The sequence below is a fragment of the Dreissena polymorpha genome, chromosome 14 (genome assembly GCF_020536995.1).
Source record: "Dreissena polymorpha isolate Duluth1 chromosome 14, UMN_Dpol_1.0, whole genome shotgun sequence".
NCBI lineage: Eukaryota > Metazoa > Mollusca > Bivalvia > Myida > Dreissenidae > Dreissena > Dreissena polymorpha.
The window spans coordinates 47,469,302-47,525,812 of NC_068368.1; the positions used below are offsets into that span (position 1 = coordinate 47,469,302).

The 56,511-nt window shown below is 35.1% G+C and overlaps 2 protein-coding genes and 1 pseudogene across 5 annotated transcripts; 2 read left to right on the forward strand and 1 right to left on the reverse strand.

The window, feature by feature from the left end:
* Nucleotides 1-6,870: 6,870 nt before the first annotated feature.
* Nucleotides 6,871-26,197, forward strand: LOC127858542 (polyribonucleotide 5'-hydroxyl-kinase Clp1-like). 2 transcript variants are annotated; one of them, XM_052395756.1, is made up of 13 exons: nucleotides 6,959-7,007; nucleotides 9,660-9,737; nucleotides 10,253-10,373; nucleotides 10,619-10,737; nucleotides 10,948-11,068; nucleotides 12,637-12,750; nucleotides 14,022-14,220; nucleotides 15,669-15,758; nucleotides 17,750-17,850; nucleotides 19,887-20,025; nucleotides 20,544-20,624; nucleotides 20,838-20,931; nucleotides 24,770-26,197. In XM_052395756.1, the coding sequence occupies exons 3-13, from the start codon at nucleotides 10,371-10,373 to the stop codon at nucleotides 24,879-24,881; spliced, it is 1,173 nt and encodes a 390-aa protein (XP_052251716.1). In that variant the 5' UTR covers nucleotides 6,959-7,007; nucleotides 9,660-9,737; nucleotides 10,253-10,370; the 3' UTR covers nucleotides 24,882-26,197. The 2 variants fall into 2 exon arrangements, with proteins under 2 accessions (XP_052251715.1, XP_052251716.1); XM_052395755.1 differs by lacking the exon at nucleotides 10,253-10,373 and having other exon boundaries at nucleotides 6,871-7,007.
* Nucleotides 26,198-28,093: 1,896 nt separating this feature from the next.
* On the reverse strand, nucleotides 28,094-30,746 carry LOC127857340 (toll-like receptor 4; annotated as a pseudogene).
* A 13,634-nt stretch (nucleotides 30,747-44,380) lies between these two features.
* On the forward strand, nucleotides 44,381-52,026 carry LOC127858552 (dynein light chain roadblock-type 2). Of its 3 annotated transcripts, none has more exons than XM_052395770.1 (5): nucleotides 44,381-44,523; nucleotides 47,549-47,624; nucleotides 48,652-48,819; nucleotides 49,901-49,982; nucleotides 51,625-52,026. In XM_052395770.1, exons 1-4 carry the CDS (start codon nucleotides 44,521-44,523, stop codon nucleotides 49,945-49,947), a joined length of 294 nt encoding a protein of 97 aa, XP_052251730.1. In that variant the 5' UTR covers nucleotides 44,381-44,520; the 3' UTR covers nucleotides 49,948-49,982; nucleotides 51,625-52,026. The 3 variants fall into 3 exon arrangements, with proteins under 3 accessions (XP_052251730.1, XP_052251731.1, XP_052251729.1); XM_052395771.1 differs by having other exon boundaries at nucleotides 49,901-49,977; XM_052395769.1 differs by lacking the exon at nucleotides 49,901-49,982 and having other exon boundaries at nucleotides 44,382-44,523.
* The last annotated feature ends 4,485 nt before the right edge of the window (nucleotides 52,027-56,511 follow it).

Consider the following 56,511-nt stretch of genomic DNA (forward strand, 5'->3'; position numbering starts at 1 on the left):
ATGGATATGACTGAATGGCGCAAATGGCTCTTTTTCAACGAAAGGCCTTTTGTTATTCGCAACGGGCCTTGTGCGTTTTATTGTTAACATTTTTAAAATTAGAAACATTCTGCTATTAAAATAATGTGACATCGGGGAATTTCACGAGATTCCGACGGTATGATAAGACCTGTCCATGCTTAAGAGAACAACACATGACCTCCCATTCTGGTTTTTAGCAATTTTATCGATTACAGGTACCTTGTCTGACATGTTTGTAAGGGAGTCGGATATCCAGTAGAAAGCATTTGAATTAATTGCATATTATTTTAGTTTGTCTAAGAGGTGCTGGTGGGATACTTTATCGAATGCTTTAGCAAAATTCATAATAATGATGTAATTTTGTACACCTTGGTTATTTCATTGTGTTAGGTTTTGGTGGAATGATATCAGTTGTGTTTCACAAGAACGGGAAGGTCTAAACCCGTGTTGGAGGTCATATGCTTTTTTTTTCAAGTTGGACATGATAGAGCTAGCGATGACATGTTCAAGTATCATACAGCAAATTCATGTACGTGATATTGGACTGTAATTTACAGCATTATGTTTGTCTCCTTTTTATAGACTGAGCATGCATTTGCATGCTTTCAATCAGATGGGATTTTTTCAAAGGGACAGGGACTGTTTAAAGACTAGAGTCAGGATTGGGGATATTTTTGTACTGCATTTCTTTAGTACTCTGCAGGATATTTTATCTGGACCTGAGGATTTATAGAATTTAAGGTTTTATAATTGTTAAGTAATTCCATTTTCTGTGATGTTGATGTATGGCATTGATGGTTGAGGGCAGGGGTATTTGTCAGGAATAGCTTCAGAGGTGATCGGTGTGAAGGCATCTTGGAATTTTCTGTTGTGGATATTAGCTTTATTTTGTTGTTCCGATATCAGGACACTATTTTTATCTAAGAGGAGGTATGCTCTGAATTTTAGTTTTAAGTTTTGATATACACGCATGTATGAGAATAGTTTTTGTTGTTGGAATTTTAGAGTGGGATGGGTTATCTTGTTCTGAGATTGGAATGTCAAAGATGAGGTAGTCAATGTATTGCCAATATGCCTGGCGCTGATCTTTTTGGATTTTTGCTTTTTTTTGTATGCCCCCAGGTCGAATGATTTTGGATATATTGTTTTTGGCCTGTCAGTCTGTCCGTCATTGTATGTGTGTTTCTGTCTGTCATCGTATGTGTGTGTCTGTCTGTCATTGTATGTGTGTGTCTGTCCCAAAACTTTAACCTTGGCCATATCTTTTGCAATATTGAAGATAACAACTTGATATTTGGCATGCGTGTTTATCTCATAAAGCTGCACATTTTGAGTAGTGAAAGGTCAAGGTCATCCATTAAGGTCAAAGGTCAAGGTCAAAGGTCAAAATTAAAGATGACAACTTGATATTTGGCATTCATGTGTATCTCATGGAGCTGCACATTTTAAGTGGTGAAATGTAATGGTCAAGGTCATCATTCAAGGTCAAAGGTCAAGGTAAAAGGTCAAATATATCGGTGGGGGCATTGTGTTTCACAAGGCTCTTGTTAGGTTATTGTTTTTTTCGGTTTTGTTGTTCAGATTTGAGATATTTGCGTTTATATGTGTTCATTTTATACCCCAATTGCCATTAGTAATGGGGGCTATATAGGAGTCACTTTGTCGGTCGGTCTGTCAGTATGTCTGTCCCGAAAATTGTATCCGATCTTCACAAAACTTGGTCAGAAGTTGTATTCAGATGATGTCTAGGTCTAGTTTGAATATGTGTCATTCCGGGTCAAAAAACTAGGTCACGGGGTCACGGGGTCACTAAGTGCGTTTTAAACCGAAAGTTTGTCAGGACCATAATTATGTCATTTATTCTTAGATTTTAAAATTACTTGGAACTTTTGTTCACCATCATGGGACGGTGTGTCCTGCAAAAAGAAGTACGTCGATATCTCCAAGGTCAAGGTTACACTTGGAGTTGCCCATAAATGAGCTTGTCCGGTCCATTACCTTGTCATTTATTATGAGACTTTAAAATCATTTGGCATATTTGTTCACCATCATTGGACAGTTTGTCATGCGAAAGAATTACGTCGATGTCTCCAAGGTCAAGGTCACACTTTGAGTTCAAAGGTCAAAAATGGCCATAAATGAGATTGTCCGGGCCATAACTTTGTCGTTCATTGTGAGATTTTAAATCATTTGGCAATTTGTTCACCATCACTGGACGGTGATTTATGCGAAAGAATTGCGTCGATATCTCCAAGGTAAGGTCACAATTTGAGTTCTAAGGTCAAAAATGACAATAAATGAGCTTGTCCGGGCCATAACTTTGTCGTCCATTGTGAGATTTTAAAGTCATTTGGCACATGTGTTAACCATCATTGGACGGTGTGTCATACAAAAGAATTACGTCAATATCTGCAACGCGAAGATCCCACTTTAAGTTCAAATGTCAAAAATGGCCATAAATGATGTTGTCCGAGCCATAACTATGTCATTCACTGTGATATTTTAAAATCACACGGTACATTTGTCCACAATCATTGGACGGTGTGTCATGCGAAAGAATTACGTCGATATCTCCAAGGTCAGGGTCACACTTTGAATTTAAAGGTTAAAAATGGCCATAAATGATCTTGTCCGGGCCATAACTATGTTATTAATTTTGAGATTTAAAAATTACTCGGTACATTTGTTCACAATCATTGGACGGTGTGTCATGCGAAAGAATTACGTCGATATCTCCAAGGTCACACTTGGAGCTCAAAAGTCAACAATGGCCATACATGATCTTGTCCGGGCCATTACTATGTCATTCATTGTGTTTTTATAATGACTCTGTATGTTTATTTTGTATTCACAGTCATTGGGCGGCGTGTCATGCGAAAGAATTCAAGATTTCAAAGCTCAAAATGGCCATAAATGATAATGGCATAAAAATTATTAAAAATCGCCATAAATCAGCTTCTCTGGTTTTGTGAAGACATCATGCAAACTATTATTTGTCAATGCAGCATGTGGGTGTATACGTCACGTCTGTGACAAAGCTCTTGTTGTTTTTAGTTTTGTAGATACCCAAAGAAATTTACTGTTGTTTTTATAAGTTAAGTTTGAATGTTTTGATATGGTATTTTGTAGGTCTTCTTTAAATGTATTCTAAATAGTGTTATTGTCTTTGTCAACAAATGTTTGATTTTATAATTTTATTTGTGTTTGATGTAGGTCCATTTTAATTTTAAATAGGCTTTTGAGTATTTTTTTTATTTCTCTTTGTTTAGGTTTGCATCTTCTGAGAGATGGCAAGTTCTAGACAGAGAATGTCGTGGTCAGATTCACCGTAAGGCAGTATTGTTTCGAAGTTGTCGATGATAGCATGATAGTTTGTAAGAAAAAGATCAAGATTTTCATCACAACGAGTTTGTTTGTTTACAAGCTGAATGAGAGAAGCTACTAAATTAAGAAGTTCTTGGCATTGTTTCATATTTGGTTTTCCCGGGGGGTGGGGGCTACTTGAGGATTTTCAGTCAATATTACCAAGGTTGAAGTCTCTGCTTAGAATAGTAATAGATTTTGAGTTTGCATTTATTCTGCTTAAGGATATGTTTAGTTGTTCAAGTGATTATCATCGTTTGGTTGTGGTCTGTAAATTGAGCCAATTAGGATTTTCCTTAAGTTTTGGATTGAGATTTTAGCCCAGACTATCTCGCAATCTGTCATCAGTTTCCTTGCTCCTGAAGACATACACTGATTATTCACAGCAACAAGGACCCCACCATTGCATTGGCCATTGCATTGGCCTTTCTTGTTTGGCTCTCGGTCTCTCCTGTATGTTGTGAATCTATCAGCGGAAATTTAAAGAATTCATATGACGAGACATATGTTAAAACCGATTTATTGACATAACTGCGTTTAGTTCAGAATGAGGCACCACTGTTGCGAGTTTTTTTGTAAGTTTTCAATTCATTTAAGAATACATTTAATATTGTCAAAATTAAAAATTCGACCATCACGTTTAATGTAAAATGTGGATGGCCTTGCGTTGCAGTCCATGCCTAGCGCCCCGCAATCGTCCCGAACCTCATAACGCTGCCCGAAAGAACATTGTTGGACATTTTGTATGGTTCTTACAATAAAATACGAGTTCTCTTAATTGACACTTCACACTTCTTCAATTGTAGTGTATGGGCCTTGCAGTACGTTTAATATTTCATGTACTCATATGGATTTTTCAAAGGCCTGCTTACAGTTTTAACTTAAATATTAGATTCACTATCATATATAATAACATCATACGATATTTTACGGTACAGGTCTGATTGAACCCACACTATACGCAGAGGCGCTGTTGATTGGGTTGTGTTTGATGTTTTTTGCATTTCTACAATCGTTGGTAACTTTCGTTTGCGATACATTTGCCATTCTTTTGAGGAATTGTTACGCTCCAGGGCAACTCTTCAAGCAGCCCTTGAATTCGTCATATTGATTGGTGAAGTGGAAATAGGGCCTAATTTCGACATCACGTAATTCCTCAATTCAGTGTATACCCACCATTTTAATGCAAATACAAATGCAGCTGTATACGAAATTATACATCCAATGTCGTCACTGATTTGGTGATATGGTTGATGTCTGGTTTTGGTAAAACATATATATATTTTTCATTTCATTCTTTATACTAAGGTAATATGTCCTGTTGTATTAATATGTTTAGGAACAATTTTAAAGTATTCAGATTTCAAAGCAAACTTCATGCAAACTTGTTCGGAATTTATTTCAAATTCGCAAAAAGGGCCTGTGTTCGGTAATTTTCGGTTTTGTTTTGGTATTGCTCTTATGAAAAAATAACACTTTTTAATTTTGCATATATAAGAAAATGCTGTCCAGTTGGTTCGCACTTTTCTTTCCTTTGCGACTCAGGTTCATACCCCGTTCCCGACGCCCGTGAATTTAGTTAGTGGTTTATAAATGTACGCGCGAACTTTATTTAACTTGTAATGAGTGGCCATTTAAGTCGCTTACGAAAAAATTGTACGCATAGGGTTACTAGATTTACCGAAAGCGCGCGCTTTCGGTATCGGAACCGAAAGCGCAATAGCATTACCGAAAGCGCACTGGATATATGCGTTACGTATACAATATTAGGAGAATTAGAAACATACTGTTAATACAAATGTTTCAAGTCACATATTAAAATGTATATTGTTGATATTTTGAGATACATTTGCTTTCTTGTTGAAATTTATTGAAATGCAAACTTGTTATTTGATTTCTAAATCTTATATTCCATCATATCATGGTATGCATTATTTACCGGTACTTCAGTTGAAATTATGTATTACAGGAAAACGCTTTGAATATTTTTAGTTGTCTTTAATATCATTTAGATCTCAACATTGCAACATGTAACATTTAACAATACAGAACCAATGATAAGAACACAAAAAGCAATTCTCGGAGTGTTAAAAACGTCATTAACAATTCACCGGTAACCTCATTGTGTCACACCGGTCTTACAATAACGTAGTGACGTCACCATCTATGTATAGAATGCCGCAATCGCACATTCTCGGCCCTTTCCGTCAAACATCGGATAAGTACCTCGAAGGAGATAGTATGAATACACATTTCGGAAGCGGTATTGTGGTCTACCTACGCGGGCCTACGCGAATCAAAATTACATAGTAAAAACAAACATGGCCGGTTTTGCGGGTTGTTTACATTTTGCAAAGATGAAAATGGGGATTTTCTATGCTCTGAAGCCAGAGCAAGTACAAACTCTACAGGAATTATGGACGCCATCGTTGTTATTGTTTTTGTTGTTGTAACATTCTTAGAATGGTATCACGTGGGCGGGCTACTTTCAACCCGTATTTCTCCCGAGTCCGATTGTGATAATCTGCGAGGGGTACCGAATGAGAATGCCGGTAACCTACGGCACGTACTAAAAGGCGGATAAAAGAGCGGGTGATATAGGGTATATAGTAAAGAGCGGATGATACAGACAAAGAAGGATTATCGGAAAGAGCGGATGATATGAACAATGAAGGAAATAGGAGACGATATGGATTGTATTGAACGATTGTTTTGTAATTTTTCTCGCGTTATGTTTTGGTACTGGAATATTTGAAAGTAAATATTAAGTTATTTAAGTTTAAATATAAAGCACAATAGTATTTTTAGGCTACTAAATATATATGTATTTAGTAAATAATAACTTCGTTAGATATTGACTTAAGTTTAAACAAAAAGCAAAACACTATTCAATTTCTCTCTAAATATACATGAGGTAGTTTGCCAACAAAATGAATATGTTGCCCAGCTCTTGCCACGTGGAGGCCACCACTTGTATGCGCCAAATTTTGAAAAAAAATAGGCCGAAATCGTCAATTATATAAACAATAAATTAAATTTTGAAGCAAGTGTAATTAAATATATGGTACATAATATAAATACATATAATAAAAAATGAGTCATACATTGCTATTTATCCCGTATTATGTTTTTATATAATAGAAGTTATTACATGTTGCAAAAATTAGATAATTATCTATTGCGATCAGCCGCCAAATAGATCTTATCAAATCTATCTTATCAAATCTTATCAAATCTACCCCAAATCGATAAAAATCTACAAACAGCACAGTAGTCCTGTAAATTCCGAAGTGCTCGTCACTTTTTTTTCATTGGGGCTAAACAATCCTTAACAAATTCTAATTTCTTTATGAGCAGTTTCATATTAACATATTTTTAGAGTAACCGGTATTCAACATATATCTTATACCGATTATAGAGAATGTCAATGATAGGACATACGAGGCTGTTTCTGACAAATAAAAGCCCTTTCCGCAGAAAGGGACCCTTTCCGCTATTTGGTTTCACCGGTTTCGGTTTTGTTTTTATTGTATTCTACCTCTGCATGTCGTAAAAAACAAAATACATGTTCAGTACTTAAAAAGTTCGACAGCAAAAATTGTACAATGACAGAAAAAGAACAGGTACACATACTTTGTTGTTGTTTTTTGATTTGACGATTGTTTTATGTGAAATTGTGAATTAGTGTCAACATATGATACAATTCGGATAACTCATATTTCGGAATATTGTGGCGTACACGTCAAAACAGGATCCTAATAGGTCCCTTTCATATGCTATCAATCTATTGCTTTGTTCGTGACAAACAAAAAGAAATGTTATTCGTAAATTTAACAAGTTTTCTAAATAAGGTATGCTCCGAATGTTGCTAAGGCCTAAAAAAAAATGTTTGTTTCATGTTACGGGCTCAAAAAAATGAGTGTCGGTAGGTCGGGAATTTTTATTTTATTATTTTACTGTTGGATATGATATAAACTGGTGGCAACAGTGTGAATCAGATATGCGTAAATAACCCCATGTCACTATCAATCGATAATTTCAGGGGTTTATTGCAGTTTTATGGCTTTGTTTTACCTACATGTACCACATTAATTGGTCCGAACAGTGTACCGGTACTTCTCCGCGATATAACCATGGCAAGTTATGTAAGAGACTGATAATAGTCAACGGGTGTTATCCTCCTGGAAATTATGCTTTCAATGCATTATATTATCAAAACATATTTTACAACACGTAAAGTGTTTTAACAAATCAATATTTAATTCGTAACAAATGTAACACAAGTATAAATGTTCCGTTAAATTTCCAAATGAGAATACACTGTAACTCCAATATAACGCTCTCCGTTATAACGCTGAATCCAATATAAAGCGGGTGGGTCTTGGATCCCGTTTTTTCTCTAACCTTCCATTTCTGATTCAAATCCATGTTATGCAACATCATGCATTTTCAGACAATTTAAATATGGCAGCGATCACATCTTGATCACATCTTGATTGCTTAATTAAACAGTACATTGAACCGATTTTAATTGATTTGAGTTTAAACAACACCGACAGCTGGTGTTAATCTGTTGTGTAATGTTAATAAAGGTGTGAAAAACTCATGTGTCAGTTTTTATTACATGTATTCCCTATCAGAGTGGTTCGGTGCGCTAATTTCAATAAGTTAATTGCAAGCAGGATAATAAAAAAATTAAAATTATTCAAAACGATAAAAACATTCTTACTTTGATATGATTGCAGTTTTACTATATTAAAGGAGCGGCTTTGAAATATACTGCACACAGTATAAAACAAGTTTTTCTGTCATTTCATTATAATTGTTGTATTTAGTCATTTAATCATTCAGTTTGTGTACGAGAAATTAATTAAATAATCAAGACGATTTATTTACATGCTTACGCAGTGTAGTTGTTAACAGAGATTCATTTTCATTTTTGCCCGGTATCAGAAAGTCCCTGGGAAGCACGATTTTTGCATGACGCAATAAAACATTTCTTTGTACATGTCTTGTATTGCATTCAATTTAAATTCGCTCGTCCAATGAAAGCTCTGCCCCATAATGCACTGTTCTCTTTACACTTCTGAAAAATGGCGTATGCATATAAAGTTGTGTTTATGAAATTCATAAACACATTTATCGTCATAAATGTTCAAGATTAGGTTTTTTTTAAGTGATGTTGTAACTTTATTGGATCATCGGATAAATTTGCACATTAGAAAAGCGGTATGTATACTGTTATCGATACGATTCGGTTTATATGCATGTATTTGCGGATGACAACACAGCATGGCAATAAACAGGACCTTTATTATAGGCTAAACTATACATGTATCAGTTTGTATAGCCCCTTGCAATAAATGAGCTCAAAACTTATAACGCGGATCCGTTTATAACGCTGTTGCGTGGTTTGGACCCCGTCATCCGCGTTATATTGGAGTTACAGTGTAATATATTGTATTAATCCAAAACACACTTCCGATTTTTTAATGTATAAAACACGACGTTTGCAAATGCTTCCAATAAAGTCATCATGTATATTTCTTGACAAAAGAGCGCGAAAATTATGCGGCAATGTACAAGGTCAAGGAAAGCGTGCGTGCATTGATTTTTTATACAAACTTTGTAGCACAGAGAACATTGAAATCTGTTGATTTTGGTTAAAAGATTCTTTGGTATTTTTTAACACAATTATATCGCGAATAATTTGATATTTCCTCTCAATTAATTTCGAATCAAACATGCCGTATCTTTATCGTTACGGCCTTTTAGTTGAGTTATTATTGAAACAGTAATCGTACTGTATACTGATTCAAGAGAACATCTGGACGGAACTGGATTAAGTGTTGGGCGTTACGAAAACACACATAGCACATCTACTGACCTATTGTGTAGACTGCTGTCTGCGGTGTTAAGACAAAAGAGATTAATATGTGTGAAATGAATGCAACTCTGCCGATTTGGTCCATAATTACCGGTAATACATTGTTATGAAAGTAATTATTTTATTCAATACATTCGCGATCTAAATTGCAGCCGAATAGTGTAAAACGTAATTTTAATTTTTTTTTTGGATAAACAAAATTGCAGTCGGGGGAAAACTGACACGGTCTGTCGGGTAACCTGAAACAAACATGTTTTTTTTTAAGGCCTAACAGAGAACCCAAAACTGTTAAAAGCAACGTTTCTAAACATTTCAATCAAACATACTGTAATTTTCCATATTGAGCATGTAGAGATAATGATGCCATGTCATGGTTTGTGTTCTGCAGGGTGTTGAAGATTTCCAGTTGGTGAAAGAATCCGAACTAAGATTTGAAGTGGAGTCTAAATCTAAAGTAACATTAGAGGTAAAGGGTTTGATGATTTGTTGTTACATTATCAAGGCTTATTTAAGACAGTGGTTTCTCTTTACAAATATATGTCATCTTTTACCACTCTTAAACTTTATTTTGATAGTAATTATTATTGTGCTCATACATTTGATTTATTTTATTATGTTGATTTATTTTATTATATTCATTTATTTATGTTATGTATTTGTAATAAAATGGACCACACTACCATTTACAATATTAATATTTGTATACTAAATTAAATTTGAGTCATGTGTTATTTTCATAAAGATATTGCATCACAAAAGTTTTATAAATAAATGACCATGAATCATTTTAAACATAATTATTGACCTTTGGTCTTTAGATTTGATACTTTTTTCCCATGTTCATCATGTTTAAACACCAAAATAATCAATAGTGTTGATCATGTCAGACCACCATTTCCAAAGTAATGAGACAGTGTCATGGATTCTAATCTGCTGTTCCAATATCAATATTTTCATGCTGTTTTAAAATAGATATTGCAGGGGAGGTTACTTTCTTTGATGATTGCCAGACTGCAATTTGTGACAAAATGTCAACAGACGCTGAAAGATTGGAAATACTTTGTGTTACTAAGAAACAATATAAAGGAATAAAATTAATATGGTTTGCATTAGACAAAAACATATTGATTTATGGTGAATTACAATATTTATTTGTTTTTGTCGAATTTTCCGTCAGCAAAACTATGGTGACTGTGTCAAAACTTTTTTAACGTAACAGACTGCGTCATGTGCCCGCATTTTATCAAGATATTTCACGCGTTCTCTATACTCACACCTCAAAAAGTTCCCACTACTAAACAAAAAAAATAACCATACAAATTGTTGATATACTTCTTTTTTTTTCAGCTTGTTAGTGGAAAAGCAGAGATATTTGGCAGTGAACTTGCAATAGGTAAAAAGTATGCATTCAAAGCCAGTTCTAAGGTTGCAGTTTTCACATGGCACAGTTGTCACATCAAGATATCCTTTTACAGTCATAGGTTTGAGGACATTTTCATTGCTATTTTATTATAGCCCCATCAGAAGAAGTGGGACTATTTTTAACTTTATTTGTAATGGTCATTATGGTCTCAGTAATATGCAACTGTACACAAATTTAGATAATTGCACAAAAACATGCAACAAATATAGTCTATATACATGAGTGTGTGTACCTTAACATCAATGCACTTAACAGGAAAGACAGAGGTAGCGTACATATCACAGGAGACGCCTATGGTTGTCTACCTGAACACACATGTGGCTTTGGAACAAATGCGAATGAAATCCGAAGAAGATACTTCAAGAGGCCCAAGGGTTAGTTAAAATATTATTATACCCCCATTACTGGTAATGGGGGCTATACAGGAGTCACTTTGTCTGTCGGTCTGTCCCGAAATTTCATCCGATCTTCACCAAACTTGGTCACAAGTTGTATCTAGATGATGTCTAGGTCGAGTTTGAAAATGGGTCATGCCAGGTCAAAAACTAGGTCACGGGGTCATTTAGTGTGTTTAAAACCGAAAGTTTGTCTGCACCATAACAGTGGATGGTGTGTCAGGCAAAAGAAGTACCTCGATATCTCCAAGGTCAAGGTCACACTTTGAGTTCAACGATCATAAATAAGCTTGTCCGGGCCATAACTATGACATTCATTGTAAGATTTTAAAATCATTTGTCACATATGTTCACCATAATTGGACGGTGTGGTGCGCGAAAGAATGACGTCGATATCACCAAGGTCAGGTCACACTTAAAGTTCAAAGGTCAAAACTGGCCATAAATGAGCTTGTCCAGGCCATAACAATGTCGTTCATTGTGATATTTAAAAAATCATATGGTACATTTGTTCACCATCATTGGACGGTGTGTCGCACGAAAGAATTATGTCAATATCTTCAAGGTCAAGGTCACACTTTGAGTTCAAAGGTCAAAAATGGCCATAAATGAGCTTGTCGGGCCATAACTATGTCTTTCATTGTGAGATTTTAAAAATCATTTGGCACATTTGTTCACCATCATTGGACGGTGTGTCTCGCGAAAGAATTACATGATATATCCAATGTCAAGTTCACACTTTGAGTTCAAAGGTCAAAAATGGCCATAAATGAGCTTGTCCGGGCCATAACTATGTCGTTTATTGTGAGATTTTTAAATCATTTGGATCTTTTGTTCACCATCATTGGACAGTGTGTCGCGCGAAAGAATTAGGTAGATATCTCCAAGGTCAAGGTCACACTTTTAGTTTAAAGGTCAAAAATGGCAATAAATGATCTTGTCTGGACCATAACTATGTCATTCATTGTGAGATTTTAAAATGACTCTGTACATAAATTTTGTTCACAGTCATTGGACGACGGGGCATGGGAAAGAATTAAAGAGTTGAAAGGTCAAAATGGCTGTAAATAATAATGGTATAACAATTCTTAAAAATTGCCATTCTCTTGTTTTGTGAAGACAGCATGCAAAATAGTCTGTGTCAATGCGGCATGGGGGTATAAGTCACGTCTGTGACAAAGCTCTAGTTTTTAATAAATAAATTGGGGTTATTAAATTGGGTTAAAGTGTTAGTTGGGCTGACAGGCTGCAGGCATTCAATATCAACCAGGTTTTGCTTAATAACTTAAGTAAAAAACTTTTGTCCATTAGTGAAGGGTCACATTTCAAGGTAAAAGCTGATGAATATTAATTGCAGCATTTATCTTCAATTATTAATTTTTTACAGTTCCTTTTTTAGTTATCAATTACTTCCGCCATGACAAGCGTTTACTTTGGGATTATTTTATGTCACGTCCTCACGCCTTGTTCTTAAAAAAACAAAATCCGTATAAATATTTTTTTGTCTGTTTTTTATTGTTAGCTTAAACTTGTGCATGTTTTTTCAGATTATGATATGTGGTCCAACAGATGTGGGAAAGAGTACCTTGTGTAATCTGTTACTCAATTATGGAGTGCGACTTGGCAGAGCTCCAATGCTTGTGGACCTGGACGTGGGGCAGGTAACACTGCACTAAATCTTGATATCTCAGGGTTCTTTGAGATGTTGTGTTTTAGATGTATGTTGTTGATCTTGAGATGTCTCATGATGACATGAGATTGCATTTAGGGTTTGTGTTGTCAAAGTCTTCGATATAATAAAAATTTAAAAAAAAGTTTCTAGTAAGTGTCTAGAAAGCAGCAAACAAATCATGTGTACTTAAAGATTTGTTATGGTGGGATTAAACTATTTTTTGAGAAACTTCTTGTGATAAAGAAGGAAATACAATACTTATTTGGTTAAAGTTCTCAATGTTGATGTGTCTGTGTTAAATATCATCATATTGTAACAATAATTAATTACCTTTTGTAATCTATGAACTCAGAATTGCACTAAATATAGCTTCAGGTAATGTTTCAAAACCACCTGTAATCCTGATAAATATATTTAACCAGGTTTTCCGAAGGAAAAAACTGGTTATTAGATTGGCGAATGCGGGCGGGCTGGCTGGCTGGCTGGCGGGCTGGCTGGCTGGCTGGCGGGCTGGCGGAATAAGCTTGTCCGGGCCATAACTATGTCGTTCATTGTCAGATTTTAAAATCATTTGGCATATTTGTTCACCATCATTGGACGGTGTGTCGCGCGAAATAATTACGTCGATATCTCCAAGGTCAAGGTCACACTTAGAGTTCAAAGGTCAAAAATGGCCATAAATGAGCTTGTCCGAGCCATAACTATGTCCTTCATCGTCAGATTTTAAAATCATTTGGCACATTTGTTCACCATCATTGGACGGTGTGTCGCGCGAAATAATTACGTCGATATCTCCAAGGTCAAGGTCACACTTTGAGTTCAAAGGTCAAAAATGGCCATAAATGAGCTTGTCCTGGCCATAACTATGTCATTCATTGTGAGATTTTAAAATCATTTGGCACATTTGTTCACCATCATGGGACGGTGTGTCCCACGAAAGAATCACGTCAATATCTCCAATGTCAAGGTCGCCACGACTAAAAATAGATTTAAAAAAAAAAAAATCTTACAAAGGGGGTTAATTTTGTTTGTTCATTTCAAAAGTTCAGTTTGAGTTTTCTCCCATTATCAGATTTTTTTTCACAATGAAAACCTGGTTTTGTGACAATTTTGTCCCTTGTTTATTTTTATAACACCATGCAGATTAAAACAAATTTACAGAATTTCGTTTCTATGTTAGAAACGTTAGAATGATCGATGTGAAGGTAACATTTTGAAAAATTGCTAGTTGTTAAGTAAATTATTATTTAATTTGCACAGGGTCAGGTGTCCATTCCTTGCACCATGGGCGCTTTCACAGTTGAAAGGCCATCAGACCTAGAAGAGGGGTTTTCTCAAAGTGCTCCTATAGTGTTTCACTTCGGACACACATCTCCCACCAAGAACCTTACCTTGTACAACCTCCTGGTAGCCAGAGTAGCTGATGTTATCAACATGAAATGTGATACCTTTAAGAAAGGTAGTGTAAAGATACTATGTCATTTTATAAAGTGAATTGATTGTTGATTTTAAGGGATAACAGGATTTTCTTATATTATTAGCAGAACACAGCAACTATATTAAATTTGGTTGAAGGGTTGCAAGCCATGAACACAAGTAATAAAAGCACCTTATAAGTTTGTGCCTGTGTATAACAATCTTGTTTTCATGTATGTATTTTATGTCATGACATGCATATGTACCAATGTATCTTCATAAAGATACAACTGATGTTGCACTGTAGACCTACTCAAAATATATTGGAGTTTATCATTTGAATAAATCTTATGTACAATATCTTCAGAAACAAAACATTTTCTTTGTGCATCACTAAAAACAATACACAAATATTTATGCTTTATTGATTGAAAGCTAAACGAGTATTAATGTATTTCTTTGACCAATTTTATAAAATTGACAAGTTGTAAGCAAGCCTGTTTTGCTTCTTCGTAATTTTTTACCACGTGTCTGTATTGAGATTACATCCTGTGGGTATTTAGTGAACTGAGAGGATATTATGTATGTATTCAGTCAAGTGAAAAGGTACCATGTATGTATTCAGTCAACTGAGAGAATATTGTGTATATATTCAGTCAACTGAGAGGTTATCATGTCTGTATTCAGTCAACTGAGAGGATATCATGTCTGTATTTAAAAAAAAGTGTGATGATATCTGTATTCAGTCAACTGAGATTATGTCATATCTGTATTCAGTCATTTTAGAGGATAACATGTCTGAATTCAGTTGAGTGCTTTGATATCATGCCTGTGTTCAGTCGACTGATATCATGTTTTTAGTCAGTCAACTGAGAAGATATCATGTCTATGTAAGTCAATATCTGTCTTCAGTCAACTGAGAGGGTAACATGTCTTTATTCATTCAACTGAGAGGGTAACATGTCTGTATTCAGTCAACTGAAAGGAAATCATGTCTTTATTCAGTCAACTGAGATGACACCCTGTCTGTATTCAGTGAAAGGAGAGGATAGTGTGTCTGTATTCAGTCAACTGAAAGGAAATCATGTATGTATTCAGTCAACTGAGATGACACCCTGTCTGAAAGGAGAGGATAGTGTGTATGTATTCAGTCAACTGAGAGGATATTATGTGTATATTCAGTCAACTGAGAGGATATGATTAGTGTATTCAGTAAAGTGAGAGGATATGATGTGAGTATTCAGTCAACTGAGAGGATATGATGTCTGTATTCATTCAACTGAGAGGGTATAATGTATGTTATTCAGTCAACTGTGAGGATATAATGTGTATTCAGTCAACTGAGAAGAAATCATGTCTTTGTTCAGTCAACTGAGAGGAGATCATGTCTGTATTCAGTGAACTAAGAGAATATCATGTCTGTATTCAGTAAACTCAGAGGATATCATATTTGTATTCAGTCAACTGAGATTACCTAATGTCTGTATTCAGTGAACCACAGTGGAGTGATCATCAACACAGGGGGCTGGGTAAGAGGCTCAGGCTATGACTCCCTTAAACACACTGCTGGATCTTTTGAAGGTAGGATTTGTTAGTTTACCTATATAAGCACAGATGTTATAAATATGAAATGATTTTAATGTAAAATCAAAGTACTGACAGTACTGGTGTGACGATGCTTTTGAAGAGGATGGATATAAAACATCAATTTAAGTCTATCTATATCACCACAATTGTGTATGTTGATACGAACATTTGGGTACGATAAAAAATTTGGGTACGAAAATTTTGGGTACGAAAAAAAAATTTGGTACGAAAAAAAATTGCGTACAAAACATTTTTGGTACGAAAAAAAGTTTAGGGGTACGGGGAAGTAGTACCCGTGGATAAATTGACCAATTGAGCAAAACTGGGAGGCGGGTCACAATCTTGTTCATTAAGTATGGCAATACCTTCATGATGATTCTCGAAAGTAGGTATGAGCACATAGCCGGACCATGTGAGCTCAATCGTATGAGCACTTGACTATCCGAGTTGGCCCACGAACATATGGAAAGTTAACTAATAGCGAAATGACCTTATAATGTATATGCTGAAATCTAACAATCGAACGAAATATCAAACATGGTATGTACACTTAGGTGGTTTTGTAATTTCTGTTAGAATATTGTATTCAATATGTAAATTTTAAATGATTGTGCCCGCACTTGAGTTTGTTGCCTTGTTTGAGTCTATACGCGCCTAGGCTGCACCAAGTCTGTGTATTTGTGTTTTTCCAAGGTAATGAGTTACCTCCGCGCTGAGGCTGCATAATGTTGGGACCCGGAGTGTGTCCAGCACTCCTACCTAATAAGATTAGATTGACGACAGTTGGGACGAATTTTGAATGATAGCTGCAATTTCCAGCTATTTGTTTTGTACTGAAATACTTTTTAATTTTTTATATGGTCAAATGCTGCGTGGGGGGGGGATGAGATTATCCGGAAAAAAACACCTGTCCGGAATGGTGACCACAAAACAGATAAAATGTAACATTGCGCCGGGAGCGGGAATCGAACCGGTGTCGTAAAAGTGAAAAAGCGAACATCCTTACCACTGCGCTAGCGGGACAGACAATTACGCAAAGAAATGTTGTTTTATCTATATATATCATATCAGTACAGCCTTTACAATTTGCAGGTTCGAAATTGTTCGCATTCTTTAGTTTTGTGATCACGTAAACAGTTAATATTACATGTTTTTATTCGCAATTTATTTACTAAATCGAGAACAAATATCAAACAAAATAGAGAAAATATATAGTTGTTTCATTGGTCCATAAAAAAAAAATGGATGTAAAATTACTAATTTTAAATTAACGTTCTGATACACTTATTGAATCTGTTTCCCCAGGATATGCTGTTCTATTAATATTTACCTTTATCAACACGAACGACAACTCTGCTAGGAGAATGTTATCAATGAAAATCAACGAGCAATCTCCTACGCAGTGGCGAATGCCAAGGGAAGTAACTGAAAAATCGAGTTATCTCGATTGGACTGGCTCGGTCTTTTACATAGGTCACCATTATGAAGAATTTTTTTACTGGTTATCAAACCTTAGACGACGCTGTTCCAGCATCGTCAAAAATGATGTCTTATTGACTCTTAGTATTGTTTTCTGTTTATACTACATGACTTTATCTCTTATAATTTGTGATTTTATCTCCTTTTTAATAGTATGATTGTGATGCATTTTATAATATGATATTATAAATGTACTGCTGTGTAACTAAACAAAAAGCTCTGTATAACAGAGTGAATATTGTAAATTAAAATAAAGTAACCTATAAATATTATTACTAAATGCAGGAACATTGCCCTTGTTAACATAAGGAACTGGAATTCCTTATCAAGCAGTTTCCACCTAATCTTGATATTGGCTAAGAAGAGACTTTCTTTAAACCAAAAATATCATATAAGTGGAAAGTGTTGCATACTGCACAGGCTAATATGGGACCACACTTAACGCACATGTATTTAGCCCAGTTTTCCCAGAACATGGCTCATATGGTAAAGGATTATCATTTCAGTGGACATTATAGCAATCCTAGACCAAGAGCGACTCTACACAGAGATGAAAAGGGACATGCCTGACTTTGTGCAGATTATTTTGTTGCCAAAATCTGGTGGGGTAAGCTTGTTACAATTGTGCATTACTGATACTAATCAACATTAGATGTGATGCTCTGTGTAATCAACATAAAATGTGATGCTCTGTGTACTAGAAATTAAATGTGTGAGTTTGTTAATTACATATGGGCTAACTATTAAGTTGTGTAACTGTTTAATGTTACTTTTGTGTGTGTTTTTTTAAGACACTTTAATAATTTATTTCTTTTCTTTTCTTTTTTAGCTCATCTATTTTTTGAAAAAAAATTATGAGCTATTGTCATCACCTTGGCGTCGGCGTCGGCGTCGGCGTCGGCGTTGGCGTCGGCGTCCGGTTAAGTTTTGCGTTTAGGTCCACTTTTCTCAGAAAGTATCAATGCTATTGCATTCAAACTTGGTACACTTACTTACTATCATGAGGGGAATGGGCAGGCAAAGTTAGATAACTCTGGCGTGCATTTTGACAGAATTATGTGCCCTTTTTATACTTAAAAAATTGAAAATTTTGGTTAAGTTTTGCGTTTAGTTCCACTTTTCTCAGTAAGTATCAATGCTATTGCATTCAAACTTGGTACACTTACTTACTATCATGAGGGGACTGGGCAGGCAAAGTTAGATAACTCTGGCATGCATTTTGACAGAATTATGTGCCCTTTTTATACTTAGAAAATTGACAATTTTGGTTAAGTTTTGTGTTTAGGTCCATTTTATTCCTTAAGCATCAAAGCTATTGCTTTCATACTTGCAACACTTACTAACTATCATAAGGGGACTGTGCAGGCAAAGTAATGTAACTCTGACTGGCATTTTGACAGAATTATGTGCCCTTTTTATACTTAGAAAATTGAAAATTTGATTAAGTTTTGTGTTTAGGTCCACTTTATTCCTACAGTATCAAAGCTATTGCTTTCATACTTGCAAGATTTATGAACTATCATAAGGGGACGGTGCAGGCAAAGTTATGTAACTCTGACTGGCATTTGGACGGAATTATGGGCCCTTTATACTTAGAAAATTGAAAATTTGGTTAAGATTTATGTTTTGGTCCACTTTACCCCTAAAGTATCATAGATATTGCTTTCATACTTGGAACACTCACAAACTATCATAAGGGTACAGTAAAAGGACAAGTTGCATAACTCTGGTTGTCATTGTTACGGAATTATGGCCCTTTTTTGACTTAGTAACTTTTAATATATGGTTAATTTTTGTGTTTCGATCCACTCGAAGTATCAAGGCTATTGCTTTCAAACTTCAAATACTTACATGCTATCATGAGGTCACTGTACCTGGCAACTTGAATTTTACTTTGACCTTTGAATGACCTTGACTCTCAAGGTCAAATTATTAAATTTTGCTAAAATTGCCATAACTTCTTTATTTATGATTAGATTTGATTGATACTCTTACCTGACATACCACAATAGACTTCACCCAAACCATCCCCCGTGCCCTCCCCCCCCCCTCCCCCCCTCCCCCCCCCTAATTTTTTTTTTTTTTTTTTTTTTTTTTTTTTAAGATCATCTCACAAATGACCACCACACCCTCACACTATACCCCCACCCCCACCCCCCCCCCCCACCCACCCCACCCCCCCAATTTTTTTTTTGATTTTTTTTTTTTTTTTTTTTTAAGATCACATCTCACAAATTATCACCACACACCCTCACACTATCATAATACCCCCCCCCCATTTTTTTTTTAAAACGCTTATTTTGAAATACCGTCCAACCATCGCAACCCAAACCCCCCCCCCCCCCCCCCCCCCCCCCCCCCCCCCCCCCCCCCCCCCCCCCGATTTTTTTTTTTTTTTTTTTTTTTTTTTTCGCTTTTTGGAAGATAATGTAATAAATGTCCACAACCCCACACTATACACCCCTCTTCACTCCACTCCTCCCTCCTTTGTGATTGAAAATGAGAGTCCCTTCACCTTTAAAAAGAAAATAGATGAGCGGTCTGCACCCGCAAGGCGGTGCTCTTGTTAAACAATATTCCACTTTAATGTACATATATTTTATAGCAGAAGCATCTTCATAGAAATATGTATGTGTTTGTCAGGTTGTGGAGAGAAGTTCCAATCAGCGGTCAGACGCCAGGGATTCTGCAATACGCAACTACTTTTATGGCCCCAAAAATACCCTGTTTCCACACACCTTTGAAGTGAAATGTTCGGAAATCAAAATTTACAAGATTGGTGGTAAGGCTGTGGTTCCAACACTTAAAATTAAGGTATAAGTAATTATGCCCCCAGAACATAGGTTCTGGGGGCATATTAAAATCGCACCGTCCATTAGTTAGTCAGTTAGTCAGTCCGTTAATCCGTCCGGATTAGTTTCCGTTCAATAAGTCAAGCAATTGTCATCAGATCTTCACCAAACTTCATGAAAATGTGTAAGGCAATAACATCTAGGGCAAGTTCGATAATCGGCCAAAGTGACCCAGACACTCTCGAGTTACGGCCCTTGAATCATCGTAAAATTGGGTTTTTTCTTGTTCTAAGTAAGTTGCTTACCAGTTGTGTCATAGGTGGTAAATTCAGGATAATGAAAATTATATTGCTTGAGACGTTTCAATTATATGTTTTTCGAAAGTGCATACTGTCATTTAATGATTGTCATTTCTGGTAAGGTTTAGCTTTCTTTTCAAAAGCATAATTCTTGATGCTTTGAAGTGAACGGTATTCTCAAATGATCATGAGTCTGGTTGGTGTTTCAGCTCCGTCTCTCCCGGACTCCTGTCTGCCACTGGGCATGAAACCACAGGATAACAAGACCAAACTTGTGCCATTGCTGCCAAGTGAGTAAATGTCTCTGATAAAATAAGTCTGTTTCATTGTACATAAAAATCAGTTATGGTGGCAAAATGATTATGATACATTGATTGGCTGGCTTAATATTGCTATAAGGTTTCCTTATACTGGTTTTCATCAAGTTTTATGCAATTCTCTTTTACGATATGAATAATTGACATGATTAACTGGGTACTATTGTTTGTCATTTGCTATTGCAGGTACCAGCTTGTTACATCATGTGTACAGTGTGAGTTCAGCTGAGTCGGCAGAGGAGAATGTCATAGAAGCCAACGTGATCGGCTTTGTTGTCTTGTAAGAATTTGTTACTTAAATAATTATACCCCCACAAATGAAGTTTTGGGGGGTATATAGGAGTGAACTTGTATGTCGGTCTGTCTGTCGGTCTGATGCTCGGTGGGTCCGTATTAAGGTCACATGGTCACTTAGTGTGTTTTAAACATTCAGCATGTTGTCTGCTCTCTAATTCAAGTATTTTTTATCCAATCTTCACCAAACTTGGTCAGAAGTTGTATCTAGATGATCTCAAGGCCAAGTTTGAACATGGGCCACGCTGGGCCAAAAACTAGGTCACGGGGTCACTAAGTGCATTTTTAGCGAGGCTGTTTTCTGAGAAAACCCAATGTATTTTCATAGCCAGCTCGTCGTGTCATGTCTGTTGTCATGCTGTTCGCCGTCCGCGTCGTGCTAAAACCTGAACATTTTGTTAAGGTTTTGAACATTGGCTCTAAAATCAAAGTGCTTCCACCTACAACTTTGAAACTTCATATGTAGCTGAACCTTGATGAGTTCTACATGCCACGTCCAACTTTGGGTCACTCGGTCAAAGGTCAAGGTCACTGTGGCCTCTTAAAAAAATAAAATTCTGATTCAAAACTGCAACCGCAGCTGAGCGTTGGCACCCGTTATGCGGTGCTCTTGTTTAACATTCATTATGGTGTCCGCTCTCTAACTTAAGTAGTTTTCATCCAATCTTCACCAAACTTGGTCAGAAGTTTTATATAAATGATCTCAAGGCCATGTTTGAACATGTGCCATGCTGGGTCAAAATCTAGGTCACGGGGTCACTTAGTGCCTTTTAAACATTGAGCATGGTGTCCTCTCTCTTATTGAAGTAGTTTACTTCAGATCTTCACCAAACTTGGTCAGAAGTTTTATCAAGATGATTTCTAGGTCATGTTCGAACATGGGCCATGCCGGGCCAAAAACTAGGTCACGGGATCACTTAGTGCGTTTTACACATTCAGCATGGTGTTCCATATTTCAAGTACTTTTCATCCCTCTACATGTGGGGATAATCGTAACGTCTGTGACTAAGCTCTAGTTGCAACTGCCATGGGGTCACTTTCAGGGTCAAAGTAAAAATACAGGACTTAGTTGTTAAAAATTGGGCTTGTGCCAACTGTTACTTCCTCATGCATTGACAGTATTTGTATTAATTTGTCATAAATGCACACCTATATGAGATATCATTTATAAAATGTCTAATTTGTATGTCCCCCACCCACTATAGTGGGGGACATATTGTTTTTGCCCTGTCTGTTGGTCTGTACGTTGGTCTGTTTGCTCCAACTTTAACATTTGCAATAACTTTTTCAATATTCAAGATAGCAACTTGATATTTGGCATGCATGTGTACTTCATGGAGCTGCACATTTTGAGTGGTGAAAGGTCAAGGTCATCCTTCAAGGTCAGAGGTCAAATTTATGTGGCCAAAATCACTCATTTTATTAATACTTTTGCTATATTTAAGATAGCAACTTGATATTTGGCATGCATGTGTATCTCATGGAGCCACACATTTTGAGTGGTGAAAGGTCAAGGTCAAGGTCATCCTTCAAGGTCAGAGGTCAAATATATGTGGCCAAAATCGCTCATTTTATGAATACTTTGGCAATATTGAAGACACCAACTTGATATTTGGCATGCATGTTTATCTCATGGAGCCGCACATTTTGAGTGGTGAAAGGTCAAGGTCATCCTTCAAGGTCAGAGGTCAAGTATATGTGGCCAAAATCGCACATTTTATGAATACTTTGGCAATATTGAAAATATCAACTTGATATTTGGCATGCATGTGTATCTCATGGAGCTGCACATTTTGAGTGGTGAAAGGTCAAGGTCATCCTTCAAGGTCAGTGGTCAAAAAAAATATAATCAAAGCGGCGCAGAAGGGGACATATTGTTTCTGACAAACACATTTTTGAAGATTGAGAATAGCAACTTGATATTTGGCATGCATGTGTATCTCATGAAGCTGCACATTTTCAGTGATGGAAAATCAAGGTCAAGGTCATCCTTCAAGGTAAAAAAAAATGTTTCAAAGCAGCGTTCTCATGAAGCTGCACATTTTTAGTAATGGAAGTTCAAGGTCAAGGTCATCCTTCACGGTCAAAGGTCAAAAAATAATAAATCAAAGCGGTGTCTCATGAAGCTGCACATTTTGAGTGGTGGAAGTTCATGGTCAAGGTCATTCTTCAAGGTCAAGGTCATCCTTCAAGGTCTAAGGCCAATTTTTTTTTTTAATTCAAAGCGGCGTTCTCATAAAGCTGCACATTTTGAGTGGTGGAAGGTCAAGGTCATCCTTCAAGGTCAAGGTCATCCTTCAAGGTCAAAGGTTAAAAAAAAATCAAAGTGGCGTTCTCATGAAGCTTCACATTTTGAATGGTGGAAGTTCAAGGTCAAGGTCATTCTTCAAGGTCAAGGTCATCCGTCAAGGTCATCCTTCAAGGTCAAAGGTAAAAAAAAATCAAAGCGGTGTCTCATGAAACTGCACATTTCGAGTGGTGGAAGTTCAAGGTCAAGGTCATCCTTCAAGGTCAAGGTCATCCTTCAAGGTCAAAGGTAAAAAAAAAACACTCTTTTTTTTCAAAGCGGCGTTCTCATGAAGCTGCACATTTTGAGTGGTGGAAGTTCAAGGTCAAGGGTCAAAAAAAAAAATCAAAGCGGCGCAGAAGGGGACATAGTGTTTCCGACAAACACATTTCTTGTTTTACATAAAACAATGTTTAAGATTCCCGTGGATGTAGACATCAGCAATCAAGCATTTTGTGATTGACATACAGGTTTAGACATATTGACAATTAAATGTTACAATAAAAGTACATCTTTGTGTAAATATGTTTTAGTTTTATTTAAATAAAAATTTTGCAACAGCTTCATAGCTTAAAAAAAAAGCATTTATAATATCAGTTAATTAAACTCTTGTGAAATATTTTTAAAAAAGATTAAATGTATGTAGTTTTCAGCATAAAACACAACCTTAAAATACAGTTTATAATTGCCTTTTATACTAACAATCTAGAAGCTAAATGCCTGACCGTCCAGTTAATGCTATCACCATCATGGTAAGAGCCAGGTTCAAGCCTCTGCAGTATCGCTATATCATACTTGACTAAATACGCTGTTGATTTATTCAGGTAATTTGTGATTGAGTGAGATCACATTTCTGATAGTGTTCATTTGTTCAGTTTTAGTTTAGATAGTATTTGTTTTTTTTAGTATTTTAGATGTATAAAATAGAGTTTAAAAAAATTGAGTGGGACACAGTTCTTCAGTTTTGACATGTATTTGGTTCAAACTGGTTTCTGTGTATATGAGATGTTTCATTTTGCAACTTTGAAGGTAGATAAAAAAAATTGCAGCTTTTATTGTCAGGCTCTATTATGTCTGTACCAAGGCAGTGTGGTAAGCGAACAACTACAACGAGCGAGGCATGGTTTAGGGAAGATAACCCTAGGTTATGGTTAGGTTAGAGTTAGGGTAAAGGGTTGGGTTAGGGTTAAGGTTACGGCTAACCCTAACCCAAACCCAAACCCTAACCCTAATTGTAGGGCATTATCACTCAGTATTAGCTATAGTTTCAGGTATTGCTTGTACAAATCCCTAAAGGAAGGGGGTAAATTGTAGTCACTCTGTTAGTATCGTTAGATATATGTCCTCAAAAGTGTTTTGAGGGAAATCCTGCCATATTTCTTCAGCGGGTAAATAGAAGTTGCTGTCATTATTGTTATTGTAATGTTTAACCATGGGACCTAATTTAGATGGTTCATTAATATAATGCTTATTGAACATTATTTATGTTCTTGAAATAACACTCTTATTACACGCATTGTAAACTCCTCTATTTCAGTACTGAATACCATCAAGACAGAAACAGCTTTACTGTGTTATCTCCTGCACCTCACCCACTTCCTAGACCCATTCTTCTACAGACAGAGCTGCAGTTCATGGACATACATTAATAGTTGGCCAATACGGAATGGCAACTTCTGGGCTAATTTTGTAATACGCTGTTTGTACATTCAACAGTTTATTCTCGGCCAAAATACCAAACAGTGGGACAATCTTGATGGCAAAAGTGATATTGTACACAAATACTGGTCTTTTTTGTTAAACACTGTTTATACAGTATATTCTAGGGAAAAAACACCTTGTCAGTATTTTTACAGACATGCTGAAAGAGCAATATGTAGAATAAGTTCTACATGCCCTGGGAAAAGTTATGATTTTGAGAAAGCAAAATGAATGCCCATATGGCCATGAAATGTAGGATAACTAAAGTCATGCCTTTTATTGACAATGGATAGCAATGGACCAGCTGGTTAACAGTATTGTGACAGTAAATGATCTAATAGGTTGCAAACATTTTGTGGCATAGGATTTGTAAGTAACTGTCCATGTAAATTAATAATTGTTTTCAGCTCACCTGAGAAAAACATGCTCATAGTGAGATTGTGTGATCAACTTTTTGTGTTGGCCATCAACATTAAAACTATAGAGGCAATACATTTAGCCCAGTCTTAATTAAACTAAGTAAAAACATTTTTGTAACAATAACATATTTGCTTAGTTCAAAACTGGGTCATGTGATGTCAAGAAACTAGGTCACTTGGTAATATTAAAAAAAAAAACTTGTTAACACTCTATAACTCTTATTTTCAGCCCAATCATCATGAATTTTGCGCAAACTTTTGTTCTTATGATTTCTTAAAAAACTTGAAAATGGGTCTTTTCCATTGAAAAACAATTCCACCATGGTGGGGTGTGACAGTTTTCCTTATTTGGTGGTAGTGAAACCTTGTGAACATTCTTGTAGTCAACTTTGTTTTCAATGAACATTTAACTTGTGCAGAACATTTGTTCCAACTATACCTGCCAAGTTGTAAAATGGTTCCAGAAACATCACAAAAGCTGCACAGATTAATTAACCTCCTGCAATTCTCAAGTGAGCTGTAAAGAATCACAAAAGGCTTAATTCAACCATTTTCTTAGTTTAAGACCAAGCTCTAATTTCTTACTTGTTACTTTTTTTCATTCTGGCATTTTTTTAACACATCCATCAGCTTCAGATGGAATTGATTGATAATAGATAAATATTGCTACACATGTTTAATTAATAAAATATTTGGTGTGTTCCAAAAATTGTACCAACATATGCGCAATATCTGTAAATTATTCAAGGTTAAACACATAATTTCAGACTTTTCAACAAACTGCTAACATTTAGAATTGAACTATGTTGAATGTAAAAATTATAAATTGAGTGACCATAATGGCATTCTGATTTTGATTTTTTGTATGCCCCTGCAGGGTTTCTTTGTAACTTTCCGTCAGTCCGTCTGTCAGTCAGTCTGTCTGTCCGTCAGTCTGTCCGTCAGAAAACTTTAACATTGCCCATAACTTTTGCAATATTGAAGATAGGAACTTGATATTTGGCATACGTGTGTATCTCATGGGACTGCACATTTTGATTGGTGAAAGGCCAAGATCATCCTTCAAGGTCAAAGGTCAAATATATGGCTTCAAAGCAGCGCAGTAGGGGGGCATTGTGTTTCTGACAAACACATCTCTTGTTCTTTTATATTACATCAACATCGGCTGTTTTCCCATGGCAAAAATAATTAGTATATATAAGATCATATAAAAATTTCATGAAAATGGCTAATAAAAAATACTTACAAAACAAAATTATTATCTTCATTGTAAGAAAAAACTTAAATACTGAGCACTTAATAATGTACAATTGCAGTATAACATTGTATTTTAATGATAAACATGATAGAATTTGGAATGAGGATATATTTAATTGATATTTAGAATATTTCATTGGTCCCAATATCTTGGTTATTCACCCTATTTTGTCCTATTCAAAAAGCTAAAGCATACTGCACAAAAACCGTTTGAGATTGAAGTAGGACAGGGTGGGCCGACGAACGGCATGTCATGACCAGCTCTGTAGACCTAGGCTATTTATTCTATTGTGCATATAAATTATTTAAGCAATTTATATGCACTCTATAGCAATATATGCACATAGGACACTTGTTACACTCATAACTTCTTTTCCTAGCCAGCTTGAGGGCTGTTTTTTTGGCCTGTAGTTGATTCTAAATTATTAATGGCACACATAACTTTGTCATAGGGATACCGAGTTGAGTTGGAGTGGAAAGTCGCTCTCCCCAGTAAAGTAAAAAAGCAAAATCAATCACGTTCTTACATAACCATTTTAACAGGGTTGCCTGACATATGTCCATGCCATAATGTAGATCTATATGCACAACAGATTTTACAAAACAGTTTAATTAAGCTTTAAAGGGATCTTTTCACGGTTTGGTAAATTGATAAAATTGAAAAAAGTTGTTTCAAATTCGCAAATTTTCGGTTTAGTTATGATATTTGTGAGGAAACAGTATTACTAAACATTTGCCATGGTCTAATATAGCCATTATATGCATCTTTTGACGATTTAAAAACATAAAAATTAAAAAGCGTTGCAACGCGAAACAATTGAATAATTTGGAGAGTTCTGTTGTTGTTGTTTAAATTTGTGAAACTACGATGATTGCTTATATAACGTACAAAATACGCAGCTTATGTATGCTTGGCAGGAGAGCCCAGTTGGTTAATGCGTTTTTTAACTTCAGGTTTCCGGGGGTCACTGGTTCGAGCCCTGCCGCGGGCTACTTTTTTCCTTTTTAAATTTTATATTTGATTTTTACTGGAGCTTTTAAAATTTCATGTTTACATTTATCAATATAAAGCATTTAATGACAAACTTCAAAACATGCAAAATCTGTGAAAAGGCCCCTTTAAGGTAGAGATGCGGATGTAACACGCGAATTTTCGTCTTTTGGAGGAGATTCGGTAATTAATAAATAAATGACATGATTCATAACAAAGCTTCAGTTCGAACAAGCTCGGACGGATGCGCTGCACTTTTTATATAACACGTTTGCATGAACGTGTTATATATTACAACAATTATGTCCCTCAAGTTTTTCACAATACATCTGTATTTTGACAAATATTTTACTTAATTGTTGTACATCACACCATCATAATTTTTATTAATGTTGATTTTACGGTGTATTCAACGCCACTTAACCGATACTGTATCACCGGCGATCAGTTCCAGCGCTCTGAATAATTACAAAAATTAACTTTCAAATCATCTTTATACAAAAAGCAGTAAATCCGAAGCAAATGTCATTAATTTGTTGTGTCCTTAGCGATCAGAAATATCTATACTATTAACATTTTGTCGATCTAACAGTAAGAAGTTGCACCTATATATTTTTTAACTAACAGTTGTTTACAATACAATAAAAATAGAAATATACTCAAGAATGTTAAATTTAAATTTCAGGGACTTGTAATTTGAAAAACTAGAGTGTAATCTAAATCAAAACTTACTCATTTATACTCAATTATATGTAATTTACACATAGATCTAATATTAATTTTTAGTCGCTTCAACAATGAAACAACGTAAATAATTCACAAAATCATATTGCAATAGAAAGTATATGGGATGATTGTATAGTCAACAAAACACCTATAAAAATGCATCGTTCATTTTCTGTGTTCATCAGGCAAAAATATATTTCGAATATTCAGTTTAACAGGAAAACATATTGCAAATATCAAAGCTAGCTATATAATTGTTTATAGTTGTAATCAATAAAAACACTTCAAAATGATTCAAAGCAATATTCATGCGTGCATATGACTTAATAAAGAAAAGGACCATACTTCCATGCTTTTGTTTTAAAAACAAGTAAAACAAAAATATTTTTTTACAATGATCTTACAACACTATGAAGTTTTTCCCCCAAAACGTGTGTTGCCCTCTTGTCCCGTTGTGTATTCTATGTAATTATTGTCCTGTATCCACCGTACCATTTCCAACGGCATAGCGCTATGGGACACTTGTTCTATCATTACTACATTACGTATTACAAGAGATACGCTTTCACCTCAAGAATATATGCTTTCCATTCGCGCCATGTTGAACTCGTACATGCACCACTTGCTCTTCAGAAAAGAATGCGACAATATACCGGTAACTACCGTTTTTCTTCTGCTATCTATTGCCTGTATGATGTTGTCTGAGATGGAGTTCCCAGCAAGAAAGTCCCGCTGGTGGATGCAAAGTGACACGTGATCTGTCTCCACTTGTGGTAGGAACTCGTCTCGAATGAAACGTATATTGTTTTCAGAGTATTAGATAAATGCATCATATCTATAGTTCTCAATGACTGTATAATCCGGCAACCTTCTACATCCAAAATACCTCTTATTCGACATGAACAATAAGTAACGAAGTTTCCATCGATTTTTGTATATAACTCCTCAAGTAGGTAGTGAAATGAATGTCGTCAAAAATATACAACATTACAATGGCAGCCGTGTATGAGTCACGCCTGGAGGCAAGGTTTCCAAAGCCATCGCAAAATTCGTTTCCAAAGCCATCGCAAAATTCTATGGAATTCAAAACTTTATTGTCAGATGTTATGAACTTGTATTTTCAAATCCCAACATGTTCTCTTTATGTTTCAACAACCAGTGTAGAAATTCTTGATTATTGCAATCATATGTTAATGAATTATTTTGTTAGTCCACAGAACACGTAGAATTCATTTTTTCATTGGATTCAAGCTGATGTTGCACGCTAGTAGAAAGCGTATGTATTGAGTTCACAGACAAGTTCAATGACAAAAGATTAGATAGCATGTTAATTCTTATTTCGAAACGTTCAATATTGCTGTTACTCACGTCTACACGTACCAAATTATACAACATTGCAAAGGTCGAAGAAAACAATACTGTTATCCCATTGAACGAAAGATCTAAGTCATGAAGAGATTGCAGCTTATCAAAGATATTTGATCGATACGGATCCGCCATTTGAGAACCTAATTCATTAAGGGAGAGTCTTTAAACTTTCAATGATGTGAAATTTAAAGTATTGGAGCCGATTGTTTTTATAGAACACCGAGATATATTGAAAATTTCCAGTTTGGGAAGTTGACCATAATCTCCAGTAAACGACTTAAACACATTTCCCGGAAAATCCATGAACCGGATTGAATTATTAGCTCGAAATTAAAATGTACGTCTAAACTAAAAATAAAATTGCAGTCATTTAAAATTACGTTCTCCAATCTACGTGGAAACCGAGGACCATCGTAAACGTTGTGAAAATCAGGTTCAAAGTAGAAGCATTCTTCGGAAGACTTTGCCGTTTCTTTCAAAAACGAGTTCTTGCAATATGGACACGAATTTTCATCCATGTCAGTCGGGGGCCTTAAAACATCCTTAACGTGCTCAGCAGTATATATTATGGGATTAAAAGCGTAATTTAAATATGAAACAACCGCTGTGTGAACGTTTTTCATGCAACCGAGTTAAAGTAAATATGGACCAAACGTGAATGTGTTCATAAGGTTCATGCCTAGTGTTTTCATCGATTGCGGAATAAGTATAAGCGCATTTGTTTCAATTTCCTCAATTCTATTTCCCGATAGGTCCAAATCTTCAACTGTTGTGTTCCAGAAGTAGCACAAATCCGACACAGTAACTTTGATGCCTACTCCAAATGTGTTTAAAATGAAGGATATGTTCAAGAAGGCGATCCTCGAAAACTGCAAGCCGTACGTTATGTTCGCGAAGGCCTTAATCCCAAGCTGTCGGTTGTAAGAAAGGTCTAGTACGTCAATATCGTGAAGATGTTCGAATGCTCCTGCTGTGATGCTTAGGATTCCACACGCGGATATGTTGAGAACTGTAAGCGATATCTCAAATGCGAGAACGTGTTGTTGTCTATTCGGGAGAGGTTACAGTAGCATTGGATGTTCAATCCCGAAAGAGACAGGTGTGTTATTTTAGAAAAGTTGAACGAAATATTTGGGTAACCATCCATTGGGAGACTGCTTAAGTTTTTCTGATCGTCAAAGTCAGGTACTGAAGCATTCAGTAAAACTTGGTTTTGACATCCATGAAGCTTGAGCATCTTCAAAGTGCTCGGTAGAAAAGATGCATTCCATTTTCCGCTGTACACCGGTAACAAATTTCGGGAAATATCTAATGTAACTAATTGGTGAAAATCATGAAAAGTGTCTTGTTCAACGATCGATATTTGGTTAAAATTTAAGTACAATTCGGTAAGATTTTCACATCCGTTAAGGTCTAAAGCTATCAAATTTCCGAAGTTGTTTTTGCCTGCCCTTAGAACAACGGATGCATATCCCTTGCTAGCAATGTCAGAACATATCTCCGACAGCATCAGGAACACCCCTGCCCTCACAGTCCATCGTAGTTCCGATGTTAGTGTTGTTTTCACATGCACAAGCATGTCTCGGCCCACATGGGTAAACATTCCGTTCATGGTCAATTCTGTTTATTTTAATTATACAAACAAGTACTATAAGTATTATATAACTCATTTTTAAATATCCCTTTAAATTCTCAAGAAAGTGATAGCCATGTAAACAACAATATTCACGTGAGAAGACATTCGCCGCTGATCAACATTTAGAAGATGTTTAACCAAATGGGCTACACTCAGTTTTTCACAATAAAATCTATTAAAAGTGAAATTATATTGCCGTTATTATGTGTTTTGTTTATTTCCGTCGAGAAAGTCCAATAACAATCGATGTGGTTGATCAGCATTTAAAAAAACGACTAAGACGTTATCGGTGGTTTATCCCACTTATCAATAAAAACAATAAACAGGAAATCCTGTGTCAAGTCGGTTTATCTTTGAATTCATACCACAAACTGCCGCAATCAAACTTTCAATGTAAATTGAAATTGCAGAATGACTGCAGTATCATGAACGCGAGTTTCCTAGTTCAGTTAATTTAAAAGAAAACACCTCTGATGGCCCTATGACAAAAAGTTTACCAGCCAGGAAGCCCCAAATTGTATATAGACCGAAGTTGGAGGCTTTTACATTTTAAGTTTGTGTGTAAAACCTTACTGAAACATCTCATCGAGTTTTAAGAAAAAAATGACAACTGTTTAAACGAAACATTGTGTCTTAAATTAGCTACAGTTTGATCTGTATATGACTTTGGTTACTGAAATTGAAGGCTTGAACGCTTCCAATCCTGACTGTATTGTTTCAATTCTCAACAATGCGTTCATTCCATTTACAACCCATACAATCGGCAATTTTTAATAATAAAAAAACAATGTAGAAACCTGCTAGGCGTTTGAACATACATTTTATTCGTTGTAAATGTGAAACAGAATACATACAATAGTGTGTGAACTTAAGTTATAATATATCACAATCTACGTTGATTAGTCACTGAAATACGTTATATCTATAGAATGCCATGCAGCTAAACCTAATGTTCCTCATTATCATTATCTTTAAAAATATACATATATTACGTTGACATATAAATGCTGCAAAGTAGATTTCAATTCTTCAGATAGACTTTTCATAAAATAGAGCTATTGTGCAAAATCGACGTGTCAGGTTTTCAACTGAAGCTTGCCACATGTGTTTTAGGTCATTGTATGAGGTCACTTACCAAGTTCCATAACACTGTCCTGCAATTTATTCAAATTAAGGTACATACGTTTGAAAGTACAGACTCGTAAGAAAGTGATAGCCATGTAAACAACAATATTCACGTGAGAAGCCTTTCGCCGCTGATCAACATTTAGAAGATGTTTAACCAAATGGGCTTCACTCAGTTTTTCACAATATAATCTATTAAAAGGGAAATTATATTGCCGTTATTATGTGTTTTGTTTACCTCCGTCGAGAAAGTCCAATAACAATCGATGTGGTTGATCAGCATTTTAAAAAACGACTAAGACGTTATCGGTGGTTTATCCCACTTATCAATAAAAACAATGAACAGGAAATCCTGTGTCAAGTCGGTTTATCTTTGAATTCATACCACAAACTGCCGCAATCAAACTTTCAATGTAAATTGAAATTGCAGAATGACTGCAGTATCATGAACGAGAGTTTCCTAGTTCAGTTAATTTAAAAGAAAACACCTCTGATGGCCCTATGACAAAACGTTTACCAGCCAGGAAGCCCCAAATTGTATATAGACCGAAGTTGGAGGCTTTTACATTTTAAGTTTGTGTGTAAAACCTTACTGAAACATCTCATCGAGTTTTAAGAAAAAAATGACAACTGTTTAAACGAAAAATTGTGTCTTAAATTAGCTACAGTTTGATCTGTATATGACTTTGGTTACATAATAGAACACAAAGGTGTTGGCATTGAAGGCAGATCCTTAATATGTTTAAATATGTTTCATTGATATGGAGAGTAAATGTAGATAATGTTGACGTTATGTTTGATGGATGCTTTTGTTATGTGCTTGCATGGTATAAATTATCCTCATCATCTTTATTGTGAACAACGTAATTGGTAATGCAATCTAGGACTTCCATGTCAAGTTATCAATGCTGAAATTGAAGGCTTGAACGCTTCCAATCCTGACTGTATTGTTTCAATTCTAAACAATGCGTTCATTCCATTTACAACCCATACAATCGGCAATTTTTAATAATAAAAAAACAATGTAGAAACCTGCTAGGCGTTTGAACATACATTTTATTCGTTGTAAATGTGAAACAGAATACATACAATAGTGTGTGAACTTAAGTTATAATATATCACAATCTACGTTGATTCGTCACTGAAATACGTTAAATCTATAGAATGCCATGCAGCTAAACCTAATGTTCCTCATTATTATCATCTTTAAAAATATACATATATTACGTGGACATATAAATGCTGCAAAGTAGATTTCAATTCTTCAGATAGACTTTTCATAAAATAGAGCTATTGTGCAAAATCGACGTGTCAGGTTTTCAACTGAAGCTTGCCACATGTGTTTTAGGTCATTGTATGAGGTCACTTACCAAGTTCCATAACTCTGTCCTGCAATTTATTCAAATTAAGGTACATACGTTTAAAAGTACAGACTCGTAAGAAAGTGATAGCCATGTAAACAACAATATTCACGTGAGAAGCCTTTCGCCGCTGATCAACATTTAGAAGATGTTTAACCAAATGGGCTACACTCAGTTTTTCGCAATATAATCTATTAAAAGGGAAATTATATTGCCGTTATTATGTGTTTTGTTTACTTCCGTCGAGAAAGTCCAATAACAATCGATGTGGTTGATCAGCATTTTAAAAAACGACTAAGACGTTATCGGTGGTTTATCCCACTTATCAATAAAAACAATGAACAGGAAATCCTGTGTCAAGTCGGTTTATCTTTGAATTCATACCACAAACTGCCGCAATGAAACTTTCAATGTAAATTGAAATTGCAGACTGACTGCAGTATCATGAACGAGAGTTTCCTAGTTCAGTTAATTTAAAAGAAAACGCCTCTGATGGCCCTATGACAAAAAGTTTACCAGCCAGGAAGCCCCAAATTGTATATAGACCGAAGTTGGAGGCTGATACATTTTAAGTTCGTGTGTACCATTCGATTAACGCGTAACGTTAAGGCATTCGTGTTTTCACTGTCTGTATTCGTAGGTATAATTGCTTGAGAGTATTTAAGACGCGCATTTGGTTCGTGATGAATATTGGGGTAACTGTGAATTTATGCTAGGCCTCACACCGGCCCAAATCCCAAAGAATTGCATTGACCGGTCTTAGGCAGTAATTCAAGTTTGTATCATAACTATGTCACTAAGTCAAATCCTGGACAATTGTACCACATGGACACAGGTGAGTGCTGAAAGTGTCTTGCTTTTCAAAACAAACTAGATCCTTGCAAAAATATTAGCGTGTCAGATGGGTCTCTTTAGATGCAAATGCTGCTATTAAGTTGGTGACGAAAACATGCACCCTGATATATATGTGCATACGTTTTGTAATTTTAAAAGATAAAACCTTACTGAAACATCTCATCGAGTTTTAAGAAAAAAATGACAACTGTTTAAACGAAAAATTGTGTCTTAAATTAGCTACAATTTGATCTGTATATGACTTTGGTTACATAATAGAACACAAAGGTGTTGGCATTGAAGGCAGATCCTTAATATGTTTAAATATGTTTCATTGAAATGGAGTGTAAATGTAGATAAATGTTGACGTTATGTTTGATGGATGCTTTTGTTATGTGCTTGCATGGTATAAATCATCCTCATCATCTTTATTGTGAACAACGTAATTGGTAATGCAATCTAGGACTTCCATGTCAAGTTATCAATGCTGAAATTGAAGGCTTGAACGCTTCCAATCCTGACTGTATTGTTTCAATTCTAAACAATGCGTTCATTCCATTTACAACCCATACAATCGGCAATTTTTAATAATAAAAAAACAATGTAGAAACCTGCTAGGCGTTTGAACATACATTTTATTCGTTGTAAATGTGAAACAGAATACATACAATAGTGTGTGAACTTAAGTTATAATATATCACAATCTACGTTGATTCGTCACTGAAATACGTTAAATCTATAGAATGCCATGCAGCTAAACCTAATGTTCCTCATTATTATTATCTTTAAAAATATACATATATTACGTGGACATATAAATGCTGCAAAGTAGATTTCAATTCTTCAGATAGACTTTTCATAAAATAGAGCTATTGTGCAAAATCGACGTGTCAGGTTTTCAACTGAAGCTTGCCACATGTGTTTTAGGTCAATGTATGAGGTCACTTACCAAGTTCCATAACTCTGTCCTGCAATTTATTCAAATTAAGGTACATACGTTTAAAAGTACAGACTCGTAAGAAAGTGATAGCCATGTAAACAACAATATTCACGTGAGAAGCCTTTCGCCGCTGATCAACATTTAGAAGATGTTTAACCAAATGGGCTACACTCAGTTTTTCGCAATATAATCTATTAAAAGGGAAATTATATTGCCGTTATTATGTGTTTTGTTTACTTCCGTCGAGAAAGTCCAATAACAATCGATGTGGTTGATCAGCATTTTAAAAAACGACTAAGACGTTATCGGTGGTTTATCCCACTTATCAATAAAAACAATGAACAGGAAATCCTGTGTCAAGTCGGTTTATCTTTGAATTCATACCACAAACTGCCGCAATCAAACTTTCAATGTAAATTGAAATTGCAGAATGACTGCAGTATCATGAACGAGAGTTTCCTAGTTCAGTTAATTTAAAAGAAAACGCCTCTGATGGCCCTATGACAAAAAGTTTACCAGCCAGGAAGCCCCAAATTGTATATAGACCGAAGTTGGAGGCTGATACATTTTAAGTTCGTGTGTACCATTCGATTAACGCGTTACGTTAAGGCATTCGTGTTTTCACTGTCTGTATTCGTAGGTATAATTGCTTGAGAGTATTTAAGACGCGCATTTGGTTCGTGATGAATATTGGGGTAACTGTGAATTTATGCTAGGCCTCACACCGGCCCAAATCCCAAAGAATTGCATTGACCGGTCTTAGGCAGTAATTCAAGTTTGTATCATAACTATGTCACTAAGTCAAATCCTGGACAATTGTACCACATGGACACAGGTGAGTGCTGAAAGTGTCTTGCTTTTCAAAACAACCTAGATCCTTTCAAAAATATTAGCGTGTCAGATGGGTCTCTTTAGATGCAAATGCTGCTATTAAGTTGGTGACGGAAACATGCACCCTGATATATATGTGCATACGTTTTGTAATTTTAAAAGATAAAACCTTACTGAAACATCTCATCGAGTTTTAAGAAAAAAATGACAACTGTTTAAACGAAAAATTGTGTCTTAAATTAGCTACAATTTGATCTGTATATGACTTTGGTTACATAATAGAACACAAAGGTGTTGGCATTGAAGGCAGATCCTTAATATGTTTAAATATGTTTCATTGAAATGGAGTGTAAATGTAGATAAATGTTGACGTTATGTTTGATGGATGCTTTTGTTATGTGCTTGCATGGTATAAATCATCCTCATCATCTTTATTGTGAACAACGTAATTGGTAATGCAATCTATGACTTCCATGTCAAGTTATTAAGGCTGAAATTGAAGGCTTGAACGCTTCCAATCCTGACTGTATTGTTTCAATTCTAAACAATGCGTTCATTCCATTTACAACCCATACAATCGGCAATTTTTAATAATAAAAAAACAATGTAGAAACCTGCTAGGCGTTTGAACATACATTTTATTCGATGTAAATGTGAAACAGAATACATACCATAGTGTGTGAACTTTAGTTATAATAAATCACAATCTACGTTGATTCGTCACTGAAATACGTTAAATCTATAGAATGCCATGCAGCTAAACCTAATGTTCCTCATTATTATTATCTTTAAAAATATACATATATTACGTGGACATATAAATGCTGCAAAGTAGATTTCAATTCTTCAGATAGACTTTTCATAAAATAGAGCTATTGTGCAAAATCGACGTGTCAGGTTTTCAACTGAAGCTTGCCACATGTGTTTTAGGTCATTGTATGAGGTAACTTACCAAGTTCCATAACTCTGTCCTGCAATTTATTCAAATTAAGGTACATACGTTTAAAAGTACAGACTCGTAAAATGTTCTAACAAAAAAATGCGCTAGGTGTGCAAAGCCTGCAAAGCTCATGTGTGGTCTTCAGAGATCGCTTTCAGAAAAAAAAACACATAAAGGGTAAGTTCTAGTCACGCCGTGTATGTATCGTTTAATAAATACGCTTCCTACAATATTCGCGCACAGAAAATTCAACTTCACAAGCGGACTTTAAAGTAATTGAGCTGACTGTATTGTTTCAATTCTAAACAATGCGTTCATTCCATTTACAACCCATACAATCGGCAATTGTTAATAATAAAAAAAAAATGTAGAAACCTGCTAGGCGTTTGAACATACATTTTATTCGTTGTAAATTTGAAACAGAAACATTTGATCAACGTGTTTTTTTCTTTCCGTGCAATGCTTTACGATACAATTCAATAGTTGCACAAAAACGCGCAAAACTTCATGGGCATGTTTAAATTTTGACAATTTGATTGGACAACGAAGCGTTTGGGGTATCAAACACCCAATGTTACGTCCGCACTTTCACGGTTGGTGCCCCGATTAAAATAGTTGTCCTAATCATAAAATAAAAAGGATCAATGCCGATCAACTGTTTTATTTAAAAATTCTATCAATATCCGAGCTACAAATATGAACGCGGTCTCAGTAGCGTAGTGGAAATGGAATTTAATCAACAGCCACACGGACCCGAGTTCGATCTTCTCTAAAGCCACCATTGCTTTACAACAAGTACTGGTTCTACCCAGGAACCTCTTGGTCCGTTGTGTATCATATTGTTGTGTTATTATTGTCCTGTATCCAACGAACCATTTCTAACGGCATAGCGCTATGGGACATTTGATCTATCATAACTATAACAAGAGAAACGTCATCACCTCTAGAATATATGCTCTCCTTTCGCGCCATGTTGAAGCCGTACATACACCACTTGCTCTTTAGAAATGAATTCGACAATATAACTACCGTTTTTTCTTCTGCTATCGATAGCCTGTATGATGTTGTCGGAGATAGCATTACCAGCGAGAAAGTCTCTCTGGTGAAGGCAAAGCGACACGTGTTCTGTCTCCACTCGTGATATTAACTCACCCCGAATGAAATGTATATTGTCTTCAGAGTAGGAAATAAATGCATCATATTTATATTTCTCAATAATAGTTTAATTCGGCAGCCTTTTGTATCCAAAATATATCTTCTTTATGTACATAAAGTAACGAAGTTTCCATCGATTTGTGTGTGCAACCCCCTTAGTAACTAGCGAAATGAATGTCGCCTAGGCTATGCATCATATAAAAATGGCATCCGTGTATGATAAACACCTGGAGGCAAGGTTTCCAACGTCTTCGCAAAACTCTTAGGCATTCAAAACTTTATTGTCAGATGTAACGAATTTGCAGTTTTATAATCCGAACATATTATGTTTACGTTTCAACAACTAAATTAAAAATTCTTGATTATTGCAATCATATGTTAATGAAATAAAACGTAGAATTCATTTTTTCATTGGATTCAAGCTGATGTTGTATGTATCGAGTTAACAGACATATTCAATGACAATAATTAAAATATATAACATGTTTTTTTTATTTAAAAAAGTTCAATATCGTTGTTGCTAAAGTCTTAATGTACCAAATTAACTAACGCTTCGAAGGTCGAGGTAAACAATATTGTAATCACATTGGACGAGAGATGCAAATCCAAAAGGGCTAGAAGAATACCATTGAAGATATTTGATCGATATGGATCCGCCAATCGGGAAAGATAAAACATAATTGGTGTGTGCACGTATGCAGCTTCACTATAACTTAGAAAGGTAAATATTAATTTAATAGACTGCATCGCACCAATACTGCGCATAAAAAGGAAAAGAAATAAGGCAACCCGTGAAATAAATTTAAATTAAAAACGGACCTCGAACGATTAAATGTTTGTATGAAACAACAAAAAACATTCGTCTATAAAACAATGTTGATGAAACCTTGTAGAAATGATTAGAAATGATTTAGAAAAACCTACCTGTGCTACCTGAATCGTAGCTTTTTATAGTAAAGGTCACGGACTTGTATTACACTGTATATTCTATAGAGAGCGGTCAGTGTATACATGTCCATACAATCGGCGGCTTTGTCAAGCATGACTGGAGCGCGGCGCATTATACTTAAGTACACTTGGATCAAGAACAAACATTCAATATGGCAGCGCCCATGAAATTTATTTCTTTGTTGACATTCATTTATTGTTACCTTCAACGCCCATCCAATGTCAATGATGTAACCGGAATTCAATACATAGGTAACACAACCGTATCAGACGATGCGTGCCAGCTGAATTGCCCGACTAGGGAGGAGAAATGGTACAAAATTGCCCCAAATTCGGACTTGACAAACATTCATTATACAAATTTACTATCATATTAAACATTCACGACGTGTTTTATCAGTGCCAGTTAACTTCAACCAATATTACACATGGTATCTTCTTTTGTTAAGTGGGGATATTGCACTTAACCCGGGTCCCACAAAAGACTTATGTGGTAAATGCAACAAAACAGTGGCTTCTAACGCAAGAGCGCTACAATGTGAGGCTTGCTACATATGGATTCACATCCGCTGTGCTAACGTTTCCACTTAAGAGTATAAAAGGCTTGGGAACAGCCCTGAACATTGGATGTGTAATTACATGTGAACATTTTCATTTCCCGGACTCCTTTTTTTCTAGATACAAGTAACTTCAGCATATCTAGAGGGTCGTCGGTTTCTTTTGCCTGTGATGCGACCCCTGACGATGATCTTAACGTGAATGACATTTTCGAAGAACTACACCAACTCCGAAGGAAACAGCCAAACAAATTTCTGTCAACATATTTGAAAATTAAAAGTTTGCGGAACAAATTTTGTCACATAAAAGAACTTCTATTGAAAAATTCTGTTGATTTATTGTTTTTCTCCGAAACCAAACTTGATGATAGTTTTGTTGATGCACAATTTCAAGTTGATAACTACCACTTCTGGAGGGCGGACAGAAATACACATGGTGGAGGTTTAGCAGCCTACCTCAGATCAGACCTGGCTGGAGACAGGAAGCAACCCTTTGAATTCAATGCCGTAGAATCCATCTGCATTGAAATATAAAGAAGTGAATACTCGAACGTTCAAAATGGCTGATATCGGGCTTGAATCGCCCGCCCAGCTTAAAGGACACTGACTCATTTGAAGACCTCTATAAGTGTATAGATAAAATCACTACACACTATGATAACTATATCTTTCTTGGAGATCTGAACTATGATTGGCTTATTAAAGAGAAATGTACAAATATTACTGAACTATGTGACATTTTTGACCTTACAAATATGGTGAAATCACCTACATGTTATACTTCAAATCATGAGCCTAGTCTTCTTGATATTATACTTACTAACTTGCCGAATAAATGTTCAAGCATATTGAATTTTAATTGCAGTATTAGTGACTGCCACAATATGATTGGTTTTATTTTAAATTTAAATGTCCCAACATATAAAGCTAGGTGGATTAGCTATAGAAGTTTTAAGAAATTTGATGTAGACAATGTTTAAAATGATTTTACAAATTCAGACTAATCATTTATTAAAAGAGTGGAAAATCTGGATGTAGTTTCTGAAAATGTTTCAACACCACTGACAGAAACCTTTGATAAGCATGCCCCAATTAAGCAAAGAAAGATGCCTCTTCAACCTGCCCCTTATATGAACTCTACTTTGAGGAAAGCTATATAAAAGAAAAAAAAAGATGTTTAATAAGTATTTAAGAAACAAAAATGCTGTAAATTGGGAAAACTATAGAGAAGCAAGGAATTTTGTAACTAAAATCAAGAAACAATCTGTTAAAAGATATTTTCTGGATAGATGTGTAGGAGGTTGTAAGCAGTCTGATTTTTGGAAGACTATAAAGCCTTTTTTAACAAATAAGGGTTCTACTTTTCAAAAGAAATTTGTACTTAGTGAGAATGAGGTTTTGATATCTGACCAGGAAGAGATACGCAATGTTTTCAATGACTTACATAAATGTTGCAAAAATATAGGTGATAGCAATGTATCAGGTGATGAAAATCATATCAGTGGAAACAAAATAAAGGAAAATACCAGTACATGTATTACAGATGATAAGTTAGTTTTTAAGCCTGTTTCTGAAAATTTTGTTAGTAAACAAATAGAAAAAATGAGTACTAAAAAGGCAACAGGGTGTGATAATATCTCAGTTAAAATGCTTAAAATAGCTTCACCTGTTGTTATCCAACCACTTACAGATATGATAAATAGATGTATAGATCAATCAATTTTCCCAGATAACATGAAAAAAGCTCAAGTTGTACCTATTCATAAGAAAAACAGTATTTTAGTTAAAAGTAACTACAGACCAGTGAGTCTTTTACCTGTAATGTCAAAGGTATTTGAGAGAGCCATCTATGAGCAATTGATGTCACATTTTGATAATGTTTTTAACCCTTTTCTTAGTGCATTTAGGCCCGGTTATGGATGCAATACTGCTCAACTGAAAATTGTTGAAGACTGGAAATACTTCTTGGACAAAAATCAGTATCTGGCAGCAATGATGGATCTCTCAAAAGCCTTTGACTGTTTGCCTCATGATTTATTGTTATTAAAAATAGAATTATATGGTATTTCTGATCAGTCTTTGAATCATATTGAAAGTTATTTATCTAATAGGAAACAATGTGTTAAGATAGGAAATATATGTTGTAACTATCAAGGTATCATAAAAGGTGTTCCACAAGGTACCATACTTGGACCTATTCTTTTCAACATATTCATTAATGATATATTTTAATTTATTAACTAAAGCCAATTATACAACTATGAAGATGACAATACTCTTTCTTACTCTAGTTCGTGTGTTATAGATTTAGTTAGTACATTAGAAACAGATAGCTTAATCTTATAGACTGGTTCTCAAAAAAAACATATGCAGGCAAACCCAGAGAAATTTCAGGCAATAGCTCTTCGGAAGAAAACCCCACCATGAGAAAATTAACTTTAAATTTAATAATATAGAAATAACATGTGAAGATGAAGTGAAATTACTTGGTGTTAATCTAGATTTTATGTTAAATTTCAATTCTCATGTATCAAGTATTTGTAAGAAAGCTTCTAGACAGCTGAATGTATTGAAACGGATTGGTAGACATCTAAATAGATTATGCAGACTCACTTTATATTACTCTTTTGTTATGTCAAACTTTTACTATTGTCCTCTGACTTGGCACTTAATTAATAAATCGAATACTAGACAGATAGAGAAAATACAGGAAAGAGCTCTGAGATTCATATATGATGATTTCTGTAGCAGCTATGATGAATTACTTGAAAAATCTGGTCTTATCTCACTGAAAGTTAGAAGGTTAAGATCTATTGCCTTAGAAACATACAAAATTCTTAATAAAATGTCCCCAGAGTATCTACATGATTTACTGCATCTAAAAAATGTTAATTATAATTTTAGGCACTCTTATACTGTTGAGATACCCCTACTAAGGACAGAAAGATATTGTAAGAAATCTTTTAGGCATGCTGCTGCCAAACTACGGAATGACCTTCCGGAAAACTTCAGGAAAGCATCCTTTTTTTAACCATTTCCGATCTCTAGTAAATACTTGGCGTGGGGAAAACTGCTCTTGTTCCTCGTGCGATGTCACATAATTGTCTTTTCAATAGCCTTGGAAGCGATATACCTGGATTTCTGTCATTTCATTTTTTTGCCATGCTATGTTGCAAGCTTTCCTATGTTATATTGTTCTCTGTTGCTCTAGTGTATAGTTCATAGATAGCTTAGCAAAGTCTAGAACGATTAGTTGCATGCTCATAATAGCTTATTAGTATGCAATGCTTTAAATGCTTTACATGTGCTTGATTATATGTGCTAAATACTAGTCTATCATATGCGCTAAGTCATACTTGTACTAGTCTATGTCTATTTTGAATGTCCGGTTTTAACAATGTGCTATCCATGCTTAAAGTGCATAAATTTAATTATATGTATACTATGTTATGTGAGGTACCTGCTGCTTAGTTCCTCACAAATCTAATTTGCGGGTTGGGGTAGTCGATCTCTAGTCTCATTTATAAGACGCGCAAAGAATTTAGAGATACTTTTTATATATTACCCATATAAAAAGTAGCTTAATATTTAAGAGCGTAAAAAATTTGGACTAGTCGATCTCTTACTACATTGTTTACTTGTCGCACTGTTGTGTCCAATTCGTCTTTCAGTGCTTTTACTCTCTTTTTTATGGCGGTTTTAGGCATTTAGTCACAAGTTTTAACTCTGTAATACTTGTATAGTGTTTTTAGGTCAGGTTTTATATGTTTCATGTATCTATATCCTACCTAGTACCTTACATCTTTGATGTACTACAATAGCATTATACTAACATATATATATATGTGTATGTGATAATACGTGTATTATTTAGTTTGTTTGTCTTAACATTATCCTATCAGTGATCTTTACATGCTTTATGTGTATGAATTTACATGTACCCGTAAGTCGGTTTAAAAAGCTCATTAGAGCTTATGTTACCTGTTTGTGTATCCGACTTTGTAAATAAAATTTACTTGACTTGACTTGATTGTTTAGCAAGAATGGTAAAGCCGGTTACCTGCTCCTGTAGAGTGTAAGCACCGTCGTAAAAGCTTCGGTTAAATTTGCTACCAGTTAGTATATAAAGTGAACGATGTTTTTATTACGTGCTTCTTGTTCTCAAAACTTCACACAATAAAATAAAAACAAGTAATAATTCATTAAATGTATTTAAATACGATTTTCAGCTTCCGTCCACAGATGCGGCTGTTTCTAAGCATCGCTAAAGCTCAACCGCTGAGTGGACCGTTCGAGGAGTTTGTAAGGTTGGCATGAGGGAAATTTTGCTGGTAATATTAGTGGCGTGTAGCCGTTTACGGATAAGTTACATTGGATGCTTTTTGCATCGACACCGGTATTAATCACCGGAAGTGGCAAGTGCTTCTATTCCACATCTTAGCAACGATTCTCAGTTTCTACTTGTCAAAACACAGATCGAACTCTGCTAACATACAGTCATGGTAAACTTTCTTGTTGTTATTTGTTATCTTAATTATTCGATAAACATTGAAAACAGTTGGATTTGTTGATTCATAAGACAAACGTGCTTAGTATTTGCATTTGCTTTTCATTGTCACTTGATAATAATTTGTCTAATTTACAAAATTTGAAAACAACACAGTAATTGAAAAAGCCTGTTTGGCGAAAAAACCGCGAACAGACACTTCATGTTCTTCTACTACTACTTACCTTCAAGCAAAGGCAAACCTATTTACTGTAATTCGCTGATGGTTGAAACTATTCGTAAAATTATCCTCTGATTTACCGTGCATCGAGCGATTAAGGAAACAAATAAAGGAATTTATAAATAATGATTAAATCAGCAATAAACGATTTACATTTAAAGCTTTATTTTATTCTCATTGAATCCAATAAGAAATAGTATTTTTACAGCGTGTTTAACCACGCAAAGTCGATAGTTCCATACACACAGCCCCAATTACCTCCTCCTGCGCATTGTTTATTGGCAAATTAAAAATAACTTACCCTCACAATCTGAAGCCAGGCTGTCACACACCAGACCCCTTTCTGTTACTCAATTAAGCTTTAAGAGGTCATGTGTCAAGTGATGTCTGAAAGGGCAGGGAAATCTTTTGATTTTTTTTTGTTATATTGTTTAACTTTTCCAGTTTCCATTTAATGTGTAAGTTTTGAGTGTTTTTAGCATGAGGATATTAAACATATACTTGCAGTGATTTTTTTTGCTCAAATTTACCGCCGATTGTTGGCTGCTTCCCAATCGCAAAATTCTACATTTTTTTCCAAAAAATCTGACCAAAATTTCCCCAAAAAAGGCCAATTTCCAAAAAAAAAAAAAGGAAAGTTTTTTTTTTAAGAAAGAAATCTCTTATGACTTAATTATGATTTCTTAACTCTAGATCTCAACTTTATTTTTTAAACATCATACAAAATATATATTTCTTTAATTTAGTCCTTTTTGATGATAAATAATTCCCAAATTCGCCACTTTTATTGATTAATTTAAAAAGAATCCAAATTAGACCAGACTGCTTTTCCAAAATGGCTAGAAAAAACCCTGAACATGCACTTTAAAACTGATATTAATTCTGTTACTTATAATCATATTTATAATGCTTAATTTTTCCCAATGTCATGGTTTATCACGTTTTTTCCCAATTTCAAGATTTATCGCGCTAATTTTCCCAATTCAAATGGCACAGGCTGTAACAAATAAAAGCAAAAAAAATCACTGACTTGTTAAATAAACAATTCATGTGTTGACAATTTCTTTCTTTTTTTAATAAAGGAAGGAAAGGTAAGTAAATATGCACTAAACCAGTGTTTGTGGTAAAGTTTGTTTGACTGCTGTACAGATTGCTGTCAAGTGTTATGTTTTATTGTTACAAATAAAAAATGTCATCTTTTTGTATTGTCACAAATTATGCTTCTGAATTATATGTCTAATCCAAGAAGGACTTATATTTTTGGTAGGATTCACAAGGCCAATGTGAACTTACATGTCCGCAAGGGTATTTGAACTTGAAGAAGTATATAACATATAAAAGTATTTCCAATACTAATATAATTACTGTCATAACACCTCTCTGTTAGATTCATATAGATATGTGTGGGTGACTTGCATTAATGTTTTGCACTTTAAGCAGTCATGTTGTTCTACATCAGCAACTGTGAAGCGAAATGGTGTGAAATACTTTGGGCCTAAATATTATTATAAAGATTAACATCATAAATACTTAGAATGAAGAGCATAATCCTGTCTATAGATTACAAGACTATTGTCACCATGGTTTACCATGGGATAATGTGCGATACACACTTTTTTTAAAGTTAAGACTAATTATTTATTGGCATTGACTGTTGTTTCTTAATCTTTTAAATATGTCTTACAATTTGGTTGTCGCCTAAACATAAATGCAGTGAGAAACAAAACTTGTATTTTATAAATGTAATCACTCATTTAAAACTTTCCCATGATTTATAGAAAAAAATAATATATTCTAAACTTGTAATACACCTGTTTCAAACAGTGAATAATACCAATGAAATTTATCAGTAATTTTCACTGTTTTATTATGAAATGATGTAATCATATTGACATCTTGACAAAATGATTATTATTTCAGCAAAGTATTAAATTTTAAGATGTAAACATACTCAGGAAAAGCATTTAACATTAAAAATGTGCTGGTTTTGGTATCAATTTTTATGCCCCTCTTTAAAGAAGAGGTGGGATATTGTTTTTATGCAATGTCGGTTTGTCTGTAGACCAGTTTGTTTTTTATCAGCAACTTGTGAATGGATTGACCAATTGGCTTGATACTTCCCATGTGCATTTGCGTTTACCAGTATATGACCTCTATTGAAATTGGGGTCACTAGGCTAAAGGTCAAGGTCACTATCCGACTAAGAGTGAACATTGTTTCCATCAAAAACTTGTGAACGGAGGAACCGATTGGCTATTGAAATTGGGGTCACTAGGTCAAAGGTCAAGGTCACTGTTACAATAAGTGTCAAAATCATTTCTGATCAATAACTCGTCAGCAAATTGACAGATGGGCTTTATACTTCCCATGTGGATTGGCATTGGACAGTAGATGAACCCTATTGAAAAATTGGGGTCACTAGTTATAAGGTCAAGGTCACTGTGTCAAAGCCCTGTTTGGGGAGGGGAGGGCATCTCTATCCAACGGCCGAGCTCTTGTTTTAAACGTTTTTTCATAATTAAAAAATGCACCACTGGTGAAAATATAATTACTGTTACTCTTATAATTTGTGTTTGAAATTTGATGATCAATTTGTGAACATACCTTATGTATTACAACAGTTTTCTAGTAGTTAAAGATATGTTTTGTCTGTGTAATACTAAATTTGCATGATTGTTTCATCAATTTTGCACTTCACTCTTCAAGAAGGTGACGCTGTGAGTGCTTGTGAAGTGTCTTTTCTTCAATAACATGTGTTTAGGTTGGAACTAATTACAATATGCACATTTCTCAATTGCAGTCTGAGGTAGAAGAAACCATCAAGAGGATCCAGTCCCACAAAGGTGTCAGTGGAATCATCATTGTCAATGCTGATGGTATGTTGATACAGGAAAGACATCAAAAGTAGAGGCTGTTGGAGTTCTGATAATGTTTTTGAGTTTAGCAAAAGTAAAATGTGATTAAAGTTATAAATCTATGTTTCTTTGTGAATTGTACAATAACACTTCTGTATACAGTATGTTCACACGAAAATACATAATGACTGTTATCATACAATTATTGCTACCATTTCCAGTTCTTTTTTATGTCCCCCACTATAGTAGTGGGGGACATATTGTTTTTGCCCTGTCTGTCTGTCTGTTGGTCTGTTTGCGCCAACTTTAACATTTTGCAATAACTTTTGCTATATTGAAGATAGCAACTTCATATTTGGCATGCATGTGTATCTCATGAAGCTGCACATTTTGAGTGGTGAAAGGTCAAGGTCATCCTTCAAGGTCAGAGGTCAAATATATGTGGCCAAAATCGCTCATTTTATGAATACTTTTGCAATATTGAAGATAGCAACTTGATATTTGGCATGCATGTGTATCTCATGGAGCTGCACATTTTGAGTGGTGAAAGGTCAAGGTCATCCTTCAAGGTCAGAGGTCAATTATATGTGGCCAAAATCGCTCATTTTATAAATACTTTTGCAATATTGAAGATAGCAACTTGATATTTGGCATGCATGTGCATCTCATGGAGCTGCACATTTTGAGTGGTGAAAGGTCAAGGTCAAGGTCATCCTTCAAGGTCAGAGGTCAAATATATGTGGCCCAAATCGCTTATTTTATGAATACTTTTGCAATATTGAAGATAGCAACTTGATATTTGGCATGCATGTGTATCTCATGGAGCTGCACATTTTGAGAGGTGAAAGGTCAAGGTCATCCTTCACAAGGTCAAGGTCATCCTACAATGTCAAACATCATATAGGGGGACATAGTGTTTCACAAACACATCTTGTTGTCAGTTAAAATTAGATTTATTGTAATAAACCTGAAAAAAGCTTCTTAAAAAATAAGGAATGGATTAAACCAAAGAAATCAGCATAAAAAAATACATGTCTGTCTTCCACAGGTATCCCTATCCGAACTACCTTGGACAACTCCACAACAGTGCAGTACTCCGGACTGATCCATCAGCTGGCTGCTAAGGCCAAGAGCACAGTACGCGACCTGGATCCACAAAATGACCTTACATTCTTGAGAATCAGGTCAAAGAAACACGAGATTATGGTTGCCCCAGGTAAATGAATCGAAAAGATGGCGATAAAATCTAATGTCAGTTTCATATTATTAGAATTTAAGACCATAACTTATTTAAACAGCAACAATTGATAAACCATTTCTTAATGAAAGAAACATTATGATCTGTGCTGAGTTCTTTAGTTAGGTAGACATATATTGGAAATAACAACCAGTTAGATTCATGCACATGATTAACTTATACGATATATTATAGAAATTTTAGTGTTTAGTTAGTGTTTCAAAATGTATCTTTTTTGAAAAAAATATAACAAGACCTACAACTATCTTCCAACATGTGTTATGTGACCATTACATTATAGTGATAAAGTAACAGGTATTCGAGTTCTACTGTATTTTTAATGTAGAACTTAGCAAAGTAATTACCTTAAAGTATTGCTTGTCGGCAATTTGGGGCTGTGTATATAGCAGAGTGATAAAACATTCCTTTTATGGCATGTCAGTTTCATTATCCTTTAAAGGAAATTTTTGCCCTTTGTTTAAAATGACATAAAAGTATCTTTGCGCAAAGTCTATATTTTGCATGACATTTTATGTCAAACTTTTACACAACAATGGTCTCAAAGTGCTAGAGGACATATTTTCATTTTTTTTCCAACAACAATGCTCCCATATAGAGGGATACCCTGCCTGTTACTGCTTTTTGTTTTATTTGCATTTGAAAATATTTTTGTATGAGCCTCGTTGCACATTTTACATGTTTAATTTGCACTGTTTGTGTGTTAATTCCTTTATGTATTTGGTATATTTTTAAAGTAAATTACAAGACCTTAGATTAATATTATAGATATCTGACCCCATTACTATGAGTATTGTTAAGCTCAAACTTTGTGTTAAACACAAACTTTAAACCAATTGAAATCAAAGGTCACCAAACAATTTAATTTGTCAACATTATACATTCAGACTTAGTTTGAGATGTAGAGTTTTCATAGTAGTGTGGCCTGCAATGAAAGAAAGAAACCTTTTCTGCCGACACATGTATTTGTACACCAAAATAAATATTTAAAATGTTCAAACAAAACGTTATAAAATTGCAGTGTTGTTTTTTTCCTCACTAGATAACGAGTATTTGCTAATAGTGATCCAGAATCCGAATGCTGTGTAACGAAGCCCTGGGATAGCATTTACACATCTCGTAATGTACACAACTTCTGTGTACTTTTCTTTTGATTTCTCTAACTCCTTGGTCTAATAGAGATGAGCATGATCAGTCTCTGGTAGAACAATGCACTTCAAGTGATCAGTCTCTGGTAGAACAATGCACTTCAAGTGATCAGTCTCTGGTAGAACAATGCAATTCAAGTGATCAGTCTCTGGTAGAACAATGCACTTCAAGTGATTTGTAATATGGTTATAGCTTTCAAGTTTATAATTGTTCCCAAAGAATCGATTATTTACCGGTATTCTGTTTTCAATAGAACTTTTCTTTTAAAAAATCTTTCATTGTTTTATTTGCTATTTTAAATGTACATTTCTTGTAGAATTTGTAATTGGGATTCAAGTTTACATGTTTACAATTAAATCTGGGCTTTAATTTCTCGTGGAGACTTCCAGTTTTGATCATGTTCAGCGTTAGTTGTTTGGTATGGTCCTATGGTATTGCCTGCTTGCCTTGCATTTCATTCAAATATATGTATTTAAACGTTTGAATGTGTCTTTACAAACTTTGTGTGTTATCTTAAATAACTTTTGCAATTACATTAACTGAGCCAAACTAGGCCCAATTACATTTTGTGTTATCGACTGGTAACCATGCATGTTTATGAAAATGTTACTACCTGTTTTAGGAATGTTAACAGTTTTACCACATTACAATTAAGTTATAACTCTATTTGAGCTCATAGCTACCGACTTCCAGCATGTTTCTTGTGAATAAGGTGTTGTGTTGTGTCGCTAATAAATTTTTTTAACTGGTTTTGTGGATTTTAACATTTTATTGTTGCCCTTTGTCTAATTATTGACATCAGAATAACTTTATTTAATATCATATTGATAATATGGTTAACCGGAACTATGTTTGGCTCAGGTTTAATTGTTGTTAAAAATCAATTGTTTTATGATAATCAACATTTGCACAATAAAAGTAACCTGTAATCTATTATACCAATAAAATTTTTAACTGGGCCAATGGTTTAGTAGAAAGCACATGATAAAGAAATATAACTTTGCAACTTTCAATGCTATAATTGGTGGTTTTGGGGTGTGTTTATGTGTGTGCTTTATCTTGACTACTTGCTTTGGATGCAATTAATAATGTATGTATGTTAATTGTAATCTTCATCATGGGTAATCTATATCTTTATTTTTAAAAAGGGTAACAATATGGTTTTCATACCTCGCTAAAGATAAATTTGTATTGATGTCCACAGAAAACTTTACAAAAGCACAATGCTCTAACAAAATTGCTTGTTGTGTAATGTTAGCTATTTTTAGTAAAAGATCACACAACACAAATACCCGAACACTTTTTCTATCTGGTCATCAAAATTTATATATAAGAAATTTTTTGGTTGACTGGGTTTGCTGTGCACCATAACTGTTGTTTGTGTAACTATGCATGTCTAACAACACTTAAAGACTAAAATTAAATAAGTGCTCTTGAATTGTAGTAAAATTTGTTGGTATATATAAGCATTGTAAATATGTTTATTTTCTTTCTGTGTATATAAGTTACTTAGAGCATACTGCCCCATAAAATTAACACAAGTCAGAATGGAATTTACTGGTAAATATATAATGGAAACTGTTTTAAACTCAATGAAATGATTATATACTATTTCAGATAAGGAATACCTGCTTATTGTGATCCAAAGTCCAAATGAAGTCTAGACGCTACAACAACAATCAGTCTGCATCCTCCAGCATTGTTGCGCAACAAGATCTACAGACAACAGCCATACAGAAATTACTTTAATATTTAAGACAATTCAGAAATAAGACAATGTGCTCTCCCAAAAGTAAACTTCTAACTACATTTACTGGAAAGACTTCATCTATGTTTTCTTCCAAAAAAATAGTTGTTATTTGAATGATATAGTTAACTGCAGAGAAAAAAAGGAATTTAAAATTGTACTGAAATGTAATGTTATGACTGCATTTTCATTATGTATGTTTTTTCTTTTCATAAGTTCATGTGATATTAATGTAATTTATCTTTCATTTCATTAAAAATAATGAAACATCAGAGGTCTTTTTGTTTGATCAACATTTTTCATATACAGTATGGAAAACATGTATTTTTATGCCCCCGAAGGAGGGCATATAGTGATCAGACCGTCTGTCCTTCCGTCACACTTCACATTTAGGTCCCTTCACATAGCAACTTGATATTTGGCATGCATGTGTATCTCATGGAGCTGCACATTTCGAGTGGTGAAAGGTCAAGGCCATCCTTCAAGGTAAAAGGTAAAAAAAATGTATCAACGCAGCGCAGTAGGGGGCATTGTGTTTCTGACAAACAATTCTCTTGTTTATTGTATTGTTCATTATTTATACAAGAGATGTGAACTTGCTGCTTTGTCATTGATATAAATGAATTACAATATATCAAAGACCTGAAAACTTCTTTTAATATAATGGTCTTTCAATATAATGATCAAGAGGTCCAGAATATTTATACATGTACATACACATCAATTACACATGTGGAAATAGAGCTCGAAAAATGAGTGGTTTTTGTGTTTAAAAGCCCATTACAATTTTGCAAATACCTACACATTTTGTAAGTAGGAAGTATCGCAACTTGAATAAATTTTTGTAATTAATTCTTTTGTATGAGGCTATAAAGTATAAAAAATATGCATGTTTATAAACTCATCACATCTCATGGGATCAAAATACATTTAAAATGCATACTTTAATTTGGAGCTCTAAAGCAAGTCTTTTCCAATGCTATTTTAAAGGGTATCTTAAAGTTTTGATTAATTAAAATTATTTGTTAAATATCAATAAAACGAGAAAGCCTTACAGGTACAAAGCTGCTCACATTCGATACAAAGTAACTGACCTGTTCTCTGTGCAGCCCAATATTTCAATAGAACAAATGTTTTGACCAATATTCTTGAAGATTCAACAATAAATGTGACTTTTAGAGGGTTAACAAGGTTTAACTATACTGTAGCCATATTATAAGAAAAAATGTCCCACACCCTGGTGGCCATGCTTTTCAACAGACTGGAACCATTTTTGCACTTATTCAAGATATTACAAATAATGTTCTGAACAAGTTCAATAAAGACTGGACTATAAATGTGTTAACAATGTTTTACTATAGCCATATAAGGAACAATGCCCCTGCCCCCTAACAACCATGTTTTTAGCTCACCTGATTGCTCAGGTGAGCTTTTGTGACCGGTCTTTGTCCAGCGTCCGGCCACATTTGTTGGTAAACACTCCATAGGCTACATTTATTGTCCGATCTTCATGAAACTTGGTCAGAAGCTTTGTCCCAATGAAATCTCGGTCGAGTTCGAAACTGGGTCGTGCCGGCTCAACAACTAGGTCACTAGGCCAAAAAAAAGAAAAACCTTGTTAACACTGTAGAAGTCAAATTTCATGCCCAATCTTCATGTAACTTTGTCAAAATGTTTGTCTTAATGATATGTTGGTTGAGTTCAAAAGTGGTTCCGGTCCAAGTAAAACATGGTCGCCAGTGGGCGGGTTCAGTTTTCCTTATTTGGCTATAGAGAAACCTTGTAAACACTCTAGAAGTCACAATTTTTGCCCAATCATCATGAAAGTTGGTCAAAACATTGGTTTTATCGATATCTCGAACGAGTTCGAAAATGATCCAGATCGGTAAAAAAACATGGCCGCGATAGGGCGGGTCATTTTTTTTCTATATGTATACATGTATAGTGAAAACTTGTGAACACTCTAGAAGTCATATTTTTTGCCCAATTTTCATGAAATTTGGTCAGAACATTTGTTTCCTTGATATGAGAGTTGAGTTCGAAAATGGTTCCGGTCAGATGAATAACATGGCTGCCAGGGGGGGGGGGCAGTTTTCCTTATTTGGCTAAAGAGAAACCTTGTAAACACTATAGAAGTCACAATTCTTGCGCAATCATCATGAAAGTTGGTCAAAACATTGGTTTTATTGATATCTTGGACGAGTTCGAAAATGGTCCAGATCGGTGAAAAAACATGGTCTCCAGTGGGCGGGGCATTTTTCTCTATATGTACATAGTGAAAACATATGAACACACTTGAAATCACATTGTTGGCCCAATTTTCATGAAATTTGGTCAGAACATTTGTTTCCTTGATATGAGAGTTGAGTTCGAAAATGGCTACGGGCTGTTGAATAACATGGCTGCCGAGGGGGGGGGGGCAGTTTTCCTTATTTGGCTATAGAGAAACCTTGTAAACACTCTAGAAGTCACAATTTTTCGCAATCATCATGAAAGTTGGTCAAAACATTGGTTTTATTGATATCTCGGACGAGTTCGAAAATGGTCCAGATCAGTGAAAAAACACGGCCGCCAGCGGGCGGGGCATTTTTCTCTATATGTATATAGTGAAAACATGTGAACAGGCAGTTTTCTTATACACTAACACTCTAGAGGTCACAATTTTGTTTCAGATTTTATGAATCTTGGTCATAATATTGGTCATAATATTTAGTTTTGTAAGCAAAGTTTGATGTTTGGTAAGGGGGGTCTACTCAAGTTATAGGTCACCAGGTCAAATCTTACAAAAACAAACTTCATATGCCAGAGTTTTGGTTCAATAATGATGAAACTTGACCAGGATGTTTGTCTGGACAATATCTAGGTCAAGTTTGACGTTTGGTAAAGATTGAATGAACCGACTCATCTCAGGTGAGAGAACTAGGGCCATCTTGGCCCTCTTTTTCAACAAACCAGAACCATTGTTGATATCATCCAAGATATCATTAAAATAAATGTTCTGACCAAGTTCCACGAAGATTGGACAATAAATGTGATTTTTAGATCGTTAACAAGGTTTTACTATTGCCATATTAGGAACAATTCTCCACCCTCTGGCTGCAATGTTTTTCAACCAACCGTAATCATTTTCCAACTCATCAAATTATAATTGAGACAAATATTCTGACCAAGTTTCCTAATCTGACCAAGTTTCACGAAGATCGGAAATAAATGTGGCCTCTAGAGTGTAAACAAGGTTTTACTAAAGCCATATAAGGAAAAATGCCCCATCCCCTAGCGGCCATGTTTTTCAACCAACTGGAACCATAAGACAAAATAAATGTTCTAACCAAGTTTCATGAAGATCGGACAATAAATGTGGGCTCAAGAATGTTAACATGGTTTTACTAAAGCCATTTAAGGAAAAATTCCGCCTTTTGGCCATGTTTTTCAACAAACCAGAACCATTTTCGATTTCGTCCAAGATATGATTGGGCCAAAACTGAGCAAGTTTTATGAAGATCAGACAAGCAATGTGGCCTCAAGATTGTTAACAAGGCAAATGTTGACGACACACAACGCACCACAGACAAAAGGCGATCACAAAAGCTCACCATGAGCACAAGCAAAAGCTAACACACTACCACTAAGGCCGGGTTTCCATGCATCCGTGTCCGCGCTCCGGGTCCGCGTTTCGTATTCGAACACGGAGTATCGTTTCCATGCATCCGCTTATTATTTAAGCCTTTCCGTGTAAAAAGCTCATTCCAAACGTGGTGCTACTTTGATTAGGATGTCGTTATTAGAAGAGCACACATTTTTTATGATGACTGCTGCGGCAGCACTGCATGTTAGTAGACGGAAACGCAGACATAGTACCGTCAAAATTACGGTACTACCATCTTATTAGAGAATTAGAGCTGAACGATGAAGAGTTCGGGACCTTGGTAAGTTATTAATAATTATTAACAAAATATTTTAATATTGTTATAACCCAAGGTATACAAAAATCCTAATTATCTCCTTGTTTCATACCGCTATCAGCTAATTTCGCCAACACCACAGTACAGAAAGCCGAAACTAGCTGATAAGCCACTCTGGACAGGCTGAATTAATGACAATTAGCATACTCTGGTAGTTATATTGATAAACATTACTGATTATTCGTATTACAGACTTCAAAACTTGTATGTGAACCCGCATAGACATAAAAGAACATAAATAGCGACTTCTCATAGCGTTATATTTTGTTTGAAATATATACTGTGTCTTCTGAAAAGCGATCATAGAGTGTACAATATTTCAGGGTGATCCCTTACTAAATATATTATTTTTTTCACTAATATTTATGCTTGAAAGTCGACCATTCATGTTCACTTCCGTCCGTGTACGTCACCGAGCGATTTTTTCACGGACGCAATTCGCGGACGAAAAATGCGGACGCGGAACGCGGATACATGGAATCGCTCTAACAGATTTCAACAAGTTCGTTTTTTCGCGGACACGGACCCGGACGCGGAGACATGGAAACCCGGCCTAAATCGTGAAGAGGTTATACTTCATGTGGTAGTTTAAACCTACGTCAGCATTACATTTATATTATTGATGTAAAGGGTTACAAACGCTTCATTACCCACAACCTTGGTAACAGACTCAAGAGTTTCAAAAAGCCTTTGGCTCCCTGTGCAATAGCGATAAAATAAAGCGGATTAAACTAAACTATATGCTTCATAACTTCTTTTATCTCGACTTCTTTGAAGTTGCTTGAAAATTTGATC

Coding starts and splice junctions, on each gene's coding strand:
- LOC127858542 (XM_052395755.1), top strand. Junction 17,851..19,886: donor TGTTGCCAAAATCTGGTGGG/GTAAGCTTGTTA, acceptor TGTGTTTGTCAG/GTTGTGGAGAGAAGTTCCAA. Junction 20,932..24,769: donor GTGATCGGCTTTGTTGTCTT/GTAAGAATTTGT, acceptor CCTCTATTTCAG/TACTGAATACCATCAAGACA.
- LOC127858552 (XM_052395770.1), top strand. Junction 47,625..48,651: donor CATCATTGTCAATGCTGATG/GTATGTTGATAC, acceptor TGTCTTCCACAG/GTATCCCTATCCGAACTACC. Junction 48,820..49,900: donor CGAGATTATGGTTGCCCCAG/GTAAATGAATCG, acceptor TTTCCTCACTAG/ATAACGAGTATTTGCTAATA.